At 38.9% G+C, this 62261-nt stretch overlaps 3 protein-coding genes and 1 long non-coding RNA gene across 4 annotated transcripts; 2 read left to right on the forward strand and 2 right to left on the reverse strand.

Moving 5' to 3' along the window:
* The first annotated feature begins 12608 nt into the window (after positions 1-12608).
* LOC122069454 (EIN3-binding F-box protein 1-like) lies at positions 12609-16336 on the forward strand. Its single transcript, XM_042633468.1, has 2 exons — positions 12609-12943; positions 13588-16336. The coding sequence occupies exons 1-2, from the start codon at positions 12919-12921 to the stop codon at positions 15558-15560; spliced, it is 1998 nt and encodes a 665-aa protein (XP_042489402.1). The 5' UTR covers positions 12609-12918; the 3' UTR covers positions 15561-16336.
* A 13229-nt stretch (positions 16337-29565) lies between these two features.
* Positions 29566-30623, forward strand: LOC122069440 (EPIDERMAL PATTERNING FACTOR-like protein 8). Its single transcript, XM_042633452.1, has 2 exons — positions 29566-29786; positions 30023-30623. The coding sequence occupies exons 1-2, from the start codon at positions 29699-29701 to the stop codon at positions 30253-30255; spliced, it is 321 nt and encodes a 106-aa protein (XP_042489386.1). The 5' UTR covers positions 29566-29698; the 3' UTR covers positions 30256-30623.
* Positions 30624-34225: 3602 nt separating this feature from the next.
* On the reverse strand, positions 34226-35114 carry LOC122069463. The gene is made up of 2 exons (XR_006137457.1): positions 34815-35114; positions 34226-34670 (listed from the first exon to the last, which is right to left on the reverse strand). It is a non-coding gene; the product is annotated as an uncharacterized LOC122069463 (long non-coding RNA).
* Positions 35115-36662: 1548 nt separating this feature from the next.
* LOC122069450 (CBL-interacting serine/threonine-protein kinase 24-like) lies at positions 36663-60611 on the reverse strand. The gene is made up of 9 exons (XM_042633465.1): positions 60489-60611; positions 52058-52183; positions 42072-42161; positions 40798-40920; positions 40249-40368; positions 38720-38836; positions 37792-37848; positions 37614-37688; positions 36663-37028 (listed from the first exon to the last, which is right to left on the reverse strand). The coding sequence occupies exons 1-9, from the start codon at positions 60609-60611 to the stop codon at positions 36942-36944; spliced, it is 918 nt and encodes a 305-aa protein (XP_042489399.1). The 3' UTR covers positions 36663-36941.
* Positions 60612-62261: the final 1650 nt, after the last annotated feature.

The raw sequence follows: 62261 nt of genomic DNA on the forward strand, positions 1-62261 counted from the left end.
TTCTAACTGGCTGTCTTATGTAAAACCACTGAGTGATTAGTGGGACTTGGGTTGTAAATGGTTGTCTTGAATTATACCACTAGATTAGTTATAATCCCAGGAAAATGGCAGGTGATTCCCCATCAAGGTGAGCAGCGAGTGATAGTGAGGATCCAACGGTTAAGATCCATGTCGAGATCCTCTTAGCCGTTGGATCCTCATTGTCACTCACCAGCTTAGTTCATATGAATAATTTTACTTTAAGCCATACCTCCCCCTTTAGTTCAAATGCATTTTATTTTCTTTCCCCATAAAAGGAAATAAAAAAAAATATATATATATATATAAAGAAAAATAAAATAAAATAAACTCTCAAGTGACTTAGAGGGCCATGCTCTAAAATGTCATACTATAATCAAACCATTAAGAATAAAAATTATAGTCACCACCCATTCTATCCCTATCTCTCGTAATCTCACTCTTTTATAATTCCCCCCACCCTTACTCTACAAATTAATAAAAATAAAATGTTAAAAGAAAATCAAGCCTTCTCTAACTTAGGAGTAATTAAGAGTGTTTAATCGGTTTGTTTCGCTTTAAACAGATCAGTTCAATTCAAATCATGTCATAGATAAAAATCAAAATTGAATTGATTATTAATTGTGTTTTTTGTTATTATTATTATTATTATTATTAGCTATTCAATTTTATTGGTTTTATTTAATTTAGTGGTTTTCATTTATTTGATTTTATCGGTTTTATTCTATTATCGTTCACCTTTATTCATTTAACTTTAAACTTTTTATTGATTTCAAACAACTTTAAACAGTTGAGAATCAACAATTTATTTCTACTAAAAAAAAAATCAACAATTTATTGTTTCAGATTAAAACCGAATTGATTCATTTGTAACATAAAAAGGTAGAGAGAACAGTCAATTTTACTGTGTCGCCTAAACACAAAAGAGTGTAAAAAGACTGCATTACCTTTCATCTTATGCGTTGAGTTGTAAATATTTCCATGCAGTCTCCCATTGATATAGTAATCACTTGTTTAAGCGGATAAGATTCTCTTAACTATAAATAAGAGAGGATCATTTTCAAGCTGCATGATCTTACATCGATGTGGAATCAACGAAAGCATTCATAGACATCCAACAGATGTCAAAATTTTCATTTAAAGGGGGTGGCCGATCATCTTGCCCTAAATGCATTTTCCTATTAATTAGTTAGGTCAAAATATTTAAGTGAGAAACTTTTTAATGACACGTGGCATTAATGCGTAACAAACACCCACTGTATTGCCACTTATTTCCATTACTAGCAAATATAAATTTGACGGTTGGGCTCTTGGGCAAACCTAAACCGGTATATCTATAATGCCACCACTACCACGTCAGACGTACATAGACTGATGGTGTCATACAAAGAAGTTTGGGTCTCCAATTTTTTTTTATTGAGAAGTTTGGGTCTCCACTTGCTCAATATACAGCGAACCATAAGACCATGGTGGTGGTGGTCTAAGGGGCATTTCGTCGGACAAGTGGAGTCCAATGCAATGAACGAGGAGTCGAGCGTTAATGTCTTACTTTTCCAACTCTCATTGGCAATTGAACACGCAACATGTAATTTTGAGGTTTCAAGGTTCTTAATTTTCTCTCGAATTTTTGAGCGGTTTTGAAAATTGATTCATTTTAATATATTTTGATAGTGATTTGAATAGGAAGATTTTTGAGATATGTGATGGAAGTAGAGGAGTTGGGCCAATAGACTTAAGCTCGGAATCCAACACTGATCTTGTATGGGAGTGCGGGGATGCATGATTCAATCAGATTGACCGTGACCCGAGGGGTCGACCTGCGACTTACAGTATATCATGTACTATTGTCTTATTGAGAAAGTCATTGTATTTTGGGGGAGTTTTTGAACTAGGATTTCATGATGAGTTTTCTAGCCGTTGCTTGGGGTGTAATCTCTCTTTGCATAATGAAATATCTTCTTCTTCGCTCGAATAAGTAATATATCATATCGATGTATAAATCTCGTTAAATCTCGTTAAATCTCTATATTGTGCAGATCTATTGCTTATTTATTTAAAAAAAAAAATAAAAATTGGTGTTTGATCAAACAATGGTGTCTCTATTGTGGCTGTTTTTGCTCTTTAGGGGGAAATGCCAATGTACCCTGTTATCCTGAATGCATCTTAAATTACAAAAATCAAATTTTGATTTATGTGCTTTAAGAAAACTAGAAATGGAAATTTTGATTTCTGTGCTTTAAGAAAACTAGAAATGGGGAGAGATTGAGAGAGACAACCCATGAGGTTCTGGCATTGACTATCATATCATATATCTATTGTCATTTAGTTTTTGTTTGTTGTGTAAAACAGAGCTAAATAATATCCAAGTTCAAGTGGGTCTCTGAATAAAAAATGGAACTCCTAAATGCATGCTTTAGTAGTGCAAGTTGAGAGAATTTTAAGATTTTAATACTCTCAACCCAAAACCCAAAGCCCAAAGAAGAATTTAAAATTATTATAAGGATCAAATGCTTTTAGAAGTTTCATGTACCCAAGTGGTGCTTGGGTACACATGCAATTCCAATACAAAATATGAGAATGTGACACAGGGGGCCGGATAGGGTGGGTGATTACATATTAAATAAACACTTTATACACCCAAATGGAAATGGGTGCCATAAACAGTAATTCTACTCTTTTAGGGGAGGACGATTGAAAAGGAAGGGATAAGATCATAATAATAATAAAGGAAATTTACCCCGCCACCCTTTGGAGAATGTCACAATTATAAGATCACTCTTTCTGTTTCATCAAATTATACTCAGGTCCTCTATCGCCAGTCACTGTTAAGGAAAGAGTTAAAATGATCGTTATACCCTATTTATTAAAACTCATGTTTTAATCCAATTCCCCTTTCACCCCTACCTATATTCACCTTCATGAATGACAATGGGATGTCTCCGATCAACCGGACATCCGATCAACCTCCGGATTTTCAAGAAGAGAGAAGAGGAAAGGTAAAAGTAAAAAAATCCTTCTGAGAAATGTAAGTTTCACAGCCGGAATTTTGGAATCTGAAGTTGTTTTTGTGTATCAGAGGCGGTGATCTGGAGTTACCTGTAAAATAAAGTCGAGTATTCGGTGTATTGAAAGTTCAAGACTTCAGGTTAGGGTTTCTGGTTTGTTTTATCTTTGTTTTTATTCTGGAAATGGTGGGGTTTCCTGTTTCAGGTAGCTAAGTGTTGGTGTATGATGTATTGTATTCCGTCGCAGTTTAATCCAGGGAGTACTGGTGCAGCACCTAGACAGGCAGGACGGCAGTCCCGCTAGCCGGTTAGAGGGTTGTGGGGGTTGCAAGGGGGGCAGGAGGCCCCCTGCATAGCAGGGGATGTAGGGGGGCTGTGCCCCCGCTCGAATTTTTTATTTGAGGGCAATTGTGTACTTTTCGGATTAGGGTTTTTTCGCTATATATTTGTAGCGAGGGTTTCTTTCTCTGTAATGCAAGCAATACTGAGAGGTGTGAGGACGAGCGCTGTAACCCTATTCTCCATTGATAGTGAAGCAGGATCTCATTTCACCGGGGACGTAGGCAATCTTTCCGAACCTTGTAAAATCCGTGTGCATTATTTGTTTTGTTTTTCCATTATCTTTTGCATCGTTTTAGGGTTGCGTTTCAAAAAATTGGTATCAGAGCTCTAGGTTTCCGTTTTCTAGGGTTTACTATCACGATGGCAGGGAAGGGATCGAATGTCAAGTATGATATCGAGAGGTTTAATGGGAAGAACAATTTCACCCTCTGGCGTCAAAGGATGAAGGATCTTCTGATACAGCAAGGTTTGGCGAAAACGTTGTTGGGAAAGTCGAAGAAACCTGCAAAAATTACTGACGAAGATTGGGAAGAGATGGAGGAAAAGACGGTAAGTGCTATTCGATTAAATCTTTCTGATGATGCCCTACAATATGGTGTGGGTATCGAATATGCACCACAGTTATGGGCGAAACTTGAAAGCATCTACATGACGAAGTCCTTAACGAACAAGTTGTTCGTGAAGAAGCAATTGTATTCTCTACAGATGGAGGAAGGTACGGATCTATTAGAGCATCTTAACATGTTCAATCAGATCGTAAGTAAACTTGCAAACCTGGAGGTTAAGATCGAGGATGAAGACAAGGCGTTACTATTGCTGTCGTCGCTCCCAGAATCATATGATCACCTAGTAATGACTCTCTTGTACGGGGAAAGAGACCCTTGAGATGGATGAAGTCGCAGCTGCCCTCATGTCCAATGAAACAAGGAAGAAGGCCAGTAGTACGAAATCTCAAGGAGAAGGTTTTTTCAGAGGTGACAAGGAGCAGGAAAGAGGGAGATCAAATCAGAAGGGATCAGAGAAGAATCGATCGAAATCAAAAGGGGCAAAGACAAAGGTCTTTTGTTACTATTGCAAGAAGGAAGGTCATCTGAAGAGAGAGTGCTTGAAGAGGAAGGCGGACTTAAATAAGAAAGGTGTAGATAAGGCATCAGAGGAAGCTAGCGTGGCTGACAGTTCAGATGGAGATGATGGATATGTACTCTCTATATCATCAGGTAATAATCAACCTTCTGATTCTTAGATTTTAGATTCTAGATGTTAATATCACATGTGTCCACAGAAGGGTTGGTTTGATACATATCAACCATATAATGGTGGGTCTGTCCTAATGGGGAATGATGCTGTATGCAAGACCATTGGGATAGGCACTATCAAAATCAAGATGTTTGATGCGATAGTAAGAACCTTAGCAGATGTGAGACATAAACCAGAATTAAGGAAAAACTTAATATCTTCGGGGGCACTTGACTCAAATGGTTGTAAGTACATAGCAGAAGGTGGAGTTCTCAAAGTTATTAAGGGTGTAATGGTTGTCATGAAGGGACAGCGAGCAGGAAACCTATACAGACTCATAGGGAGCACAGTTATAAGTGGAGCATCTGTGACTACAGATGCAGTATTTGATACAGATGATACCTATCTGTGGCATATGCGGTTAAGGCATATGGGAGAAAGATGATTGATGGAGCTTCATAAAAGGAAAATGTTGAAGGGAGTAAAAACTTGTAAACTGAACTTCTGCAAGTATTGTATATTCAGAAAACAGTGCAAGATTAGTTTCAAAACTGCAAAACATAAGAGTAAATGGGTGCTTGATTATGTACACAGCGATGTATGGGGTCCTTCAACAACAAAATCTAAAGGTGGGGCAGAATACTTCGTGACCTTTGTTGATGATTACTCAAGGAAAGTATGTATCTACTTCATGAAGCATAAAAGTGAGGTGTTCACTAAATTTAAGGAATGGAAGGCTGAGGTAGAAAGGAAGACAGGAAAGAAAATTAAATACTTAAGAACAGATAATGAAGGAGAGTACACATACAAGCCATTTCTAGAATTGTGCAAAGCTGAAGGGATTACACGTCACTTCACAGTTCCAAAGACACCACAACAAAATGGTGTAGCTGAAAGGATGAACAGAACATTTCTAGAAAGAGCTCGGAGTATGAGGCTGAATGCAGGATTAAGCAAGAGATTTTGGGCAGAAGCAGTGAACATGGCATGTTTCCTCATCAATAGGTCTCCATCAAAGACGATTGATTGTAAAATTCCTGAAGATGTATGGACAAGAAAACCAGTAGATTATTCTATTCTAAAAATATTTGGTTGTCCAGCCTATGCTCATGTTGAGAGTGAGCAGCGTTCCAAGTTAGACTCAAAGTCTAAGCAGTGTATCTTTCTTGGTTTTAAGAAAGATGTAAAGGGATTCAAGTTGTGGGATCCAAGTTCACAGAAAATTATGGTTAGCAAAAACGTTGTGTTTGATGAGTCTCATATAGTGAAGTCAAATTACAATTCATAAGCAGTTGATGAAAATAAAGAAGGTTCTACTGTGCAGGTGGTGTTAGGTGAGTTAAAAACAACAAGAGATAATGAGTCATCAAGTGACTTACCACGACAACAGGAAGCAGTAGAAGTTCCTTATATTGTGGCAAAGGGTAAAGGGAAGCATACTCACAAAGCACCTATGAGATATGGGTTTGAGGACATGGTTGCCTATGCCCTCACTGTAGGTGCAGGTGATCCATCTTCATACCATGATGCTTTGAGTGATGCACATCATGATAAATGGATGACAACTATGATGGAGGAAATAGAATCTCTATAGAAGAACAAGATTTGGGAGATTGTGGAAAAACCTAAGAGAAGAAAATTCATTGGGTGTAAATGGGTCTTTCGTAAGAAAGAGGCAGCATCTGAGAATGAGCGTGAAAGGTATAAGGCCAGACTTGTAGCCAAGGGCTATGCACAGAAGGAGGGGATAGACTGCAATAAAATATTCTCTCCAGTGGTGAAACACACTTCGATCAGGGTACTACTTGCTTTGGTGGTCATGTATGATTTAGAGCTTGAACAACATGATGTGAAAACTGTATTTCTTCATGGTGACTTGGAGGAACATATTTACATGGAGCAGCCTGAAGGTTTCAAGGTGCAGGGAAAGGAAGACCATGTATATCTGCTTAAGAGGTCGCTTTATGGCCTTTAGCAATCTCCTAGGCAGTGGTACAAGCGTTTTGATTCCCACATGATGAAGATTGGCTACACAAGAAGTGAGTATGATAGTTGTGTTTATTATAAAGTGTCAAGTGATAATTCTATTATTTTGTTGATGCTTTATGTTGATGACATGCTCATTACTGCAAAGAACAAACATGATATAGTCTCTTTGAAGTCTTTGTTGAGTGCTGAATTTGAGATGAAGGATCTTGGTGCCGCTAAGAAGATCTTTGGCATGGAAATCCTTAGAGATAGAAATGCAAGTAAACTTTAGGTAACTCAGAAGAGGTATATTGAAAAGGTGCTAGAGAGTTTCAATATGGAAAAGGCTAAGCCGGTTAGCACTCCGTTAGCTGACCACTTCAAGTTATCTGAAAGGGAATGCCTACAACACATGAGGAGGTGGAGCAGATGTCTCAAGTCCCTTATGCTAGCGCAGTTGGGAGTCTCATGTATGCTATGGTTTGTAGCAGGCCGGATCTGTCTCATGCAGTCAGTGTTGTTAGCAGATACATGAGTAATCTAGGGAAGGAGCATTGGAATGCAATTAAGTGGATCTTCAGATATTTGAGCAAGACTAAAGATATAGGTGTTATGTTCAGTGGCAAGGGAAGTTCTGCAGAATTGACAGGTTATGTTGATTTTGACTATGCTGGTGATTTAGACAAGAGGAGGTCTACTATAGGGTATGTGTTTACATTGGCTAGTGGACCTATATCATGGAGGGCGATGCTTCATTCTACAATTGCATTGTCCACTACAGAGGCAGAGTACATAGCAGCAGTTGAGGCTGCCAAGGAAGGAGTTTGGTTGGTTGGACTAGTTCGTGAGTTGGGGTTGGAGCAAGAAGGTACAGTGTTACATTGTGACAGTCAGAGTGCCATACATCTTACAAAGAATCAGGTGTTTCATGCAAGGACAAACCATATTGATGTGAGATTTCACAAGATCAGGGAGCTTGTGTCAGAAGGCAATATTCACTTGAGAAAAATTTATACAGATCTCAATCCTCCAGATATGTTTACAAAGCCAGTTACTACAGAGAAGTTCGAGTCCTGTTTGGACTTGATTAATATTACTCATTGTTGAAGATGAGGGACGCACCAAACAGGTGCGGGTTTGTACCTCTAATGAGGTACAATGATGAAGACGTCTACAAGTTATCTTTACAGGAGGCTCGACAGAATTCAAGCCAAGGTGGAGATTGTTGGTGTATGATGTCTTGTATTCCGTCCCAGTTTAATCCAGGGAGTACTGGTGCAGCACCTAGACAGGCAGGACGGCGATCCCACTAGCTGGTTAGCAGGCCGTGGGGGTTGCAAGGGGGCAGGAGGCCTCCCTGCATAGCAGGGGGTGTAGGGGGGCAGGAAGCCTCCCTGCACAGCAGGGGGTGTAGCCCCCACTCGAATTTTTTATTTGAGGGCAATTGTGTACTTTCTGGATTAGGGTTTTTTCGCTATATATTTGTAGCGAGGGTTTCTTTTTCTATAATGCAAGCAATACTGAGAGGTGTGAGGACGAGCGCTGTAACCCTATTCTCCATTGATAGTGAAGCAGGATCTCATCTCACCGGGGACGTAGGCAACCTTTCCAAACCTCGTAAAATCCGTGTGCATTGTTTGTTTTGTTTTTCTATTATCTTCTGCATCGTTTTAGGGTTGCGTTTCAACACTAAGATGTAGTGGTTTTGTTATTTTCTGCAGCTTGGTATATGTGTTTTGCTTGTTTGTAGTGTGGGAAACCCTAGGAGCTCTGGTGTGAGCTCGCAATGTATGGCTTCACTGTTTTGTGGATGTAGAGGCTGAGTGATTGGTGATTAGAGTGTAAGGGGTTCGATTGGTGAGGATCTGGGACTGGATTAGGCTGAAAAGATTAACTTCCTGTTGTGGAACCTGTTTTGAATGAAGGTTTGGGGGGTGGAGGGAGGTTTGGTTTCAAATGTTGATTAAGGTTTTGAAGCTAATATTTGATTTATCATTTAATATCTTTGGTCAATAATTGACGTTGTATGGTGCTTGGAAGAAGAAATTGAACAGTGCGGCTGAGTTCAGCTCAATTATTGATTGGCCATTGGGGTTGAGCGAGAGGTGAAGTGGAGGGATGGTTGTTCGGGACAAGAAGCGAGTGAAGGAAGTGGTTGTTTTCCGGAAAGAGAAAATTTTGGAGAAGGTTTTGCTTGTTTCTAAAAACTAGCTTCAATTTTTGGGTATTTTAGGTACTTTATATTTAGTAAGGGTATTTTGGTATTTAAAATAAAATAGAGTAGTTGGCATCATCATATAAGGTATATTCCTTAACAGTGATTGACGATAGGAGATCTGAGTATAATTTGGTGAAACAGAAGGGGTAGTCTTATAATTGTGACATTCTCCAGGGGGTGGTGTGGTAGATTTTCCTAACAATAATAATAATAATAATAATAATAATAATAATAATAATAATAATAATAATAATAATAATAATGAAAGTGTTCTTTGTTTTAGAGTTTTTTTTTTTTTTCTAACGAGGGGGTTGACTAGTCCCACGAATCCATATTAACCACACAATCGCATAGTTTAAGAGTATTTAACTATAAGGGTAACAACAACTGTTTAGCATAGTTGAAGTCTCTTGTTCGAGTCTCTTAATTATTAGCTTCCTTTTCCTTCTTTGTTCATCTTAAAAAAGAAAAAAACTATAGACATGGGGTGATTATTTTATTAAAAGAAGGAGAGAGACTCAAGAGTCCTGGCATGAGAGGACAGAAAAATTTATCCCATAATAATAGTAAGAGAGAGGGGATCGCAAAGATGCCTAGAGTGCAGTTTCCCCAACAATAAAAGAAACTACGCACAAATCATCTAATTTGGTGGAGGGGTGTACAGAGAGAGAGAGAGAGAGAGAGAGAGAGAGAGAGAGAGAGAGAGAGAGAGAGAGAGAGAGAGAGAGAGAGGTTCACAGGTGGAATGCAAGAAGGTTGACATATCTACTCTCTATTATGGGAGGAGAGAAATAGACACAAGGAAGACACTAGTGTAAGCTACGCAACTGCATAAGGAACTCAATACCTAAAAATTATTAGGGGCAAAAGAACGCTCTTTGGTAGCACAATCCTTGTGCCACCATGGGGCCAATGAGGGGGGGGGTGTACATAGGCATAAAACAAGTGGTAGGTTTTTAGATTTCATAGGAATGTGGGCATCATTGTTCGTTTCCCCGAAGTGGGGTATCATTGTTTGTTTCCCCTAGTTGTCAAGAAGAAAGTTTCCTCTCTAGTAATGTATCTCTTGCGCCTACAACCTTGTGTATCTCTCTTTCTCTCTCTCTCTTTCTCCCTATAAATGACCGCCTTACCCCCATTGATTGAAGCAAAAGGGAGAGTATTGATTAGATTTCATGCAGGTATAGGAACCATGACCTAGATATAGAATACTTTCTCAAAGTATTATAAGGGTGAGGAATCATTGCTAGGTCCTTAAAAAAAAAAAAAAGGAATCCTTATTAGGTTCCGTGGTGCCAAATCATAGGAAGAAACAAAATTGACGAGATTTTTGCCTTTCATAAAAGTTTGAGATATCAGTTTTTCCACTCTTTATATCTTGACATATGCACCAAACAGCTTGGCAATAATCAGAAGCATACCTTGTCAGTATGTATTTTCCTCTTACAACCTCTCTCATTAAATATGTGATTTCTTTTTATTTTCCATTAACAGATGGTTTGTTGTCAGCTATTGGTTTGACGGGTGAAATTGGCAATAAGCACACTGGTTTGCTATCAGCTATTGGCTGACGGGTAAAATGGTAATGTAATGAATCGTGTGTCAATCCCTTTTCCAAATAAGAGAGAGAATTAATAGACACAAGGAAACAGTAGTTTAAGTTATGTAGTTGAATAAGAAACTCAATCCCTAAAAATTAGGGAGGGAAAAAGAATATTCCTTGATTGTGCAATCTTTATGTCATTGCTAGGACAATGAGGGAGTGCACATAGACATAAATAGGGGGTGGGTATTTTAATTTCATAGCGGCGGGGCATCATTTTGTTGTCTTTTTTGTTTGGGCACAAGGGCTATACGATCAAAGAGCATTTATTTTCTCCTAATTATTGGAAAGAAAGTTTTCTCTCCAGGAGTGTCTTGCGTTTGCACCTTTGTGTCTGTCTCTCTCCTCATCCCTATTAAATGACCTCATTGCCCCCCTATTGAGAGCATTGATTGGATCTCATGCAAGTATAGGAGTCACGCTTCAAGACAAAGAACACTTCCCCTAAATATTATAAGGGCGAAGGATCATTACTAGGCTGCGTGGCCCTCACATAGTGCCAGATCACACGAAGAATCAACATTGCTGGGATTTTTGCATTTTATAAGGGATTGAACTGTCAAATTTTCCTCTCTCTATATTTGGATATACGCACCACACAACTTGACATAATTCATTTTCTCTTATTATAGTAACTATAAATTGTTGGTGTGTATTTTCTTCTTATAACATATCTCATTAAACATGTTATTTTTTTTTTCATTTTTATTAACACATTGATTTGCTGTCAGCTATTGGCTTGACGGGTAAAATGACAATACAAATATATCATGTGTCAATCTCTTTTCAAGATAACGAAAATAAAAATAAAAATAATGAACGTGGAATAAAGGTCTGTAATCTATACCAACTCTATATTATGTATTATGTATTAACTTTGTATTATGTATTTTAAATTTTAAAAAAATTATTTTACTATGTGCGACCTGTATAAATAATATATCGGAACCATTGAAAACTGGAGGTGGATGGGTCTTTGTATTTTTTTTATGTTTTATATTTTTTGGGTGTCTAAGATAATCACAGGTGGACTATTAGACCTAAAAAAGACTCTTAGAGCGAAAGGCTACAATGAGATCCATTGCTCCTAACCTTCTCTGGCCCCAACTCATTTCTTTCTGCCCCATGCCATTCATTTCCAACAGGCTTCATTGTACACTCCAATGCTCTCTCGGTCCAAGAGGTTCCAACTTAAAATGCTTATGTTTTGCACTTATGGGTCCCTCCACTTGTTGTGCTTTTCATTTGGGCCCCTCAATACTTGAACTGTTCTAGGCTTCCAGCCAATGCCTCAATCAAGCTAGCCAGATTTTTTTTTGGGTGAACCTAAAGCTAGCTAGATTAATATCTCCTTCTTAGCATCATCTTTAATTCTCCTCCTCATACATTAATTATAATAACCTCATCTTTATAAGTTCTTTAATTAATTTAAGATCTGAAAATGAGTCGGCCGGTTCAATGATAGAACCAGTTTATTGATTGGGTTGGCTTGAAATCAATTAAGGTTGATTCTGATTAAATCCATTTCTACATATATTGAGTCAGATCAAGATGGAACAATTTCGATCAATTCTAATCAATTTATTAAATAACTTGACTTAAAAAGAATCAAAATCATTAAAGACCAATCTAGTTTGAGTTTTAAAACCTTGATATTTTAGATTTTTTACTCTTAGATTGATCTCAATTGATAAATCGATTCAATTCAGATGATTTTTTTTTTTCTATTCATTTTCTTGACATCCAAACACAGCCTAAAGGCCACACCAACTCAACCACTCCAAAGGATAAACACTCATAACTTAAACAAGTTGTAAAGAAAGGATTAAAATTTGGATCAAAGATAAGAGTGAAAATGCACGGCCAAGTACAGTTCACCTAAAATTTTAAACAGAAAGGATCCACTTGGCCAACTTGTTCCACTAACCTGTCATGTAATTTCCCATCTCACTTTGTTAAATTAACAATTTAAAATTACAAAGAGACCCTTTCCATTATTTGTATCTCAAGTAAAAGCAAAACCAGACCCACCCCAATACCCTACTGGCCAATGACTCCTCCAAGGGGGAAAGAACCTAACACACTGACAGCCACGTTCCCACAAAAGAATAGCGGTTTTTTTTTTTTTTTTTTGAGGGAGAATGGTGTCTGGTTTCTGGTATCTGGTTTCAAGTAGGTGGGGAATAACGGGAAAAGCGGTTTTGGGGATGGATTCATTGCACTTGGGGTGAGGAGGACTGGCTTTAATGTATCTGAAGACGACACCTTAAAAATAAAAGGTTGAGAGAAGGCAACGAATCTTTCATTCTTCTCTTCTCTTCTAAAATTTTTTTTTGCCCTCTCCGTTAGGGTTTCTGGTTCTTGACTGATCTGATGAACTTTGAAGGAATTCGATTTCTGTAAATGCATTCAGTTGTTGTTGGACTGTATCTGGTTATTTGCTTCTGGTTCTTGGTTGATTCTGTGTTTTTGGCTCTCGATCGAGTTTCTTCTTTGGAAAAGCTCTTGGATTTTGGATCTTTGTACCCATGCCTGCTCTCGTTAACTATAGTGGTAAGTTTCGGTTTTCCTATCTATGCTTATCTGTTGATTTCCCCCTCCTCCTTCGGTAATCCGGGAGTTTTGGGATAAGGTTATGAGATGTTTGTTTGCTTGCTTTAATTCATGAGGTCTGAGGTGCCTTTTATGGCGATTGTGTTGGATTTTTAGAGTTTTTGTGGTTTGGTAGTTATTTCCCCAAACAGAAAAGGTTGATTTTTTTTTTAGGGTTTGTTTCTGTAGATTGGTTGGGTGAATCCTTCGATGATTTCTATTTATCTTTGATCATTAATTTTTTTCTTGGAGTACTAAGTTGATTTATTGGTTATGGGCTATGGTTATGGTTGGAGTGATTATTTTCGAGTTGATTACGGGGGATTTAGTTAAGTTTGTGTTTTTCTTTGTCGATCCAGAAACAGCTTGGGATCTAAACTGATCTTCCTGCTGTTTCGGCTACGGTTATGATTGGGAAGGGAAAATTTTTGTTGTTTAAGTGATTCTCAAGGAATTCACTGGATGTCTTTTATAATTCCAGCTTTCTAGTTTGAAAGTTTGGAGTTGAATCTGTTTTCACTGTTTGTTTAAGGAACTCTTAGTCTTTCCTTGAAATTTCAGGTGATACTTGGCTGAATTTTTTTCTTCTGATTTGTGTGTTTCAGGAGATGAGGATTTCTACCCTGGGTCGGTATTCTCGAATCTCATGGATTCGAGCCTTATGCTCTCTCTTGGTCCTCATGTGGATGTGTACTGTCCTCCTAGAAAGAGATCACGCATCAGTGCACCTTTTGTCTTCAGCGGAGATAAGTTTGAGCAGAAGAAGCGTCCCTCTATTGATGTTCTTCCAGAGGAGTGCCTCTTTGAGATCTTCAGAAGACTACCTGGAGGCCAGGAGAGGAGTGCCTGTGCTAGTGTCTCAAAGCGATGGCTCACACTTCTGAGTAGTATGCGTAGCACTGAAATCTGTGGCAGCAGAAACACTGAATCCTTGAATCCTGATGGAGGATTGGTTTCAAGTAACGCGGATGAGTCTACAAATATCAACGAGGAGAGCCCACTTACGGTTTCCATTGAAAATGAGACGGATCTTGAGAGTGATGGACACCTTACCAGGTGCTTGGAAGGGAAAAAGGCTACGGATATCAGACTTGCTGCCATTGCTGTTGGAACTAGCAGTCGTGGGGGGCTGGGTAAGCTTTTGATCCGAGGAAGCAACAGTACTCGCGGGGTTACCAATTTTGGTCTTTCAGCAATCGGACGTGGTTGCCCTTCCCTTAGGGTTCTCTCTCTTTGGAATGTGTCTTCAATCAGTGATGAAGGGATTTCAGAGATTGCAAATGGGTGCCATATGTTGGAGAAGGTGGATCTCTGCCAGTGTCCTCAAATATCTGACAAAGGCTTGCTTGCAATTGCAGAGAATTGCCCAAATTTGACTGCTCTTACGATTGAATCTTGCCCAAATATTGGGAATGGGGGTCTGCAAGCACTCGCCAAACGTTGCTCCAACCTACAGTCAATTTCAATCAAAGATTGTCCTCGTGTCGGTGATCAAGGAGTTGCAAGTCTCTTATCTTCCGCCTCTTATGTCATGACTAAGGTGAAGCTGCAAGGTTTGAGCATAACCGATGTCTCTCTTGCTGTTTTAGGCCACTATGGTAAGGCCATTACGGATGTAGTCCTTACTGGTCTCCAGAACGTGAGTGAGAGGGGCTTTTGGGTCATGGGTAATACTCAGGGTCTGCAGAAGCTCAAGTCCATAACAATTACTTCTTGTCGAGGAGTAACAGATCTTAGTCTTGAAGCTATTGGAAAGGGTTGCCCTAACTTGAAGCAGTTGTGCCTTCGCAAGTGTTCTTTCCTGTCTGACAATGGACTGGTAGCTTTTGCCAAAACATCGGTTTCTCTTGAGAGCCTGCAATTGGAGGAGTGCAACCGGATCACTCAGTGTGGGGTTATTGGTGCTCTCTCAAACTGTGGAGCAAAGTTGAAGGCCCTCAGCTTGGTGAAATGCATGGCAATTAAGGATATGGTTTTGGCATTGCCAATGCTCTCTGCTTGCAATTCGTTGGGGTCCTTGACTATTCGTAACTGCCCAGGATTTGGTAGCTCGAGCTTGGCCATGGTGGGTAAGTTGTGCCCACAGCTTCAACACATTGACCTTAGTGGGCTCTGTGGAATAACTGATGCAGGGCTTCTCCCACTCGTTGAGAGCTGTGAAGCAGGTCTTGTGAAACTTAATGTCGGTGGTTGCATGAATTTGACAGATGCTGTGGTTAAAGCCATTGCCAGGCTTCATGGTGGGACTCTCCAATTGCTAAATCTTGATGGTTGCAGAAAGATCACTGATGTGAGCTTAGTGGCAATCGCAGAGGACTGCTCATTGCTCCATGATCTTGACGTCTCCAAGTCTGGGATCACGGACTTGGGCATTTCTGCTTTGTCTTGTGCAAAGCAGCTTGACTTGCAAATACTTTCTTTGTCAGGCTGCTATAATGTGACAGACAAGAGCATTCCCCTACTGGGAAAACTGGGTCAGACTCTTGTTGGGTTAAATCTCCAGCAATGCAAGTCAATCAGCAGCAGATCCATCGAGCTACTTGTGGAGCATCTGTGGAGGTGTGACATCCTTTCCTAAGTATGGAGGGGACTGAAACATCCTTTGCAGATTTGGAAAGCAGAAGTGAAGGATTGAGGTCGGCTCAGTCATGAGTTTGCCGATTTCCAGTTCCTTCTAACGTATAGCAGCAGCAGCAAAACCCCATATAGGGTGTCGTTATTCCAGCGTAGTTTTTGGGCCCATATGCAGTGGGTCTTACGATCTTCTCACAGTTACTCGGTTGTTTTCCAGGGACTTTGGCCAATCACTCCTTTTTTGCAGGTTTCAAAACCTGTTTCAAGTGTTTTGGCTACCATTGGTGGGATGCCTTCAGGCCACAGTTCCCTGTGAATTCAGTTACCAGGTCCTGGTTTTAGTTTTTTTTTTTTTTTATCTTCTTGTTCCTGCCTCTCATTGTCATAGGGTCATGGTTTTTAGCATAGCCTCCTGATAGCCATGTTGGTTAGCGGGTGCTAGGCTTCCTTTGTTCAAGTCATGCACGTCAGTTTTCGGGTCTATCCATCTTGGTTTTACCGAGTCTTTAACGTGTTTGATCTTCTAGTGTTCTTGATGGTTGGGTCGCTGTTTTCCGTCAGGGTCGAGTTCATAGTTGTGTTATGGTTGCTTTTGGCAGTTCTAAGTTTGGTGCCTGAGATTGATGATGGGAATTGGCAGTGGCAGCCGCTTCTTTTGGTTTGCCATCACGGCCTTTGGTCGTTTTTTTATACCAAGCCCTAGTTTTGCAGGCTTCTGTTGGGAACTGTACTCTGCAACTGTTTTTTTATGTAATGGAATGAATATTGTCTCGTGTTGTATATTTTTGTCTCGTCTCATGGCATTATGGTTGATCTATTTAAGGGAGAAGCACTTTCGCAATTAAGAGAATCCAGATGGCCACAAACATTCGAGTGTGCTTACATCAATCTCTGCTATTAGAACTTCGTTCCTGTATCCAAATTATAAAAAAAAAAAAAAAAAAAAAAGAAGAAGAAGAAGAAGAAGATTCCTAAGCTGATTTGCCAATTGATGCCATCATGGAAAACACGAAAATGCAATTTTTTGGTCCTGAACCCATTGATGATCTGCTGTTCATGCTTTGTAAAAGGTAGTGTGCAAGGTGTGGCCAAGAATTCTTCAATGGTGTCGATTGTTGGAGTACTTATGCCGAGACGGAAATGCTGAGAAGCCTCAGGTTAATGGGTAGTCATGGCCTCCAGCTAGAAGCTTGTACTTACTCTGCCTTAATTCTTGCTTAGTGTGTAGCCAAATGATATTAAGCCTTGTGAGTTCTCGATATGATGAGAAGGTACAGCCAGGTGCCAATTGTGTTTACTTAATACTGCATTATCAAACTATTTTGCGAGAACGACCTTCTGGATGATGCTTACCAGTTACTAGATGAAATAGTTGAGGAAGAGAGTTATTCCAGCTGCATAGAGTCTAATTTGTAATCTTTGGGAAGTTTATCAGGCTCTTGAGCTGATCACAATAGGATTGATAAAGATTCCTGCTTGCCAGATCGTTATACTTGTAGTCTGGTTCTCAAGATGCTGATTAGGGTCTGAAGGTATGATCGTGCCACAGCAGTTTGGCAGAGTATGGAGAAGAAGGGTTCTTCTACCTTCAGTTTGCAAGCATGATGGAAAGCAATAAGGGTTCTGCAAGATCTATAGACAATCAAAGTAACCTGTGACCTTCATCTATTGGGGTTGCAGATAGTTCAGTGTCTGCAAGATAGGCTCTTGATTTGAGTAGATTTTTTACTCTGTAATTGGGTCTCTCTCTAGAAGACCCACCATATATATGTAATGCCTTTCCCCAACGCCAGGTGCATTGGTTTTGGTTTGCTGGGCCACTATTGCAAACACAACCCAGAAGCTGATATTTGTTTTCCTATAGAAATTATGAAGCTCATATATGATCGATAATCCACATTTTGCAGAAGGCTCAAGCCCGCTCTTGATTTCAGTATTTAAAAACCCGCGGATCTGTTTGTTATACTATTTGAGTTCTTAAAAATCATCTAATCATCTTATCTGATGGCAAAATATGACAGGTTTGCAAGGGCTACACAACCCATACATCTCTCGAACAGAAGCTGAAAGTTTTTCTTTGTAAATTGAGGTACTTAAGTGCCTTTAATGGTTAATGTTCGAAATTAACATTTGAATTTGAATACAAAATGAGAAGCTCTTGATATTATTGAATAGTTCTGAAAAGAGGAACCCTGACTGACATCCATTTTTCTAATGATCTCTTGCAGATGCAGAGGCATGAACTCATTAGAGCAATGACAGCAGAGCCAGTCTACATGAACATATGTGCTTGGTCACTGATGACTATACCCTCATCTCCGGATCCCAACTGGGCAGTCACTCTCACACGAACACCAAGGTCTGATCTTTTCTTAGAATTAGAATCCCTTAGATTATGGTGCCAAGGGATCATATATCTATATTTTTTTCTTGCTTTTGAAAAGTTAGATAAGGAGCAATCTTCCCTTGTGTCCATCAAAATCTCCTATTGCCCATAAGAGACAAACCAACCATATATTTTCTAAAGAAGCATAAATTCCAAGAAATCAAAAGATATGGAGTTCCTTCCAAGGAGTTGACCTGCAGATTCTATTTGCTGGTTGCTTCAAATCCACAAAATCCATTCGAGAACAGGGCATATGAATATTTAATTAATAAATTAATAAACAAATATTCATGACAGCTAAAGGTAACCATAAAAAAATAATGATCCCAAGGCCCAAAAGATCATGTGGAGATAAACCCATCATTCAAACCAAATGTGTTCCATGACTGTGTAAGGTAATCACAAAAAACATGAAGATCCAAAAGGCCTTAGGGATCATCAGAACCTCATATCCTCATGTACCTAATAATAATTTTATTATTATTATTATTATTATTATTATAAAAGAACCTCATGTACCTAATGTATATCTTTCTTGATTGAATCTTCTGTCATTACTTTCACAACACTTGCCTGCTCCAGGGTCGAGCCTGTTCAGGATGTAGAAATTAAAACTAAGGGTTTGAAAAATCAGATTGATCCTATTGAACCAAACCAAATTGATCAGACTGAACCGAACTGACTGACTGAACTCTTTATCGGTTCGATTTGACCAACCAATAAGATTGACTGAAACCGAATTTGGACCGAACATATCCCCCCCTCCAAAAAAAGGATAATATTTAATATATGACATCCAAGGCCAGATCAATAATTAGATCAAAACCAATTGAGTCAATAACTATTGGCTTTGGTTTGGTTTATGTAGACTAAACAAACACATTATCAATCTGGTTTTAATCTGACCCAGTATATGTAAAAAACCAAGTAAATGACAGAACGGACTGTTTGAACCCAATCCCAGGCTGCTAGATCAGCTCGGACTGGTTTCATGTGTATCTGTTCCAAGGATTAAGGGGATGGTATCGGTATCGGTATCGGTATAGGCACCGATTCGGATCCGATGGGATCTTGAGTATCGGTCTATTTTACCCCTAATTTTTATAAAAAAATAATATATTTTTTCCTATTTTACCCCTGAACAATCCGAATCAAGGATCGATCTCAGCTGATATCCGATATGGCCAAAAAGACCAATCCCAGAGCGATACCTGAAACCATGATCTGTTTGGAGGCTAGGGTGATTGCTTACAAATTTTCGGTGAATTCTCCTTGTTCTCAAAGGATAGATAGAATTACTTCAGGCAATATTTATTCAATACTATTCTACACAGGTCCATAATTTGCCTGACCTCCCCCCCACCCAAAAAAAAAGGAATCTTATTAGAGGAATAGGCAAAGATGGGGCAAAATCCCAAAAATGCTTCAATATAAGCTTGTGAGGCTAAACAAAACAGGTGGGAGGGGGGGGGGGAATCAGAGAATTAAAGATTAAATAGAAAAAAATTTACACAGTTCTTTTATAAGATACTAAAGATCATTAATCAGCACTAATTTAGTCTAATGGTAGTGGTGGCAGTTTCTGCTTGAAGAGTCAGCATCCAAGAGAGGAGGTGGGGGTTGAAATCGTCTGCAATTCCAATCTCATACAATTTCGTGAAATACCACCTTCAGAGGGTGACACGTGTATTGATACCAATACAATAGTTCAGATCTGGTACAACTAATAAAACCTTAAATCAGTGAAGAAGCATTTAAATCAGATATGGACCATTGCATTGGTATCAATACATGTGTCACCCCTTGAAGATAGTATTTCACGAAATTGTATGAGATCGGAATTGCAGACGATTTTTTTCCGAGGAGGTGGCTATTGGACAGTGGTGTTCCATAGAATAGTAGATCATTAAATTCCCTTCTAAGTTGATGATTGGTCATGGTTGGGAAGTGCATTTTAGGAACACCCCGGGTTTAGCTTCTGATATGCTTATTAGTTGCACACCTAGCACGGCAACCAAAGATATATAGCTTTTACCCTATCTCTGAGTTCATTGGTTGTCATCGTCCCTGAGAGGATTCTCTTTTCTTTTCTTTTTTTGATGTAAGAAAGAGATGATTCTCCTCAGTAGTTCAGTAGTGGAGACTGGAGAGTTACAGGTGGGTGCAGGTGTCAGTCTCAGTAGCAGTAATTGCTTCATACACGACATAGCTAGAGACCCATCTGCCTCTTGGATGAGCAACCCAATGGCAACAGTAGTGACCAGCCAGAGACTGAGCCATGGGGTTTCCTGTTTATTATTAGTCGGGCTAGGTACTACAACAGTAATTGAAGTACAAAAATTGATGAACAAGACAAAAACATAATCATATGGGCCGAGTGAGGAGTTGGTGAAATGGGCTTTTGCTGCTGAAATTAATAAGTCTTTCTTTCTTCCAACATGCAGAGATCACCAGATTGGCTAGATAGGGAAATGGGAAGAGAATATATCAATCTATCCAAAGGTGTGGAGACCCCCCTTTCCCTCTCCAACCACCAGGAGATGACAGATTGTACCATTGAAGAGTAGGGAAAAAAAGAGAGAGGGAGAGAGTAATGCTGACATTCTCATAGACGCAGAGAACTTTCTCCAAAATCTATGAGTCTTGAATGAGGAGAACAAGAAGACCCATCCTTTGAAAGGGGGCTCCAAAGCTAGGTTGATTGTTTACAAATTCTCTATAGGGTTCATGAAGTTGATCATGTCAGAGGTGAGTGGGTTACTTCAGCACTGACTCGAATCTGTAACATGAGAGTTCAAACTTAGCAATTGATTGTTCTCTTGATGATTATGAAGGTGAGGTACTAAAACTCTGATTAGGTTGGGAAAGAAAAGGTTGAATTTGCAGGCCTGTTTATGTTTATGTCAGGGGCACCATTTTTGGGGTATCCTAAGCTGTCATTTGGCAATGTTGGAGGGCGTGTAGCCAAACACTGATATAGGAAAAAGAAGAACAATGCATGAGAAATCTATGTATCCACATATTAAGAAAGGAGAAAATGACTTCAAGGATCGAGAAATTAAGATAGCCTAGGCTATGTTTGGATGCAAGTAAAGAAAAGAGAAGAAAAGAAAAGAAAAATTTTTTAAAAATTTGAATTTGAAGAGAGAGAGAGAGATAAACACATAAATCAATGATTATGTCATTGTGATTTTTATCTTATTGTGTTTTTTATACTATTTTCTTTTCTTTTCTTTTCTTGACATCCGAACATAACAGACAACCATATATAACGAAGACATAGCTAGCTAGCTAGTCTTTGCAGATGGTCCACTCTTTGATCAATTGTTCACTTCTGCCCTTTCTTCTTCTCCACCCCCACCCATGCTTCCTGAAATTCTCACCACACCTTACTCCCACTCTCCCCCAAGTACCCCTTTGGCCCCTACTCTCTTGCTCCTAGTGCCCCTTTCCCTCCCGCAAGTAATTTCAATGACTCTCTCGACTGTTTAGCCCTTTTCTAAGGCGAGATTCTGTATAAATTACCTGGACAAGTTGTAGATAACGCATGTGCTTCTGCTAAGGCTCTTTCAATTCTGAACTTAGGGTTTTGTTTTGTTTTTTCTATAATATATTTATTTGCTTCATCAATACCATCTCTTTAGTGGTAGTAAAAAATTACCACCGGTAGAAGTCTCATTATGCATGGGTGTAGAAATTTTTTTGTTATTGCCTGGGTTGAAGCCACTCCATGATCGTAGCCAAGGGAATGGATCTGGGTAGATATTTTCAAACCTACCCTAGGATTCCATTCCCTTGACTGCTACCAAGGTTTGCAGCTAAGTAGCTGCAACGCTGGCAGCAGCCAAATGTTGCCCGCTTTTCTTGTATTGCCTTTTGTTCTTAATTTGGATCAATGAAAAAGTGACGTAGATAAAAACTCCTAAATTTCATGTAAATCCTTTTTTAGATATCTTTATTTTATTTTATTTTTTATAGAACATGTAACGCCTAAATGTTTATAATGGAAATCTAATAATAACCACATTGGTTATGATTAGATTTGTAGCCATGGTCTAATTTCACTGCATGGAAAATAATGTGGTAAATTTTGACCATTAGAATTTAACTTGTCAAATTTCAGCATCAAATTTAATCATTTACCCTTTTGATCTAATCCCATTCTCCTGTGTATATCCATGCATTCCACTGCAGTCCCATGCATCTTCTTGTGGTCTTAAATTTTGTTTTGCCACATGGTAAACATTGATCAAGTTGAAACTTGACATATGAATAAGTGACCTCATGATCTACATATTCAAAAATTTTCATCTCCATATGAACCACCACATAACAAAATCCATGCTATAAATAAGTTGAAATTGTAACCAATAGGGTAAGTAGGAGAAAATGATTCCAAATTGGATGTGAGTAGGAGATATGAAGACTTATACTGATTTAAACCTCTTCTCTTCAATGACGGACTTTAAAATATGAGTTCTACCCAAGTCCCAGCAGTGTAATCCAGTGCAAACTTCATTTTATTTTGTTCATTTTTGAGAAGAAAGATTCCTAAAAGCAATAGTTATGGTGGATTTTCTCCTTAGGCTATGTTTGGTAGACAAGAGAAGAAAAGAAAAGAAAAAAGAATTTAGGAAAGAAAAAAAATTGTGTATGTTTGGTTACCAAGAGAAGAAAAGAAAATAAAAGAAAAAATTCAAAAAAATATAAATTTTAAGAGAAAAATAGTCACATAGGAAATCATTGTGTATCATTCATTTTTTGTCTTATTATGTTTTCATATTTTCTCATGTTTTCTTGTGTTTTTGATAAGAAAATTTTTGGGGGAACAAAAGAAAATTTCACAATTCTCAAGGGAAATTTTAAATTTAAAAAGGGAAATCTTCTCTTGGATGAAAACATACTTAAGTGTAAAGAAAAATTTTTAATCCAAGAAAAAAAAGTACAAAAATTGTACTTCTTTCTTTTCTTTTCTTCTCTTGGCTACCAAACACAGCCTCAAGGAGAAAAAAGATTCCTAAATAAAAGCTCAGTTCCTCTAACGTACGTTCACCTGCACGTACAGGTGAACCTACGTACGTGCAAAGGAACTCCATACGCAGTAGTTATTGGTCCAGGTCTACGTACAGTGTTAGGTTCTCCCCATGCCAAGGGCAATGTAGAAGTCAGGTGCACGTACGGTCACCACTCCACTACTTTTCACCGCGTATACAATAAAGGCTGGGCAAGATGGGAAATTCCCTTTTAACCGTTTCTGTCTAGTTAAAAGCCACCAAAGCATAGTTTTAGGAATCGGATCGGAATGGTCTGAACCGGTTAGATTTGAAGGTATCAGCCCTGTCCCATTTCGATACAGTAATGCTGGGTGGATACGAACAAAGGGTAATATGGTAATTTTATTTTTTCCTTTTTAATGACAACCAAGTGTGTTTCTACCCGATCAGAGTCTAAACAAATTGAGATCAGATTGATACTTGACCCTATTGGATCCGAGACCGATTCTAATATCTTAAACCATGTCCCAAAGCCTCTTCTCACACTAATCACGGTTATATCTTCCGGGAGACAAGAATTATGCCCATGTGCATGTCTCTACACTTATATATATATATATATATATATATATATATAGGTGTGAAAAGACCACTTTCCGTTTCACCAGATGTCTCCTTGCATTCCACCATTGGCATGTGCATTGGTATAGTTGTTGCTCAAATGATGGATAGCATTCTCTTGCCCATTTTGTGCATCCGGGTCTGTGTGAACATTTGTCTATAGATTCTAGGAATAAGTACTTGAACACTCTTTTTACTATGATCAAATTGCTTGAATTCCTACACCATTGAAAATATTACTTGAAGCCCTTTTCCATTAGTTACCCACAGTTTAGTGATGACATCATTGACTAGATTTTTTTTATTTTTTATTTTTTATTTTTTATTTTTTTATTTTTTTATTTTTTTATTTTTTTATTTTTTTATTTTTTTATTTTTTTATTTTTTTATTTTTTTATTTTTTTTAGTTTAAAAGGTAAATTGATCAATAACTCATAAAGAAAAAATGATCTTTTTTATTTCAACTACTAACGGCAGATTAATATCATCAGATTTTATGGGACTTCAAGTAATAATTTTAAGGGAAATTTATAGCGCCACGTCCCCACCCCCTAGACAATACCACTAATAGAGAGACACCCCCGCATAATTTCAAATTATGTTCACACCCCCTATCATGAGTCTTTGTTAAGAAATATACCTCAAGTGCTGACTCAGCTGGTTTATTTTTTGTTAAATATCAAAATACCCTTATAAAATGTAAAGTACATAATATACCATTCTCTTAACCCATAACCACCATCATATACCGTCATATTATCCATCGTCTTCATCCCCAAACCCTGAAGAGCCAAATAGTGGCGGTAAAGCTTGAGCTTTGTCAGTTGTTATAAGAAACAGAATATAGGCAATAGGTATAAGATTTTGGCAATACCTTAATTAATATTATTTAATGAAGAAGGAGAGTCACTTACAAATCAAAGTAAAGATGCAGAAATGTAAACAAAAGATCTCCAAAACAGGTAGAGTTGAGTCGTATCAAAATACTCTCCTTAAGGTATTTGAACGCCCCGTATATGTATGCACCTAGGTTGACCACACGTCCTCACCTCCAAGATAAATCAACTCTCCAAACACTTAAGGTTCAACTCCAATAAGTGTTTGCAATAGGGAAGAACGAAGGTTATACTCAATATTTATATTATGTACGAAAAGTAGAAAACATAGTGTTTTGGAGAAAACAGAGGCAATTGCCTGTAGAACACTGAGTAGACAGAATGTCGACAGAGAGCACTTTCACCCGACAGAGAGCACTTTCACCCAACAGAGAGGATTCCAAACTTTAACAGAGAGTAATCTCATTTTGGACTTCTTTTATTATAGAGGAGAAGGTGTTTGTATACGTATAGGTACATGTCTATACATATACAAATACATGTCTATGCCTGTGCGTATACAAGTGCATGTCTAATACCAATAGGTGCATGAATCTAATGTACAGATATGTATGGATAAATGGTTCCTTTCATGTATATATATGGATCAATGTATGGGTCTTTTCATATATTCTGAATTTAAAATTCAAAAAATTCAAATTCGAATTTTGTGTAAAAAGATATATCTCTTGACAACCACACCCACACCCAGACCCGACCCCGTCCCCGACCTCAGCCACGGCCCAGCCCGGCTCGGCTCGTCTCGGCTCGGGGCGGGGCGCGCTGGGGGCATTTTGCATAATCAGTTCTCTCAGTCCCACTCTATTAGTGACTATAGAAATTTCGCTTTGAATCAGAATTGTAAAAACAATCCAGAACCACCCAATTCCCCCTGTTCAACGTGGGCATATCCTTGAAGACCATATTCTTTCAACAAGCCTTTTCCCTTGAATAAAGGATGGGTGAGAAATTTACCCCAACGTCATTGCCTCCGTCGACGGTAACAGCAACTCCAATCCCGTTTCCGTTCCAAACAACAATTACTCCGCTATGTTACCTTCCCTTCTGATTCCAATTCATGATGTTGGCTTCATCCACAGCTCCACCGGTGTCTCTAATATTCCTCAGCCTGTAGGCTAGCAAAGCAGGAAAATAATCCTCTATTTTTCTTGTCCCTGTTTTTCCTTGTTTTGCTACCTGTAGAACGCGACACGAGGACAACTTTAAGACCAACGCACCGGATGTAATAATCATCACCCAATCTTGACCGTTGGTCTCCTTATTGTCCACGTGTCATGTTCTGCAAGTAGCAAAACAAGGAAAAACATGGATGGGAAAAACAGAGGATTTTGATCCAGCAAAGCATCGGTCTGAGGCTGGAGCTGGAGCTGGGCTGAACCTGTCTCCATCCCCGAACAAGTGTTGATCATCTTGTCGGAGAAGGAAGAAGAAGTGTGCTTTGGAGGAAAGGCGTGACATGTACATATTCAAAAGCAATAATGGCCACGTTGATCTCGCCATAAGGGCTTCAGGACTGGAAGGGAGGGTTTTTCGCATCGTCAAAGCGATACCCTCAATCCCTTTGATCCTTTGTCATGTGTTTTAGTCAATAGGGTAAAATCATCATTTTAAATCCTCACTTAACAGACTGACGATAATAGTGGCATTCTCTAATGGGTGGGGCTGTAAATTTCGAGATAGAATCCATTGCTCATACGAGTCATCGACCAACACCTGTCCCATTTTCTGTCATTACAATGATAAAGAAGGGTGTATCTGAGAACAAAAAGGATTGGTGTTGGTCGTTGACTCGTACGACCAGGTGATCGTACAAGTAGCAGATTTGTTCTCGTAAATTTCCTTATTTTTAATAGTTTGAAATGTCAAACAATCGACTATACTACCAGAGTTGTCCAAATAATTATTCCTAGGTTGAGAAAAAAAACTTTCTAGAGATTTGCCTATACCGGACCTATGTAACTAGAGTGATCATAACGGATCTGTTGTTCATACCATCATCGGACCAACACTTGTCCTTTTTGTTCTCAAATATATCCCTCTTTATTCTTATAATGATAGAAAATGGGACAAGTGTTGGTTGCTGACTTATATGACTAGGTGATCGTACAAAACGTATTCTATCTCATATATTTCTAGATGTGACACTTGGGTCATCTCACAACCACTAAATGCATGCCACGTGTACTACACGGCTTCTCTCTCATGAGGAAGTTCTATATACAGATCCATATATAATTCTTCTGGGCATAAGTATGAGAGCATTTAAAAGGTTGGAAGCTTTAGCTTCCCCCGCAGAGACGCAGTTACTAAGGGGGTAAGAAAAAGCTGCGATACAGTCCAAATCGAAAGTAGCAGTAGTTTTGACTGTAGTACTACTGCTACTGCTACTGCCACTGCGAGGTGACAAAGCCTGTCCACATCACCGGAATATCGTTTTCTCTATTAGCATTTATTACTTGGAATTGCCGGCCGGCGACTTTAGTTTTGTACACTTGGAGCTTTCTGAACAGACGACCATCTCTTCCCCAATTCGTCTTCGGTTCTATTCATAAAAAATTTACCTTTTAAGGTTACCTTATTTTGTTGTAAACCAAAGTTATGGAAAGTTCAATAAAATAAAACAAAATCAGGCTCAATGAATTTTGCATGACTCAGGAAAATAACATTTAGTTAATAAAAGTTCGAGTCAACTCAAACTTGGTCTGATCATTTTTTAAACGAATAGGATCTTCGTGACTCATAACCAGACGTCATATTTTTTTGACTTAAAGTTGGATGACTTGCTTAAGTCAAAACATGGTTGTCCAAACTATAGTCTATCTATCATTAAAAGATGTGGGTTGATGGGTTCCATTTAAATGAGTTAGTTTGATGTTAACTTTGGTAAAAGTGTGTATGTATTCATTATAGAGAGTGTAATACATATACGGAATTGCCACCTAAACAAGCAATATGGAACATATTCTAACACACCCTCAAACTCAAGGTAGATCGTCATAAAGCAACTTGAGTTTGGACACCAATGAATGAAAGCAGCTGGAAGAAAGTATTTTGGTACATAGATTTGCAGGTTGATGCTATGACCCAACAAAGGGAATAATGAAAGTTTCACGAAGCAGATGATAATGAACAAAATGGCAATCAATCTAAATAAGGTTGGTACATTCATGAAATGCATCATTAAGAGAAATTTGAGCAATACTAGAGTTAAGAATATGATGCCTATATCTTGAAGAAGCCAGCGTAGCTAAATAAGTTCAAAAATTGCATCAACAAGAACACGATACTCAGATTCGGTATAGTTTGTAACATAATGAGAGAAACACATTATCGATCATTGCCTGAATGTTAGTAGTGGAATATCAAGTAGGTGGTGAAGAAGAAGAGTTTATAACAAGAGTAACAACAACGATAGTACAATGAAGCCCATTCTGATTCTGTTAACGAGACATCTAGATGGGAAGACCTCACCTCAGACAATGGTAGGGCAGATGAAATCTCATACAATGGCAATGACAATGTGATATGCCACAAATACAACAAGCCAATGGAACGGTGCCACATTTGCATTGAAGAAACCAATCGAACGGCCACGTGGATGATCATGTGCCACTATCATAAGCCCTGGAGGAGCAGACGAATAAGAGGACACGTGAGCAAGCACATGACCTCACAAGGACCAGACGTATAGGAGCACACATGAGCACGACCGTGACCTCACAAAGACCTCATGAAGACAAAGACCAGACGAGCATGCAAACAGAGACCCGCAAGTAGACATACCATGACCGCCAAGGAAGGCTCCATACGGACACACGAGGAAGCTGCAGAATGAACTAGTACGAACGGGTGTGGCACCCCTAGTATCAAGACACACGCGCAGTCACACTTAGTCTCCGGGTGAACTATCCTTTGCACAACAACCCTGGTCGAGTCAAATGACGAAACTCGGGACCATGGTTAGGTCAAGCACCAGGACTCTGGTCACTTGGACAAGGAATAATGTTGGATTAATTGTAGATTTCCCAATTGCATGACAAGAAAGTGACCACTAATCAGTCATCGGGGCTAATAGACGAAAGAAAAGACCTACCAATCAATGTACAAAGGAATCCACCCACCAAAAAGGCTTATGGAGGTACAGACTTATCAACCGTTAGGATCCTAATAACTGTCAAGATCCTAACGTATACATAAGAAACCCACGAATTAATTGTTAAGATCGGACATACATGAGTAGAAGTCCACCAACCGTTATGGCCCTAATGTGCACACGGTCATCTGCCTTACCGGCCAAGACAGCCACCTTGGGAAAAAGAAACCCTGGAACCAAGGAGAGCGGGGAAGAGACACTATATAAAGAAATTGCCCTAAAGGTAGAAGGTATATATACACTTTTGAATCCTCAGCGCTCATGTGACCTTTCCCTCTTTATTGTTACTGACTTAAGCTTCGGATAGTCTCCCTAGAGATCAACTTTGCCTTAGTCTTTCATCTGTGACTTGCAAGAAAACGTGAGGAGAGTAACAGGAATCTATAGTAACACAATGAAAAAGGGATACATAGGAATCTACATATCTACTGACGTGGTGGTAATTTGATATTGATTGTTACTGGATTTTAACGGGAGAAGGTCGAGCATGTTACTAGGGAGAAAAAATGCAGGGTACAGTGCTAATGTGCCCAACCTTTAACCCAAACTTCTAATTGGAATCCTATTCCATGGTCGAAGGGATCCAGAATCCTGAGACCTATGTGAGTCCATAACATCACTCCTTGGGTTCCTTTCTGATAACATGTGAGCTACACTTGTACTGAATATGCTTGGGCTCTGAAAAACAAAACAAAAAAAAAAAAAAAATGAAAGTTTGGGGGAGTTGCCCGATGGAGGGTGGTTTTTTAAATAATTATGCTGAAGGAAGGCCGTCTGATTCAGCTATCAAAAGGTCAAGTTGTCACTTCAGTCATTCATTAAAAAGGAAAAAATCAATACTACAGTATTCCAAGAAGGCCCTGAAAATGTAATTACAAAAGTGGAGAATTGCATTTTATTGGTGAAGATGTATAAATGTTATGAGGAAAGTGTCTCTTACTCAACCTACAGTTCTAAACCTTGTCTTTTTGTCTCCCATCAGTCTCTTCCTTCTTCTACACCCAATCCTTTTAAAGTTAACTCTGTGCTCCTCTCTACACTTCCCCATCTCTTATCATTACAGCTTCTCTGAGAAAATCAAAAGACAAACTGATGGCTTCACCAAGGAAATATCTTAATGGGTTTAGAGTTGCAGCGATAGTTCTCATATTTTCTCTCACATTTCCACCTTCGAAACCAGGTAAACAATAGCCCCCTATTAATAAATATTTTAGATTGTGTGAAATGTAAGTCACTTTTCTCTCACATCCAATTTGTTGTTTGGTTCTTTTGGGTTCTCTCTTCTTTTTTTAATACTATGTTTGGAGCTTGGGAAGACTAACACAGGAGTAGGTTTTTCCTCTCTTAAAGTATTGGTTCAGTCATATTTTCATCTCATTGTTTTCATTTTGTTTCTATTTCTGTGGGTTTGGGCAGTTGGTTTGAGCTTTTCAGGTTATGATGAGAACGTGAAGCAAAGGAAACAAGTTTTGGGTTCAAGACCTCCTAGATGTGTAGGCAAGTGCTTAAATTGTAAGCCTTGCATGGCAACCCTGGTTATCCCTCCTCACCAAAGGAGTGGTGAGAAAATGTCATCCCATGAAGAAGATGACAGCTACTATCTCCTGTCTTGGAAGTGCAGATGTGGTGATAAGTTTTATCAGCCTTGAGCCTTCTTAATTATGTCTATTGACCAGTTTTTTAGTCTTTGATTATACAAGTCTCACTGGTTATTACTTTACTACAAGCCAAACCCCTTCTTTATTCAGACAGAAATTCAAACCCATTATGATTCAAAGGGTTGTATTTGACTACTCTCTCTCTCTCTCTCTCTCTCTCTCTCTCTCTCTCTCTGGCAGATAATAGTACGTATTTATATTTTCACTGGGTTTTAAAGAGGATTTAATCTCATAGTCCTCTCTCTCTCTCTCTCTCTGGAAGATAATAGTATGTATTTATAATTTCAGTGGGTTTTGAAGAGGATTTAGATTCTCTCTCTCTCTCTCTCTCTCTCTCTCTCTCTCTCTCTCTCTGTATGTGTGTGTGTGGAAGATAGTATGTATTTGTATTTTCAGTGGGTTTTAAAGAGGATTTTGATTCTTATAGCTCTCTCTCTCTCTCTCACACACACATTTCAAATTTTCAGCCCTTGAAAAAGGGCTTTTCCCAAATAACAATAGATTTGGTTTGATCTTTTGGGAGAATGCTTTTAATTAGTAATGGAATTTGGAACTTGCAAGTAACCATTTTTTTTTATTTTTTGTGTGCGGTTTTGGGCCGACATTGAATGAGGGATTGGGTTGTGTAAAATTTCTTGTTTTGGAGGTTGCACTCTTAAACTTCTCCAACTAGCTAATACTATTCTAAAGATTAACTCTTAAGCATTTTAACAAGTTTTAACAAAATGATTAACTTAAATTATAATACTCAAGTGTCATTAGTCATTATACAAGAAAAACACAAGTTCCTAGTTACGGTCAAATGAGTCACGTCGTGATCGATCTGTTGGGGCCTGGGGGTGTGGGTGGGTGGAGAATCCAAAGCAAGCAATGGCTATAATAAGGAATATTGGGTTTCTTTAGGTATCGTTTGGATGGGTATGTGAGACGTCTTATCGGAGCGTGCATGTATAGTGACAATAGTACTACTACAGTCTACAGTAGTACTACTATCAAAGTAGCAAACAAAGACACTACACTACTCACTGCTTTTATACTAATAAAGGAAATGATGAATTAACTCCAACTGGGTTACTGGAATGTTGATTTTCTTTGTGGAAATGCTAATAAATTAGAATTAGAAGAGAAGATAACGGCTAGCTATCTTTGGTTGGTTGAAGTCAAGAATTTAAGATAGCTTAACATAAGGGTCATGGGGAGGATTTTCATCCTCTCTCTCTCTCTCTCTCTCTCTCTCTCTCTCTCTCATCATCACATTGGATGTGGCAAAACCAGACATGAACCCTTACCACCGGAAAAAGTAAACGACATGACCCGTCTAAACGGACACGCAAATGATCCAATAGCTTTGAAAGTTTTCATGTAGGATTTGATTTGATTCACCTTGATCACAAAGGTCTATTATTGTTTCAAATGTCATAATTAGGTCTATTTTTTTTTTAACATAAAGTTTCATTCAACCACGTGATAAAATGGTATGTTGATTGAATTTGAATTGTAGGACAGAGAGAACATGGTCTCCGTTAGTCATGTGTCAAATTTTGGAGTCTTGAGTGTCCTATGCTACTAGTGTAAGAAAGAACTTGCATCGTGCATCAATGAGGGTCTAGACAATGATATCATCCACATGGGATGCGTGTGGGTCCACATGGTCAGAATATGTGTGTGTGTGTGTGTGAGAGAGAGAGAGAGAGAGAGGGGGGGAGGTTTTCTACCGATCATTATGTGAAAATATGTATATTGGAATTTGCATTATTGTGTAGGTTTTCTCTCTCTAATCTAATACCCCTTTTGTATTGGTACACACTCTAATTATATACATCCATATGTGCCATTATTCTGAACATTAGTGTGCATTCTCCCAACTTTGAGTAAGAATAGATAGTTAAAATAAAAAAATAAAAACTTTAAAATTGACTGCTCAATTTTAACTTGCGATTATTGAAACATCACCTTTCATTTTACATGGATAACTACTCTAATTAATTTTAATTTCTAGAGAGTTTCCGACATCATGGGTGCAAAGAAGAACACATCCATCTAAAGTCATTAGTTAACAATAACAAAGCCTTATCCCAACCATTTGAATGCCTTGGTCAAGGGATTCTCTTTCGGTCGTAACTAAAGGAAAATTGCTCTTTTAAGTTTTTATAATTTGGTATTTCATAGTCCGAAATTAATGGTACAAATATTAATCTCTAGCGGGATGAACTTCTAACTCAGTGATAAGTAATTAGGCAATTGAACCTTGCATAAGTTCGGAGAAGATTTTAAAAAATAATAATAATAAATACAAAATAAAAGAGAAAGTCTAAATAATTGTGAAGTAGTTGAATTTCTTGAGTGGGAAGCCAGAAAATGGAGTAATAGATTCGTAGAGTCGGCCACCACACGGGGCCCCAAGGTAAAGCTGTTCCTACACTTGTCCACTCCAAAATTCTGAATCCACGCGGTGATGTCTGTGTCTAGCTAGATTCAGATGGTGTCTGGAATCTGATTAAGTCAACAATAGATAATTGGATGGGTTGACTTTGGCCATTCCTTGAAGGGATTAACTTGTCACCAGACTCACCACTAGTCTTGGGGAATACAAGGACTTCATACAATAGGAGGAGTATGGTCCTCCATCCTTCTCTCTTTTCTTCTACCAAAAATGAAAAACTTTCTTCAAACACTAATAAAGGAGCACATAGTTTGGATTACATCTACAACTCAAAGGGGAAACCGATCAATCCAATTAGCAAATTTGTTCCATTGGATTGTTGTCAGGGTTTAGATCACATGGTACTCATCACAAATTTGTTTTTTTCAAGGAAAGATAAAAATAAACATTATTAAAATAAAGAAATTATGTATATCTCTATCAGCGACCTGAGAGAGATTTTAGGGCTACGGTGATTTAGGGATGCATGTCTGGGTCCACTCATCCCTAGGATCACTCTCTAATTCCTAGGTTCTATGTTGAGCACCACATTTATTTATAACAATATAAAAAGATAACTTCAAGGAAGAGTGCTCTCTCTGGCCTCTAGTCTCTCTCTATATATAGTTCATTTCACGTAAGGGGGGAGAGAGACATACTATGGTTGAATTAAGGTTGGGTTAATAGTGCCATGTAAATTCAACAAAAGAAAAATCCTATTATAAATAAGAGGAAATTACACTCTCCTCCCCTGAACTATGGTTCAATATCAAGTTCCCCCAATGTACTTTCATGTGAATCAACACCCTCCCCTCTAGTTTGAATGTGCTTTCAATCGTACCCCTTTCCTTAGATAGTGCTGTTAAGTGATGACATAATCATTCAAACACGTAATTTTATACCAAAATTACCCTTCCTATAAATTGAGCCCTAAAAGACTAAACAAAAGACCTCTTCATCACGATTTGCCCCTTCTTCATCCTTGCATTCCGCGTCGCTCTGCTCCACCGTCGTTTACTATTCTTGGTTGTCAATCTGCTCCACCGTCGTTTGCACCTTCTTCGTTGCTGTGCTCTGCCGCCCTAATCCGTTTGCTGTTCTCCGCAGAGCTTTCGTCGTTGCTGTGCCCTTTCTGTAGGGCTCTCGCCGTGGTCGTTTGTTCTCTTCTGTCCACAACACAATGGACCTGATCCTCTCTCTCTCTCTCTCACGTTCTTCTTTGGACACCCTAAAGCCTAAACTGAGATCATAGATTATCACTTCTCAGGTTTTCATTCACAAAGTTCACTCTTTTTAGTTACAAAAGCAAAAAAGGGTAAATCCACCATGGCTGCACTTTCCAAGCTCTGCAACTAACAACTACACCGACACAACTCATTTCATTAAAATTATCCCTTTTCAGCCACTTTTTCTCTTTTTCTATTTGTAAAATTGATTTCAACCTCAATACCACAAGATGGGATCTCCATATCCGGGCACCTGCACATCTGAGAAAGCTTTTTTTTTTTTTTTTTTCCCATCAATTTGCTGTTAGATCTCTACTGCAACAACACAAGATGGGATCTTTAGTTCCATATTAGGACTCGAACCATCTCCCTGACCACAATATTACCCTAATGTCAGCATCACTGCTGCTAGAAAAAAGAAAAAGGTAGCAGCCTAATATTGATGGGTTAGACTCTTTGTTACCCCAAAGTGCAAGAAATGTAGCAGCTTCATAAACATTCACAAAAAGGTACAGAACTTGATGTATCGGGAAATATCAGTCGTAAATGTCGCAATGGATATGCGTGGAAGGCTTCGGAATTGCAGACGATTTTTTTCCCAATAGGATGAAGAAGCTTTGGCAAAGAAACCAAAGCGTGCTGATCCGGTGTACTGTGGTTCATAATTTCAAGGCGGTTCAAATAGAATGTCTTCCCAGATGATTCGATGCTCCTGTGTTTCTTTGTATGAGAACCACCATCGGCTCGATGTGCTTCACCTAGACGATTCGAGGATAGACCATTTCGGTTGGAAGTGGATATAATTTTCTTAGCAGAAACTCTGGTATTCTCTAATTCCTGTAAAGTATTACAACAAAGTAAAACAGATGAAGACATAAATGTGAACCAGATTGTTGAAGCACCTGCGATTTCTCCGGCAAGGCTACGAAGGAGGAGAAGCCTGCTTGAGAGCTTGAAAGCTTGAGAGTTGGGCGAGCTTTCTTCTATGGGTGAGTGACGTTTCATACCAGAGAGATGCGATGGTGATGAAAAGAGAAGGAAATATAGGTAGATGCCACAAGGTAGATCGGTCTTTTTACAAATTAGTTTAACACTGTTAACTAATGTAACGGTTGAAAGAATCTTCAAACTAGAGGGAACGATTGAAAAAATCTTCATACGAGAGAGAAGGGAATTGGTATTTATGAAAGTACGTAAGCGAAGTTAATATTAAACCATAATCTAGTGGTGAGGAATGTAATTTCCATTATAAATAAAGTTACATCTGAAGTTCTGAACCCTAGACCTCCACACGATTTAGGCACAGTTTTTCTTGAAACAGGAAACCTCCCCCTTCCCTTACCCTCACCACTTACTCCCCTCCAAAATCTAGCACTCAGAATCTTGATCATAAACTCATGGGAACATGTACACACAGCCTATGTCTACAACTCTCATGTTCTCTCTCCTCAAACATCCACTATTCCTACAAAGGAATCATATTCCCACTGTCCTGTGCATCTGTTGATTGGCTGTGGGGATATGATTACACATCAGCCAATAGTGTGGCCACCCCATTGCCTAACTTATATACAATAAGCTTTCATTTGTTCAATTTAGAGAACTTTTCCATTTCGTTTGTTCGAACTGAAAACTTTTCCAACTTAACTCGTATTTCTGTCATTTGATTTTTTATATATTATACATGACAAAAAGAAATGAACCGAGTTTTCCTAAAGCTACTGTGAATTGGGGGTGGAAGGTGGGGGGCTGGGGGCTGGGGCCTTGGGGGTGGGGGCTGGGGGCTGGGGAGTGGAGAGAAGTGAGAAGTGATGGAGCACACCTAGACCCTCATCGCTCAGCCACCGGTGAAAAAAAACTTCGTTCAAAAAAAATTATGAATTATCGATTAGAAAAAAATCAAACCATATGTTGTGATTGATGTCCTCCAAGGGGCCAAGATGTCCCACATGTTTTTTTAGAATACAATATCCACAAATGTAAAATGGTAATGATACATAATTTCTAGTTTACAATAGCAACATATTTTTGAACTTTTAAATGATTCCCATAAAATATTTTTCATTCTGATAGGAAAAAAAAAAAAAACCTGAGGCACTATAGATGAGGGTATACAATTCCTATACCTTGATTTCTGCCATGTGACAATTTCAAGTTAAATTTTTTGAATCTTTAATGGGAAGAAACCATTTACCTGTCAAAGTATCATACTTTAGGCCCTAATTCAATTACATAGGCCACCTTGTATTGCATATTCTCCTGTGTAAAGGATCCAGATTTTTCCTGGGCTTCTTACCACTTAACCATGATGCATTCCATCGTGGTAGGATTTGTGTGTTCATCTTGTGCCTTAAGACACCCATCTTCTCCCTCCCCCTTCACTCTAAATCCCTTCCCCCCCCCCCCCAACCACCCAAAAAAAGCCCCCTCTCTTGTTGCTGTAAAGTCTGATGAGACTCTGTTAGATGGGTCGAAAAAAAAACTTGGCACATGAGGAGATTGACCAACTTACTCATATAATTTGTCCTTGCCCGACCTTCCGCATGACAGGTAAAGCCGTTGGTACAAAAGGCGGTACAAAAGGCCATGCGTCCCAAAAGATTTAAACAGCACGCTTATTTCAACATAAATACATTTAAAAGCCCCCTTAAAAAAGCATATAGTGCTAAGTGAATGTTGAGAATATACGGACAAAGTCACTCCCCTATTACTTTCTTCCCAATTCCTGTGCATCAGACTGAAACTTTGGATACAAAAATATGGATCCGGATCCGGATCTGGCATTGGAGTACTAGAAGCAAATAGTTCTAAGATAACATTTAATGAGTCAACATAATATTTACAGCCCATGAGTTATTAAGCTAAGACATAAATATGAAATGCAGATCAACAATCCATACTACACATAGACTATATATAGAGGATTAAACGATTGTCAAGACCCTTTCCAGCGGGGGACAAACATTTAGGTTCAATCGGCCCAGTCTGCTTACTAATTTGCATCACCTCCATCAATCTGGATCAGCAAGTCATTGTTCTAAAAGACTCGGATATGCAGCACACCCTGTTGGTCTCCAAATAATATGTTCAAGTTTGCTACATAAGTTCTTGTAGAACTGCAGAACAAGGACAGCAATAAAGTGCTATGAAAATAACATGAATTCATTGGTATGTATTGTCAGTCATGAGATCGAGACCAATATGACCGGCTATCATAGGACCAAATATCTGTAATCACTTTTATAGCTTTGCGTCACACACCATTGCAAATGTGTGTGGGCCACTCATTTTCTGAATCAGTTCAACAAGAAGCCAAACCTATAAGATATGTTGATCATGTCATAGCAACATCTAGACCACGAGTACTTTGTAAATACTCAAGATAAAACGGGTGATGCATCATAAGGTAAACGTGTTTGAGAAAGATTCCATTTAGGTGCTTGCCTGGGCATCTCTTGCCTTCCTCAATGCATATGCTTTACAGAAAGGCAAGAGCGTCTGATTGATGCTGTGCTATTGGCTGCACGCAAGGCACAGTGGGAGTACTTCACCTCATAGTAACCGTAACCCTTTTAAAAACATGGTCTTTACTGTAACAGCACAAACACTAAATTTATTTCCCTCATCTTGCAATTTTGGCTTCTGTGATCAAACATGCTAGAGAATTTTATAAAGGAAATATCCAACACAAGAGATCCAACCTTGTGATATTCAAATGTATCACCAGCAGCCTTCCGAACATCGGCCATGAAAAGGGAAGGAGCAACTTCATAAACCTGAAAGAAACAAGAAAATTCTTTTGGCGTAAGTAGTTACTCGAGCCAAAGCCTCTCCATGAAGAACCAGGAAACGTATTGCAAATCTAAGATGCTAAACCACCTCTAGGGCAACAGCAAACTGTCCTGCTTTATTTGCAGATATTCCTTCAAATCTCACCTGCCACAAAATGATCAGATTAGATTAAGAACAGTTTTGGATAAGACATTAGGTTACCCAGTTTACCACAACCGACTCATCAAGCAGCAACAATAGAAAAGGGGTAAGCTCAATCATCACCAAACACCGGTTAAATGTGGAAATGGAATTTTAGTCTGGACTGTAAGAAAATTGCAGTTCTCTGCCCATTAAACAGCACAGTTGCCATTTGTAACACTATCTATTGGTGAAACAGCTTATGTTGACATCCCCAAAGTAACCGGAGATATCCGTAATCCCTACCCAGTACAATCAGTCCATATTCATTAATATTTTAAAATTTGAATCTCACAATTTAACTTGCTCCTTGTCCACTAGATAGAATATAACTGTTATCAATTTGGAACTATTCAACATAGGATTTTGTATATTCCTAATTTCTATGACTTAAATCATGTATTTCACTCAAACTGTGGTCCTGCCAATCTTCATCCAAGTAATATATCAATCAAGGTTCATACCGTTATCACTGAGATTTATGTCTCCTGATTTGGTGAATTATTGTTCCAATTTGAAAGAACTATAGTGTTTTCCCCTTTTGATCTGGTTAAGTCAAACCCTTTAGGAAAAGGATGAAATATATTTTTCTTTTGACACACAAGGCAGAGGGAGAAACAATGACTAAACAAAGGGCAGAAATGAATATAGAATCTATAAAGCTGTGCCTTCACCTTGGAGGAAGGATTTTTTCCCTCCCAACTTGCATAGGTCAATCATTTATTCATCACATTTAAACAAAAGATCATGGTTCAAATATCCAGTCATTAACTCATGATGTATTATCACAAAGGAACCTCGTATATGAACAAAAAATAGCCATGAGCAGGTTCACCTTGTAGTTTCGTGTATGGACCTTGAAACCCATGGATACTCCAACTGCTTCAATAGTTGATATAATCTCTTTTGCTGGCTTACGAGAGACAAAACGAGTTTGTCGTTTTACATAGTCCTGCCAAAGAGAGAGAAAGTTCATTTCCCAACACAGATGAGTTAATGAGCCCAGATCCTAGTGTAAGACAAGTATGACAAAGTAGCGGAAGCACTAAGAATAATACAGGTCACCTCCAATTATATCAGACGTCTCCGAAGAGACCTAGCATATTATATTGCTCTAGTGTGGGCAGAAACCTTATTTTTCGAATGTAAGGTAATTGATTTACTAGACCAATAAACCAAGAATATATCATATAGTATTTATCTTGCTTGATGAGGGACAAGCATCCAGATCTTATAATACAATTTAAAAGACATAGAGAAACCAACCTTGTGGTCCATTAGCTGGCACAATTAATGAGATACTTTCCTTTTATATTCTAGTCATTTCTTGAATAATTTTGTAGGGATTACACTAAAACAGTACATAGCTTCAAGCCCTTACTACAGATCTTGAGATCTAGTTACTACTCATTGTCTTCAGAAAAGGTATCAGAGGTTAAGCAGTTAGATCTGTTTCAATGGACAATTACAATTGATCAGTTGCCATATGTATTTCTAGAATCTCTAAAGAGCCACAGGAAAAGTTGAAAACAAATTTCATGAATGATTTTGCATTAACCTTAACACTGAATAAGAGGAATTTATCCATTGAGACGTGATGCACAATGTGCAGGGTAATATCTTAAGCTCATTCAAGGTCACGAACTCGATGTTTCATCATTGAACAAGTGATCAACAATATTTGATAACTCATTCTCCCTTTTGCTAAAAATGGGGAAAAAATCATTGTCAACTGATAAAGTAGAAAGGTGACATGTCATTTGACCAAGAAAATGAAGCTGAATCTTTGACGAGTTTTCAGCAATGACAAGGGGGGAAAAATCATCCAGCAAAGCAAGCACTTCTTCAACCCCAAAATGCAACAAAAACTAAAAGCTCAAAAGAATCTACTCTGCCAACAGTTTAATGCAAGCTGGAACTCATGCAACTAATACGAATTTAAAATTCCAATTTTTTCCTTGCTACGTTATCTTCTTGATTGATACTCATCTCTATTTGAATAAAACTAGATACATTTTCTAGAAACCAAAACTCTATACAAATAGCTTTTTCTTTTAGCACCAATAACTCCCCATTATTGTAGGCTTCTCCGGAATTTTCTTTTAGCTTAATACCAAGCTTTCTCCAGCCAAGCCCCAAAGCTTGGCAGCCCTTGGTTGATTCAAGGTTCTCTGTTTCCTAGTTGGGTGAATCATACACTTCTGTTCAAGCAACATCCAGTCCTCACGAATCTAATGAGCATGCTTCTAAGTGGCACACAAATCAACTGCAAAGTAAGCTTTTGGAAGCTGGTCGTACTAGTTACTGTTGCAAGAGATATTTTGCCTCCAGATTGTGAAAACTTTGGAAAGCATAAAGCTCTACCTGGCGCCTGTCAAACAATGCCGAAAGGTTTAACCCTTGGGAAAGGGTAATCATCTCAAACGCATTCATCATCAAAGGACCCCTTTCATTGCCTTCTGACTGCTCAGAAACAAATTTATCCTGCAAGATATAACAGAACTACCTTGTAAACTTCATATAAATCGATATATAGAAATAATGCCAAAAACAGACATGCAAAGAGCATCAACATATATTTCCTGCACTGTGATCCACTTGAGTATAACATTTCTTGATGATTGACGTAGCTCTGCCTGTGTCTTGTCTGCTGCCAGTCCCAAGCCAAGCTAAAGGAGGGTCGGCGGGTCTGGTGAGCAGCCAGCACAGTAAAAACCTTAGGCGAACCTTTTAGCATAAATCCTGGACATTCACTTTTTCTAGGGTTGAATTGCGAAACAGGATTCATGTAGCCAACGCCACATAATGGGATAAGCCTTAGTTGAGTTCAGTTGTATTTCTTGATGATTAATGTTAAAATGGAATGATGGAATACAAACCACAAGAACCCCAAAGGAACAAAAAAGCACCAACCTCAATGTCATCAAAAACTGCACGGACATCGTCCAGATTTACTGTTTCATCTTCCACATGTTTGACAGCCAGATAGTTTTCCCTGAACCATGGATCGTTTTTTATCTCCTCTATTTGAATACGCTGCATGACAATGGGAACAAACCATGACAAATGAAAAAAAATATATATTCAAGAGAAGTTTGAGTTTTAGTGGCCAAACAAACATATTAAAAAAGTAGATGACAAGCTAAGTTTCAATAATTCCTGGGGAATACTTTTGTTTATTTGTGACCATTAGAAGAAAACAGATATACTATATTCCCATGTGCAACCAATTTGACCAACTTCTAATCCAGTACCATTGACTAAGAGCAGCTGTTGTTTCTCATGGACATAATTTCTATTTACAACCCCTGCCACCCAGTCAACATTTGGACATAATTGGGGACACTATTCTTCTATTTAATAATATTTTCTTTTGATATCAACTAAACAGAAGATCCATCAAAACAGATGAAGTTAGAGAAGAGTAATTAAAACTTGGATAAGATACAGATTACCAACATATTAATGATTATACATGTCCCCAAATTCTAGGATCAGTGATGTGAAATTTCTCCTTCTTTTCATTGCTTTCTATAAATCCATGCTTGGTTGTTTATATATCAGAAAAATAATAGCTAATTGAGTTAAAAAAAAAAAAAAAAAAAAAAAGAACCAATCTTTCTCACATGATAAAATCAATGGAGTTCAGTCTACCAAATAGCAGGTAAATATCATAGTTCAAAATTTCAGCAAAATTTTGCCGAATTTACCAAAATATTTCAGTTTTGCATGAAATCGAAATGAAATGATTATCAAAATTTAAAAAAGAAATTTCTAAAATTTGACCGAAATATATTGGTTTCAGTAGAAGTCAAAATGTGGGTGAAATCCAAAATTTTGAACCTTGGTAACTGTTCATTGAACTTGGAAAAGATGGAATTTATACAGTTCTAATAATCCATTGTAAAATCTCACATCATAAAATCAATTTGGAGTTCAGTTTACCAAGTAGCAGGTAAATATCATGGTTCGAAATATTTCGGTTTTGCAAGAAATCGAAATGAAATGATTATGAAAATTTGAAAGCAAATTTCTAAATTTCACCAGATGTAGAATTGGAGGTGAAATCTAAAATTTTGAACCTCAGTAACATTGTTCACAGAGCTTAGGAAAAGATGAAATCTATATTCAAATAATCTCACAAAAACACATAAACGAGAGAGAGAGAGAATGATCAGAATACTCACAGTTTTAGGATTGGGGTCTAGAATTCTATGGATCAATGACTTCACCCCAGGCGAGAACCATGGTGGGCAGGCAAACTCTGCTGCATTAATCTACATAGGAACCAGAGAGAATAGCCAGAATATCACCAGGCCAAAGTATAATCTTTGTCCTCATTCTCCTACTTTACAAGTGACATCATAAACATCTGGTCCATGCATGCATGTCAAAACCAATTTGATTGCAACCAAATTTAGAGAAGCCACCTGATGCGGATCCAGATTCCAATGACTGAAATCGGATCGCTTAGGCCCCCAAAAATGACTAAAAATCTCAAATTTAATGGTTGAGGGGTATTCTTGTAATTTCAGAAACAAGCAGGGCATTAAAAGCAATTAGATGGCAGCTAGGTAGTTTTAGAACTGAAAATTAAACATAAGGGCTTTATTCTGGGATTTGAAAGAAAACAAGTTAAAAGAGTGTAAATAAAGGAATCATCTTCAACCTTAGGTAACGTTAGAGAACAAGACGTTAGAAACGAAACCACTTGCTGGCTTCGATCGGCAGAGCTCTCTCAATTGTAATCCAATCAAACCGAAACTTTGGGAGAGGGATCGGAACTCAGATTGCTCTTGATTACAACCAATATCAGTTCAGAAGGAGAAGCTACAGCCTCGGGGAGGATCCTGCGACCTAAACCTGCCGGAGGACTCAAATCTGAGTTCTGGTTTTCAGACGTTATATCCGCTGACTCGCAAAAGCTTGGGATGGAAGCTAGGGTTTAAATAGCCTCAAGGGAAAGCACTTCTGCCCCAAATTTCAGGTTGATAGCTGCAGAAACGAAGGAGTTCGAACTCCTTCACTGGCTGCCAGTACCGCCTGGACTGAACCAGAAAAAAGAACAACCAACCAGAAAAGAAGAAGAATAATAGAAGGAAAAGAAAACAGGGGAAAAGAAGCAGATGAGAAGAGAAAAAATCAGACTAATAGAGAGGAAGAAAGAATAATATCAGAGAAAGAAAAAAAGGGGAAGATAGAGAGATTTGGCAGCCATGGTTTCAAAACCAAGAAAAAAAAACCTTCAAATTTCTATTCTTCAAAATCTAAAACTGAACTTCTCCATCGTTTACATGTTCAATAAAGGAAAAAAATCAAACAATTAATGGAAACTACTTGAAAGGAAGCCATTCTAAAATTAGAAGCTAGCTAATTTAAAAAGAAATTATTTCTAAAACAAAAGAAAATCAAATCAAAAGATATTGTTTTTTTTTCTAAGTCCATCATGCATCTGCATCACCACCTTCCAATAAATTCATAATGCAAATTAGGCAACATAGAAAAAATTATTCATTTACCTGTCAATTTCAAAGGTTATGGAGTGCCCAAAAGAAAAACAATAATAATACTTTTGATAGCTTGGAACTTGACAATTTTTTTTAGACAAATTTGAAACAAAGATATGAGCATCTTTTCATTAAAATAGAAGACACTGGAAGCACAGTTCTAGGGATCGGTATCAGATCGGCAGAACTGCGTGGATTGAACCGGTTCAGTGATGGGTGATCCCATATCTATGGATTGGTACGGATCAAGGGTACAAAGGTCAAAAATCCAATTTTAAATGAAAACCAGGGGATTTCTCTCCGAAGCCGTTTTAAATGAAAACCAGGGTATTTCTCTCCGATCCAGACCAATACGGGAAGATCTGGATCGGTATTGACCAATCCCGACACAGATTTTCATAACCCTGATTGGAAGACTTGTGATGTGGAATCAAGGCATCCTTAAAGAAGGTTCAGATTCCAACCCAATGAGCAGAACCATAGGGCAAGAATAAAGATCGGAATAGGATAAACCCAACTACAGTCTATCAGATTAGCCTCAAAGTTAAATTAAGTATAGGGCTGGTACAAGAAGAACTAAAGCTAACTGCCAGATAGGTAGCAGAAATGATAACCACCAGCAACTCTCAAACCGCATGTCAGATCAGGCTACAGTTAAGGTTGATGGCAGGATGTGTTTACCAATTGGACATTTCAAAACTTCACAGAAATATCATGGCCAGATGTTGAAACATCATCATCTAAAGTAGCAATCAGATAACAACAGAAACAGAAAACCCCAGGTGTGTTTTTGATCAAAAAAAGAGGTAATAAAAATACATAGCACAACAATCACAACTCTTCAACAGTTGTCAAACAGTATTAAATCAAAGAGAAGAATCACACCGCTTACTTGCATGTGCAGGAAAAGATTTGAGAGGGAAGAAGAAGACAAGGGGAAGGGATATGACTTGAACCTCTAATTCAAAGTATAGGTCAGCATCTCGCCGGTCATGCAAAGCATCTCACCTTGACCTCTATCTCACAAACTAACTCGCATCTTACAAGGAAAACAGCACATAACCATTGTCTTTTCTTTTGTCTAAAATCCTTGGGGTAGTATGATCCCCTAACTTTGCAAAATTACAAGAAAATAGTGACTCTTAATACACAAACAAGAGAGTGGTAGAGAACAACATAGAAAATTTCTAGACTAATAAAAATTAGAAACTAACTACTTGATCCTGTATAGCACCTAAATTCCTAATATTTAGGCCTATAGAATTGGCACATTACAATAGAGAACTAAAATTGACCGTAACTTGACCCAAGAAAGTGAACCAAACTCAAAACAACAGGCCCATCTTCTCTTCTTTCTCAAATTCTTAATCACTTAGAAGACAATAAATTATTTCTATGATTTTGGTTTTTGTTTCATAATCAGTAATCTTAGTATGGAAGATGAACTACAATCCCATGAACACCTCCATTCAAGGAAGAACAGATGAAATAACCAAGTAATATAGCCTTGACTATCTCCCCAATGCTGCCTCTACTAGAATGCCACTGAAACCCCATAAGCTCCCAATGAAGAAGATGAAACTGAAGAAGAGAATGAAACAGAGCGAGGATGAAAATTTGAAGAGGAAGATAACGACTATCAGCATTGGTGGAACGCTGCTACATGTAAGCCTACTCTTGAACTCCTACAGCATGAGAAAGTTGACACCCGCTCAACCCATAAGTGTAGACTCATTGATCGGTCCAGGATGCATCAACATGGCAACACCAATTCTTATAGTCGATGAAGGTATGGGATGCATAAAGTTAAGGGAAGATTACGCAGACCGCCCCCTGCACTACACCCTAAAGACAACCCACTCCCCCACAATATCAAAAAGGACTTTTGCCCCCTGTTGGCTGACAGTGTTAAATGTGTTAAATTTGTCTCAAATTCTTGATCCATTTTGAAGAATGACCCGCTTCGACATATTTTGGTGGCGACCCAAATGGGATTTTTTTTTTTTTTTTTTTTTTTTTTTGAGATCTGTGACGGAAGCAGAGAGGTTTGACCAGATGGATCAACCCGCGACTTGGAATAGTATATAATGCACTATCATCTTGTTGAGCAAGCAGTTGTAACTTGGGGGGTTTTCAAGCTAGGGTTTCATAGCGAGTTTTCTTGCTGCTGTTTGGGAATAATCGTTCTTCGACATAGTGAACATATTCTTCTTCACCCGAGGACGTAGCACACCACATTGGTGTGTGAACCTCATTAAATCTCTGTGTGTTGTGCGGATCTGTGTTTATTTATTTTCGTATTTATTGGTGTTTGGTATAACAAACTATTATCAAAGCATATAAATAGAACCTTGTTAGAAAAAGCAAGGTGTATGTTATCAAATGCAGGATTAGGCAAGGAGTTTTGGGCAGAAGCACTTAACGCAACAACCTTGTTGATGAATCGATCTCCTTGTACAACTACTGAGCATAAGATTCCAGAGGAAGTTTGGTTAGGTAAACCTACAAACTACTTTAATTAAAAGTATTTGGATTCCCTTCTTAGGCACATGTGAATGAAAGGAAGTTGGAACATATGGCCAAGAAATACATTTTTCTTGGGTATGAATCTGAAGAGAAAGGATACAAGGTTGTGGTGTCCTGATCTAAAGTCTCCAAAATTTCTTATTAGCAGAGATGTTACTTTTGATGAATCTACTATGTTGCATCCTAAGAAAGAAGCTCTTGTTCATTGTAATGAAGATCAGAAAAATTCTAAAGAGAATGTGGAGTTTGAATTTGGTGGTTCACATTCAAACAAAGCATAATCTACATCAGTTCAGTTGCTTACTTTTACTGAAGGAGATGATGCTCAAGAGAATTAAGAAGAAAAGCAGTACAACATTGCCAGGGATAGACCAAGGAGGAATATTAGACAACCACAAAAGTATAGGCATACTGAAATTGCTGCTTATGCATTATCTGTTACAGATACAATTGAAAATAGTGAGCCTGTAACATATTCTGAAGCTGTTACTTCAGTTGCTTCTACAAAATGATTGATTGTCATGAATGAGGAGAGGAATCTCTTCATAAAAATCAGACAAGTGAGCTTCTCAAGCCGAGAACAGGGAAGAAAGTTGTTGGCTGCACATGGGTCTTCACGAAGAAGGAATCTGCCTTAGGTGTTGAAGATGCTAGGAATAAGGCAGGGTTGGTTGCAAAGGGCTACAATCAAGTACAAGGAATTGATTTTAATGATGTTTTCTCACCTGTTGTTAAGCATAACTCTATTCGTGTCCTACTTGCTTTAGTTGCTATGCACGATTTGTAGTTGGAGCAACTTGATGTGAAAACTGCATTCTTGCATGGTGAACTAAAAGAACAGATTTATATGCATCAATCTGAAGGGTTTATTATTGAAGGTAAGGTGGACCATGTATGCTTGTTGAAGAAGTCCTTATATGGTTTGGAACAGACTCCTAGACAATGGTATAAAAGGTTTGATTCAGTTATGGCTAGTTTTGGATACTGCAGGTATTAGTATGACTGTTGTGTATATTCTAGAAAGCACTCTGATGGGTCATTCGTATATTTGTTGTTTTATATTGATGATATGTTGATTACAGCAAAAGATAGGAATGAGGTCAACAGGTTGAAGGAACAATTAAATTCTGAAATTGAGATGAAAGATTTGGGGGCAGCAAGGAAGATCCTTGGTATGGAGATTAAGAGGGATATAAAAGCAGGAAAGTTGTGGCTATCTCAACAGAAGTACAATGAGAAAGTATTGAAGCGTTTTGGCATGAAAGATAACAAACCTGTAAGTACTCCTATTGCATCTCATTTTAGACTTTCAGCTGCTCTATCACCTCAGACAGATGAAGAACCTCAGATAGATGAAGAGGTGAAGTACATATCACGTGTTCCATACTCTAGTGCAATTGGCACCATTATGTATGCTATGGATTGCACTCGTCCTAACATTTCACAAGATGTCAGTGTGGTGAGCAGATACTTGTCATATCCAGGTAAAGCTCATTGGGAAGCACTGAAGTAGATACTTAGGTAATTGAAGGGGACCTCTGGTGTTTGTTTGGAGTTTGGGAGGAATGGTGATAGTTTATCTGGTTATGTTGATTCAGATTATGCAGGTGATCTTGACAAGAGGAGGTCACTCACAGGTTATGTATTTACTCTTGGAGGAAATACAGTTAGTTGGAAAGTTACTTTATAGGCTACAGCTGCATCATCTACTACCGAAGCAGAGTATGTGGCAATAACTGAGGCAATTACAAAAGCTATTTGGCTTAGAGGTTGGTTGGAGAACTCAACATGGATCAATGGGGTGACTGTTGTCCATTGTGATAGCCAAAGTGCTATTCACTTGACTAAAGATCAGATGCATCATGAGAGGACGAAGCACATTGATGTTCGGTACCATTTCATCAAACAGATAAGTGCTCAAGGTGATATTCAAGTGTTGAAGATTGGTACTGAAGACAATCCAGCTGATATGTTGACCAATCCTTTATGTGTGGGTAAGTTTGAGCATTGCTTGAATTTAATTGATGTTTGCCGTTTTTGAGTCAGCCTTTGGGAGGGCTATTGGAGAAGAAAAAGATTTTTAGCTATTTGTTTGTTTGTTGGAGGAGAATTCAAGCCAAGGTGGAGATTTGTTAAGTTTGTCTCAAATTCTTGACCCGTTTTGAAGAATAACCCGCTTCGACATACTTTGCTGGCGACCCGAATGGGATTTTTTTTTAGATATGTGATTCAAGTAAAGCGGTTGGGGTTGATCCATCGACCCGATGGATCAACCCAGGACTTGGAGTATATAATGCACCATCGTCTTATTGAGCAAGCAGTTGTAATTTGGGGGGTTTTCGAGATAGGGTTTCAAAGCGAGTTTTCTCATTGCTATTTGAGTGTAATCTCTCTTCTATATAGTGAAACATCTTCTTTGCCCGAGGACGTAACACACCACATCGGTGTGTGAATCTCGTTAAATCTCTGTGTTGTGTGGATCTGTGTTTGCTTATTTTCATATTTATTGGTGTTTGCTATAACAATATGAAGTGCAAATGACAAATTTATCCCCCACCAAAAAAAATAAATAAATAAAAACTAAACCTAAACTAAATGAACCACTCAACCCATATTTGAAGACGGAACCATTAGGCCCTCCCATTTTGGAAACCTTTCAGAGCAAGAGCATCGTTCCTCTACATCTCTTGCGACCTGCAACTCTCCGACGAAGGTAAGTGAACCCCTTCTCTCCATTCTCTCCCTTTCCTGTCCCTTTCCCCCTTCTTATCGCTTTGAAGAAGTTGTTTGTTCAGTGGTATGATGGCTCATGAACTGAAGCTCCTGGTTATTATAGATTTCCAAAGAGAAGTCTCTAAACATCTGGGTAGTAGTAGTAGAACTTGAACTTGGAGCCATGGTTGAAGTCTTGGCCGCTTTTGTTGGCGTTGAAGATATTACAAAAGTTGTAGCATTGTCGGAGACCGGAGCACTATGTACCTCAACTGAAGAAGCAAAAGTTAAATCGATAGTTGGCTGCATCACAGATATGGTCTGGCAAAGATGTTGATGACTAGCTTTGCAGGTGGAAACGCCCACAGTTGCAGCTGGTTAGAAGGTGCAGCAGTGGCAGTAGAGGGAGGAATCATCCAAAAAGTACTTGCAGCCACAGCTTTGGAAGGTTTAACTCTTCCTCCATAGCTTACTACCCACATGGGCATAAGACCTTGTGGTGCCGCAACCACTACCATCGCCCCAATGGAAGCAAGACCAAAAGAAATGGAGACTCCATTGTTAACATCATAGTACTCGCTAGTTGCCGCCTGCTTTCGTTTCTTCTGAAAAAGAAAAAAAAAAGGGTGACTCAATCAATTGGGGGTGGGACCTGTTGGCATAATCCACACTGGAACGTGGGAATTCAAGGTCTCATGAACTACTACTAACAACCTACCTTGTTTTTGTTTTGTTCGTGGACAAACGATTTCAAGTCAGGCCTATGGATGGATCCTTTTAGATCCCAAAGCCACCGGATGGTTTCACCGTCAAACTTATGACTGAGTTCTTAGGTTAGCTGAAAGATCCTGGCCGCACAAGTCGCCAGCATCCGGATCCTCCGTCCTCGACCTTCAACCTTCATGTGATGGTCTTTCATTGACGCTCTTCTTCCTTGAGTCACTGATATTTAAATTTGTACGGGCATCTGCATCACCACCAGTACAACCCCAATGGGTGGGTGTCGTCACTGATCACTAATCTTCAAATCTGTATGGGCATAGGCATCTATATCTGCATCGCCACCGGTGCAACCCCATTGGAGCTGCATCAGGGGGCAACAGATGGTGGTTGTAGCAGATCAAAAGGTGGAATTACCCCCTATCTATCTCATCCTCTCCATTATTGTCATCAACTGTTTGGTCACCACCTCCACCGCTCATTTCTAAGATCAGTTGTCCCTCTCTCGCCCTGTTCTTCGACCTCCTGCTTCTGAATCGGCGCGATCCACCCAAATGTCCCCCAAAGTTCTCAAACCGAACCAACCAAACACACGATAAACAGAACGAAGAATAGGAAAGACGAGCAAGACCCACAAATAGGAAACAAAATATATCCTCACCCTACATGATGAGTAATTTGATTAATTAGAAATTTAGGCCTAACTGACATCAACACTTAACAATCCCTTGCAAACGGACAGGGGGCTACTTGTAGCAAGTTTTTCAAAGTAAGGCTCAAGGGAACTTCAAGTCATTTTTAACATTATGAGGGGAGTGCATTGTCTTTAGGGTGTAGTATAGGGCATGTCTGCATAATTGTCCCTAGAGAGTTAATTTGACAAGTACTAGAGAAGATAAGTGTTTCAAGTAAATTTGAGGACATAATGAAAGATATACGTATGATGGTATGGTGACTACTGGCTAGTGTAAGAACTGTTGGGATGAAGATAGTGAATTTCCAATTACAAGTGGGTTACATCAAGAATCAGCTTTAAACCCTTATTTTTTTGCGTTTATCATGAATGATTTAGCCAGAGACATTGAGGTCCTTTGGTATATGCTTTTTTGCTGATGATATTATTATGGTGAATGAGACAAAAGCATAATTAACGCCAAGGTGGAACTCTAGATATCAACCTTAGAATCAAAAGGTCTAAAAAAAAGTAAAACCAAGACAAAAAATATGGTATGTAACTTTAGGCATACTAGATGGACCAACTAGGACGGATAATGAGGTGGTGAATATTGGTGAGGCAGAGATCCCTCAAAGTGAATATTCTAGATACCTGGGATCTATCGTAAGAAAAGAAGGTGACATACAGGATGACGCTGCCCAGAAGATTAAAATAGGGTAGATGAAGTGGAAAGGGTGTTCGGAGTATTGTGTAATCGGCATATTCCTTCAAAGCTTATAGCAAGATTTTATAGGTCGTTATTCCTCCAGCTATGATGTAGGGTGCGGAATGCTGGGAAGTTAAGAACTGTCATATAAATAAACTGTGTAGTGGAGATAAGAATGTTGATATTGATATGTGGGAAAACTAGGAAGATAAAGTAAGGAATGACCATATTAGAGCTGAGTTGGGAGTAGCTCTGATTTATGATAAGCTTAGAGACAGCAAGTCAATTGAGGTGGCATGGCATGTCCAACGGAAGCCTTTGGATGCCCTAGTATGGAGGAGTGACTTAATTCAGATTGAAGGAACCAAAAGTGCCAAGGGAAGGCCTAAAATAACCATAGGAGAAGTGAGGAAAGACATGTTAGCTTAGGCCTCGTTTCTTGTATGACTATGAATAGACCTGATTGGAGAACAAGGATCCATGTGGCCGACTCCATTTAGTTGGGGAAAAGGCTATGTTGTTGTTGTATCAACATGGCAACACCATTTTTTTTTTTTTTTTAAATAATTGTAAATGAAAATGATTCTATCGTTCCACCGATTGAACTGTTTGGCCAAACCATTCATCCATTCCACAACTTACTTTCTATGAGTTAAGGGAACAGAGTATACGATATTGCCACACATTGACCTGTGATAGGAGTACTGTTTAATTTTTTTTTTTCTTTTGTGACAAGTGAATTATATAAATGCCAACCTGTAACCAAGTCCAATTTACAGCTGATAAATGCTATGGGTTTTAACACTGATCAAGAGTCAGTATACACTATTTAACGATAGTTCTACTTTTCCTTATTGAAATGATTCTTTATGAATAGCTTAAAAAGTTTCGAGTGGTTTCTATGCCCTTATTATATCATTCTCTAAAACTAATTTCATAATTTAATTCTTCAACATTTCCTACTTTTTCCATGGGAGGAACATGTAGAATGAAGCCAACATTCTAAAGCCTTGTTTGGGTTTAAATCATAGTTGTCAAGGCTAGGCGACATCATGCACAGACGCCTTGGATGCCTTATTGGTTTCGCCTTGCATCTAGGCCCTCTCCAACGACTTGTGTCACATTAATGTCATGACAACCATGGGTTAAACATCCCATCATACACTTTCATTTTCCAGCAAAGGATAAAACTGAATTAGCAAAAGTCCCCATGTTTCCGTAAATGGATGGGAAAAAGAATTAACATGCATCCACTACATGGTTTAAAAACAAAGTGCTTTGATTTCCCTGGATCGTCCATTCAGCAAAGAAATATGAGTAGTGTACCTTTCTGTATAAAGTTGGAAGGTCAATCTCCTCAAATGGAAGGTATCCAGCAATTAGAACATACAGGATGACCCCACATGACCAGACATCCGCAGCAGAACCAGCATAACCCTGGTGGCTGAGCACCTAGAAGACAAGAAGTTAGGTAACTTAAGGGTGAGATAACAATTCACATTAACATGGAACAGAGAAAATTAAGCACAATTATACAACAACTACTATATATATATATATACACACACACAGAGGGTTTCGTAAAACAGTAGCAAATACGGGCTAAAGAGTAAAATGGGATAACAGAAATATCTTAAGATCCAACGGTCAGAACCAGCTCAAATTCAAATTGAGTTCTTGATTAGGGTTCTTGAACATGTGATAAAAAAAAATCTTAAGATGATCCAATGGATGGTTTGCTTAATCTTAAAAAAAAAAAAAAAAACTTGCTTATGAACTTCTAGAAGCGCAAGTTCAAGTTGCAGGAAAACTAGAATACTTGCTTGTTAATGGATAAAGAAGATGATGGAATAATAAGAACAAAAGAAAATAACACCTGGGCATAGTTGTCATGGCGTCACTAAGGCGGTGATTTGGCGTTCTAGCTGAAAAAGTTCATGGCAGTGCTACGATTTACATGACTCACAAATGGCGGTCACCATTGGCTGATAGGCGTCGCCGCCATGGCCGCCAGGTCACGCCTGATTCACTAGACGGCCGATTTTTTGTAAAATGCAGAGTGATTTTGATAGGGTTATGTTGATTTTTGATATCTGATATTACTTAATGTTGGTTTTATATGTTATAGGGTATATATTGTAGGTTTGTAGCATGCTAAATAACTTTAGAAAATAAGGGAAATAAAAAAGTAGCATACTAAATAACTTTAGAAAATAGGGAAAATAAAAAATAACACATGGGCGATTTGACCGCCATGGCAACACCATAACGGGCGATTCATCGCCAAATTGATTAGTCACCCCTCCAACGCCTTGGATCGATTTGACGCCGTGACAACTATGCACATGGGGTTCACACTACAAGCTGGTTCAATTAAATCAAACACCAACCTACCTTGATCGCACACAAGGGATTCTTCACAATGGAGAAGCAGCACAGCAATAGCCTTTTCATTCATCAAAATTCGCGTACAACACTAGGCTCCCCTACAAATGTATATAAAAGACTTGAAAATAGACTCAGACATTGAAAAGCAAAGGCCTAAACCAATCCTCAACTAATAAGGAATCCTAAACTAACCAGGATGACATAAAGAAGGAAACAAACTCAAAACAAGGCTGGACTTATAGACTCCTAATCCAGCCTCCTTAACTAAAACACTTGATGGCAAGTGAAATAAAGACATTAACTTAACTAGTCCCGTATGCCTAGCCTATACCCAGATTTGAGGCCCATTAAAGTTGCCCATTACAAATAAAACCCATGGAATTAAAAGTCCAACACATATATTAGTATAACTGATGCAGCAGCACTCCGATGGATTGATCCAAACCCGCTCCAGCACCCGAACCAAGACCCAGATCCAATTTGGGTTCCAAGTTACTAATTTGGGTTCAAGATTAATAGAATATTCTAGGATTTTATTCTATTTGAGAATATTTGTTATCTTTTATTTTAAGTTATTTTGGGGTAGCTATTAGGTAAGTAGAAATTTCCAAAGACCAATTTTAGTTTTATTGTGTTTCTATTTTATTAGACTTTAATTTAGGAAGCAATTAAGATTTTCTATTTCAGTCTTAAGAGTTTTATTTTGATTTAATATAAACAAGGCATGTAACCCAAAGAATTAATTTAGTTGATTAATAAAGATGAATTGATCTGGGAAATCCCCCCTACGTGGCTATCTTCTCCCCCACCCCCCTCTCTACTTCCTAAATTGACTAATAACTGCAATAACAAAGGAAATAGACTCAAAACAAGACTCTAACTAAGCTAATGACTTAAATCCCGTTTTCCTGTTTTCTACCCATATTTTAGGCTCATTAAAGTGGCCCATTATAAAGAAAACCCATGGAAACAAAGGCTCAACATATACATAACCCAACCCAAGGCTTATTTGCAATAAAATAAGCTCATTAAGTGACTTATCTATATCAATCCCCCCGATGTTGAGAAAATCCACGAGTTTTGTAGAACGGGAGAATCAATACCAATCGATCAATATCCATCTTTGCCTGTATGAAGTCACCATCAAAACCATGATCGAATGCTATGAAATCCACGACGCAAAGTTCATTGGTGAAGTAGTGAATCGGAAAAATAAAATCGATCGGTTCACTGAAGAGATCAACCGATTTAAATTTTTTCACAAGTTGATCTTCAACTTCCAACGGTGTCATCTCATCTTCTACCACTAGTGATTCATCTTCTAGTTTGTCTATCTGTTGTTCAACGGCTGAGATCACATGGCTGAAGATAGAGTGTACTGTGGTTTTGAAGTCCATGCAATGTCGTTGAGTCTCATCAAGCTTCTCTTGCATCAATTGCATTTGTTGATAAATATCTTGCATTTGTTGACGGATATCCAATAAAAGGTCTAAATCTATAATGGGAGAGAAAGGGAGTAGCGTGGGAGAGAAAGGGAGTCACAGGGAGTCATATGGGAGAGTGTGGGAGAGAAAGGGAGTCGCGTGGCTATTGTGGGAGGAGAAGGGAGTTGCGTTTCAGTATAGCAAGGGATTCGGCTCTGATACCAATTGATGTAAGATCTAATTACAAATGATCCAATCCCGGGCAGGATCTTTACTAAATTCAATATAAACCAAATTCAGGGACAGAAAGAATGAATAAGAAGGGATCGCACAATTGCACAAATCCAACCAGGGGAGAAAAATCGCATAAAGAAAGGGGGGAGAATCACACACAGCCCTAAGGCTCTCAAACATTAACTCAATTCATCATTCTTCAAATCTGTAATTATGAGTACATAGGCTCCTCTATTTAAAGAGGGCAGAATAGATATCATATCAAAACTATGAGCTAGTTTCCAAATAGGACTAGACACTCCTAGTAGAACTTAGACTCATAATAGGACTAGGACTATAATTCCAACATGGAGTAGGTAACTAACGAACCTAAACTGACTAATAACTGCAATAACAAAGGAAATAGACTCAAAATAGGACTCTAGCTAAACTAATGACTTAAATCCCGTTTTCCTACTTTCTACCTATATTTTAGGTCCATTAAAGTGACACATTACAAAGAAAACCCATGGGAACAAAAGTGCAACACATGCATAACCCAACCCAAGGCATATTTGCAATAAAATAAGCCCATTAAGTGAATTATCTACATCAGAGTGTAGAAACGCAACCCTAAAACGATGTAGAAGATAATGGAAAAACAAAACAAACAATGCACACGGATTTTACGAGGTTCGGCAAGGTTGCCTACGTCCCCGGTGAGATGAGATCCTGCTTCAATATCAATGGAGAATAAGGTTACAGCGCTCGTCCTCACACCTCTCAATATTGTTTGCATTACAGAGAAAGAAACCCTCGCTACAAATATATAGCGAAAAAAACCCTAATTCGAATTAAACTACAATTGCCCTCAAATAAAAAATTCGAGCGGGGGGCTGCGTCCCCCTACACCCCCTTGCAACCCCCACGGCCCGCTAACCGGCTAACGGGACCGCAGTCCTGCCTGTTTAGGTGCTGCACCAGTACTCCCTGGATTAAACTGCGACGGAATACAAGACATCATACACCAACAATCTCCACCTTGGCTTGAATTCTATCGAGCCTCCTGTAAAGATCACTTGTAGACGTCTTCATCATTGTACCTCATTAGAGGTAAAAACCCGCACCTATTTGGTGCGTCCCTCATCTTCAACAATGAGTAATATTAATCAAGTCCAAACAGGACTCGAATTTCTCTGTCGTAACTGGCTTTGTAAACATATCTGCAGGATTGAGATCTGTATGAATTTTTCTCAAGTGAATACTGCCTTCTGACACAAGCTCCCTGATCTTGTGAAATCTCACATCAATATTCTTTGTCCTTGCATGAAACACCTGATTCTTTGCAAGATGTATGGCACTCTGACTGTCACAATGTAACATTGTACCTCCTTGCTCCAACCCCAACTCACGAACCAGTCCAGCCAACCAGACTCCTTCCTTGGCAGCCTCAACTGCTGCCATGTACTCTGCCTCTGTAGTGGACAACGCAATTGTAGACTGAAGCATCGCCCTCCATGATATAGGTCCGCCAGCCAATGTAAACACATACCCTGTTGTAGACCTCTTCTTGTCTAAATCACCAGCATAGTCAGAATCAACATAACCTGCCAACTCTGTAGAACTTCCCTTACCACTGAACATAACACCAATATCTTTAGTTTTGCTCAAATATCTGAAGATCCACTTAATTGCATTCCAATGCTCCTTCCCTGGATTACTCATGTATCTGCTAACAACACTGACTGCATGAGACAAATCCGGCCTGCTACAAACCATAGCATACATGAGACTCCCAACTGCGCTAGCATAAGGGACTTGAGACATCTGCTCCACCTCCTCATGTGTTGTAGGGCATTCCCCTTCAGATAACTTAAAGTGGCCAGCTAACGGAGTGCTAACCGGCTTAGCCTTTTCCATATTGAAACGCTCTAGCACCTTTTCAATATACCTCTTCTAAGTTACCCAAAGTTTACCTGCATTTCTATCTCTAAGGATTTCCATGCCAAGAATCTTCTTAGCGGCACCAAGATCCTTCATCTCAAATTTAGCACTCAACAAAGACTTCAAAGAGACTATCTTATGTTTGTTCTTTGCAGCAATGAGCATGTCATCAACATAAAGCATCAACAAAATAATGGAATTATCACTTAACACTTTATAATAAACACAACTATCATACTCACTTCTTGTGTAGCCAATCTTCATCATGTGGGAATCAAAGCGTTTGTACCACTGCCTAAGAGATTGCTTAAGGCCATAAAGCGACCTCTTAAGCAGACAAACATGGTCTTCCTTTCCCTGCACCTTGAAACCTTCAGGTTGCTCCATGTAAATCTGTTCTTCCAAGTAACCATGAAGAAATGCAGTTTTCACATCAAGTTGTTCAAGCTCTAAATCATACATGGCCACCAAAGCAAGTAATACCCTGATCGAAGTGTGTTTCACCACCGGAGAGAATATTTCATTGTAGTCTATCCCCTCCTTCTATGCTTAGCCCTTGGCTACAAGTTTGGCCGTATACCTTTCACGCTCCTTCTCAGATGCTGCCTCTTTCTTACGAAAGACCCATTTACACCCAATGATTTTTCTTCCCTTGGGTTTTTCCACAATCTCCCAAGTCTTGTTCTTCTGTAGAGATTCTATTTCCTCCATCATAGTTGTCATCCATTTATCATGTTGTGCATCACTCAAAGCATCATGGTAGGAAGATGGATCACCTGTACCTATAGTGAGGGCATAGGCAACCATGTCCTCAAACCCATATCTCATAAGTGCTTTGTGAGTACGCTTCCCTTTACCCTTTGCCACAGTATAGGGAACTTCTATTGCTTCCTGTTGTCCTGGTAAGTCACTTGATGACTCATTCTCTCTTGTTGTTTCTAACTCACCTAACTCCACCTGCACAGTAGAACCTTCTTTATTTTCATCAACTGCTTGTGAATTGTAATTTGACTTCACTATATGAGACTCATCAAACACAACGCCTCTGCTAACCACAACTTTCTGTGAACTTGGATCCCACAACTTGAATCCCTTTACACCTTTCTTAAAACCAAGAAAGATACATTGCTTAGACTTTGAGTCTAACTTGGAATGCTCACTCTCAACATGCGCATAGGCTGGACAACCAAATATTTTTAGAATAGAATAATCTACTGGTTTTCCTGTCCATACCTCTTCAGGAATTTTACAATCAATCGCCTTTGATGGAGACCTATTGATGAGGAAACATGTCATGTTCACTGCTTCTGCCCAAAATCTCTTGCTCAACCCTGCATTCAGCCTCATACTCCGAGCTCTTTCTAGAAGTGTTCTGTTCATCCTTTCAGCTACACCATTTTGTTGTGGTGTCTTTGGAACTGTGAAGTGACGTGTAATCCCTTCAGCTTTGCACAATTCTAGAAACGGCTTGTATGTGTACTCTCCTCCATTATCTGTTCTCAAGTATTTAATTTTCTTTCCTGTCTTCCTTTCTACCTCAGCCTTCCATTCCTTAAATTTAGTGAACACCTCACTTTTATGCTTCATGAAGTAGATCCAGACTTTCCTTGAGTAATCATCAACAAAGGTCACGAAGTATTCTGCCCCATCTTTAGATTTTATTGTTGAAGGACCCCATACATCGCTGTGTACATAATCAAGCACCCCTTTACTCTTATGTTTTGCAGTTTTGAAACTAACCTTGCATTGTTTTCCGAACACACAATACTTGCAGAAGTTCAGTTTACAAGTTTTTACTCCCTTCAACATTTTCCTTTTATGAAGCTCCATCAATCCTCTTTCTCCCATATGCCCTAACCGCATATGTCACAGATAGGTATCATCTGTATCAAATACTGCATCTATAGTCACAGATGCTCCACCTATAACTGTGCTCCCTATGAGTCTGTATAGGTTTTCTGCTAGCTGTCCCTTCATGACAACCATCACACCCTTAATAATTTTGAGAACTCCACCTTCTGCTATGTACTTACAACCATTTGAGTCAAGTGACCCCAAAGATATTAAGTTTTTACTTAATTCTGGTACATGTCTCACATCTGCTAAGGTTCTTACTATCCCATCAAACATCTTGATTTTGATAGTGCCTATCCCAATGGTCTTGCATACGGCATCATTCCCCATTAGGACAGACCCACCATTATATGGTTGATATGTGTCAAACCAATCCTTATGTGGACACATGTGATATAAACATCCAGAATCTAAAATTCAAGAATCAGAAGGTTGATTTTTACCTGATGATATAGAGAGTACATCTCCATCATCTCCATCTGAACTGTCAGCCACGCTAGCTTCCTCAGATGTCTTATCTACACATTTCTTCTTTAAGTCCGCCTTCCTCTTCAAGCACTCTCTCTTCATATGACCTTCCTTCTTGCAATAGTAACAAGAGACCTTTGTCTTTGCCCCTTTTGATTTCGATCAACTCTTCCCAGATCCCTTCTGATTTGATCTCCCTCTTTCCTGCTCCTTGTCACCTCCGAAAAAACCTTCTCCTTGAGATTTCGTACTACTGGCCTTCTTCCTTGTATCATTGGACATGAGGGCAGCTGCGACTTCATCCATCTCAAGGGTCTCCTTCCCGTACAAGAGAGTCGTTACTAGGTGATCATATGATTCTGGGAGCAACGACAGCAATAGTAACGCCTTGTTTTCATCCTCGATCTTAACCTCCAGGTTTGCAAGTTTACTTACGATCTGATTGAACATGTTAAGATGCTCTAATAGATCCGTACCTTCCTCCATCTGTAGAGAGTATAATTGCTTCTTCACAAACAACTTATTCGTTAAGGACTTCGTCATGTAGATGCTTTCAAGTTTCGCCCATAATTACGGTGTAGATTCGATACCCACAACATATTGTAGGGCATCATCAGAAAGATTTAATCGAATAGCACTTACCGCATTTTCCTCCATCTCTTCCCAATCTTCGTCAGTAATTTTTTCAGGTTTCTTCGACTTCCCCAACAACGTTTTCGCCAAACCTTGCTGTATCAGAAGATCCTTCATCCTTTGACGCCAGAGGGTGAAATTGTTCTTCCCATTAAACCTCTCGATGTCATACTTGACATTCGATCCCTTCCCTGCCATCGTGATAGTAAACCCTAGAAAACGGAAACCTAGAGCTCTGATACCAATTTGTAGAAACGCAACCCTAAAACGATGCAGAAGATAATGGAAAAACAAAACAAACAATGCACACAGATTTTACGAGGTTCGGCAAGGTTGCCTACGTCCCCGGTGAGATGAGATCCTGCTTCACTATCAATGGAGAATAGGGTTACAATGCTCATCCCTCACACCTCTTAGTAGTGCTTACATTACAGAGAAAGAAACCCTCACTACAAATATATAGCAAAAAAACCCTAATCTGGATCAAATTACAATTGCCAACCTAATCCGGATTAAACTACAATTGCCCTCAAATAAAAAATTCGAGCGGGGGGCTGCGCCCCCCTACACCCCCTGCTGTGCAGGGGGGCCTCCTGCCCCCCTTGCAACCCCCACGGCCCGCTAACCGGCTAGCGGGACCGTCGTCCTGGCTGTCTAGGTGCTGCACCAGTACTCCCTGGATTAAACTGCGACGGAATACAAGACATCATACACCAACACCCTCTTCAATTATCTGAAATTTTAGGGGCCATCTGTGCATCCACCACTCTATTCTTCAATGACAAGGATTTAATGATTGAAGGTGCAATACACAGCAAGGCCTTACACATTACCATTGATTGCAACGGAATGAGGGTTCCACATGTCCTCGTTGACAACAGCCCAGCACTGAACATTTTCCCACTCAAGACCCTCAAACAGCTAGGGCTAGGTGTGACTAATCTCAAACCCTCCATGCACGGTGTCAGAGCATATGATGACTCTAGAAGAGACATCCTTGGACTCCTAAGCCATTGACAGTGTTAGGACCAGCCAAATTTCACGGTGAGTTACCATCTACCTTCAACATGTTATTTCGAAGACCATAGCTCCACAACATCGGTGTCATATCTTCCTCCTTACACAGAAAGCTCAAGTTCCTCTGGGAAGGCAACATATCACTATTATGGCCGACCCAACGTGGTGAACATTAAGGGAAGACTGGTCTCGTCTCCTATCACTTTTGAATACCAACTTGGGATGGGATATTTCCCCAGCATGGGCTTGGGTAAGTACCCTTAAGTAGGAGCAACTTGGCTCGAGTTACCCGCTAATGAGAATCATCATGGTCTAGGATATAAACCCAGTAAGGAGGACTATCAAAAGAAAGTAAAATCCACTACTCTCAATGGACATTTTATCAAAGAAGGAGACAATAATTTATTGTGGAACCTTGGTTTGATTACACCTCCTAAAGACTACTGGCAGGATTTGAAATCTTCTTTACATATGATTTCCATTGCTTGGATCTCACATCACCCGAAGGAACGAGTTCCAAAGACACCTGGTATGATTATGAGCCTGATCTTGGGACAAGAGATCTCTTCAGAGAATGCATAGCCCATATTAACAGAAGAAATAAAGCAGGTTATAAATCCTCAAATTATGATCTATCTAGTTGAAGGGATGATTCCAAACTGAAGCACAAAGACAACGTGCATCTTCATAAAAGAAACAGACAAGAGTGATGTCAGAGCCCAAGTTCGAGTCCGAGTCCAAGGTCTAGTCTTCATCAGTTTCATCTTTCGCATCATGTTTCAATTCCAAGTCCGATCTAGAGTCTGACATAGATGTAGGACTATTTCTTTCCCGCAAAGTGTTAGTATCAGTACCTGTAATCGCTTTCATTAATGCAAGTCCAACTTTTATTTACATTGACTCTTCACTTCTTTCAGTTGATGAGGATGAACTAAACTATCCCCCTAAGGAGTTCTTTAAACACATCGAAATACATAAGGAGAAGAGATTGCAACCCCTAGAAGAGGAATTCAGGATAATAACATAAGGACTATGGATAGACCCCACGAGCTTAAGCTTAGTGCTTCCCTCACGCATGAGGAAGCTGAACCATTAATTGAACTCCTAAATGAATTCAAACAAGATTTTTCTAGGCCATATGACGACATGCTTGATATTAGTAACACCGACTACCCTTATATTCAAATGCTAAGCCAGTGAAACAGAAATTAAGGCGTATGAGACCGGAATAGATATTGAAAATCAAGGAGGTTACCAAACAACTCAACACTAGTTTCTTGGAGGTCACCAAATACCCAGAGTGGCTCGAAAACATAGTTCCCATTTCGAAGGACGGAAAAGTTAGAATGTGTGTCGACTTTAGGGACTTGAACAAAGCAAGCCCGAAAGACAACTTCCCACTACCCCACACAGACATTCTAGCAGACAACAAGACCAAACACGCTCTCCTATCCTTCATGGATGGATTCTCAAGATACAATCAAATCAAAATATCTCCCGACAATAAGAAGAATACACCTTTCATTACACAATGGGGCGTATATTTTACAAGGTGATACCTTTCGGGATAAAGAATGATGGGTCTTTTT

Source organism: Macadamia integrifolia, unplaced genomic scaffold (assembly GCF_013358625.1).
Source record: "Macadamia integrifolia cultivar HAES 741 unplaced genomic scaffold, SCU_Mint_v3 scaffold621, whole genome shotgun sequence".
NCBI classification, from domain to species: Eukaryota; Viridiplantae; Streptophyta; class Magnoliopsida; order Proteales; family Proteaceae; genus Macadamia; species Macadamia integrifolia.

What these genes read in the sequence shown, in the direction of transcription:
- LOC122069454 (XM_042633468.1), top strand. Translation starts at nt 12,919, where the DNA reads ATGCCTGCTCTCGTTAACTATAGTG. An exon ending in TGCTCTCGTTAACTATAGTG is followed by an intron (nt 12,944 to 13,587) that starts GTAAGTTTCGGT and finishes TGTGTGTTTCAG; the next exon opens with GAGATGAGGATTTCTACCCT.
- LOC122069440 (XM_042633452.1), top strand. Translation starts at nt 29,699, where the DNA reads ATGGCTTCACCAAGGAAATATCTTAATGGGTTTAGAGTTGCAGCGATA. An exon ending in ATTTCCACCTTCGAAACCAG is followed by an intron (nt 29,787 to 30,022) that starts GTAAACAATAGC and finishes GGGTTTGGGCAG; the next exon opens with TTGGTTTGAGCTTTTCAGGT.
- LOC122069450 (XM_042633465.1), bottom strand. Translation starts at nt 60,611, where the DNA reads ATGGAGGGTTTGAGATTAGTCACACCTAGCCCTAGCTGTTTGAGGGTC. An exon ending in CAGTTTTTGATGACATTGAG is followed by an intron (nt 40,369 to 40,797) that starts GTTGGTGCTTTT and finishes TATATCTTGCAG; the next exon opens with GATAAATTTGTTTCTGAGCA. An exon ending in CATTGTTTGACAGGCGCCAG is followed by an intron (nt 38,837 to 40,248) that starts GTAGAGCTTTAT and finishes TCTCTTTGGCAG; the next exon opens with GACTATGTAAAACGACAAAC.